Raw genomic sequence first — 57,087 nt, 5'->3', positions numbered from 1 at the left:
GCTCCCCACTCCGTGTGGTGTCCCTCGGTGACATCTGCGCGGTCCGAGAGCCTCTCTTCTCAGACGGCCCGCGCTCCCCTAGACATCATCTGAGGTGACGGCTTCCCTTTAGGCTACATTCACACGGGCCAGCCAAACACCAGGCGGCGCTCAGCGGGATGTCGTCAACGGGCGTTTTATCTGCGCATGTGAGGCGTCCCTCAGTGGGACGCACCGCACCCGCATGAAACGCCTGCACCGTCTGTAAAGCCATTGGAGACAACGGGCGGTGCGTCCCGAGGAATGGGAAACCAATAGGACGGGCACCGATGTTTCACCTCACATCATCGCTGTGAGGGAAGCCACCGCTCAGGTGTGTGACCCCATACAGCATAATGGAGCTCACATTCCTGAGAGACTCAAGATTATTTCCATTCAGCCATTTCTGTGACAAATCTCTCGTCACCATGTGAGACTACCCTAAACACCGTCACACAGGACAATTAGTGTCATTGCTGCACAGTTAACAACACGGCACAGTGATGATGGCCGCCGCCGCCTCACGGCGCCTCAGGACTAGTTCTAGTCACTAGTGATAAGCCTTGCGCTTCCGCTGACAGTTATGGCCGCGGCCGGGGTGCCGCGCAGTGATACGTCGGAGGCCCCGCCCTCTTCCTGGCTGCGGGCAGTAGACGCTGGAGTAGCAGCGAGGGTGAGTGTGTATTGCGCTCCCATTCACAAGGGCGGGATAGTCTTATGGCGCCGCGGTACACGGGGGCTGTGGTGCGGCTCCCCGGGCAGGCTTCCTGCGCTGCTGCTTCTAACACCGGTCCGAGAGCAGTGCCAACGACCGGCACTATGAAGTGCAGCGTGTTGTACAGTCCTGCCATGGGACGTGCAGGGTGTGATGAGCGCCCTGCGGGAGGTGTGTGCCGCTCCTGCACTGCTCAGACTACCATGGAGACCCCTCAGTTTACAACCAGCACATTATTAAAGGGGGTTCCAGGCTGTTTTTATTGACAAGCTCTCCTCAGGATCGGCCGACTGTGACCGGTTGGGGTCCGCTGCCCGGGCGCTGCTGTCACCGGGGGAGGGGGGCAGATCTCCCGGCCCTTGTGTATTGGCTGTGCTGCGAATACTGTTTCCCCAAAAATAAGCCCTACCCTAATTTTTTGGGATTTCTTTTTCCCCTTCTTTTTGGGTGGGCTTGAAATCTAACTCCTACCCCAAAAACAAGTCCTAACTGCGTTGCAAAAAAAAAATAAAGGACTACATTTCCCAGCAGGCTCAGTCCAGGTCCTCCGGAGCTCCAGTGCGCTTGCTTCAGTCCTCGGACGCCCAAAGAAGATCTTTTAGTTACGGGATTCATAAATCTCCTCTCCAGGAAGTGATGGATCTGATTGGTTCTTAAGCGCTGCTCAGCCAGTCCTTGCTGAAACAATGCGATGGCTGTGATTGGTTCACTGAGCGCTGCATTGATTGGCTGAGCAGCTCAGCCAATTCATAAATCCTGCGTTACGTGATGGCTGTGATTGGCTGAGCAGCGGTCGAAGAACCAATCAATGCAGTGCTCGATGAACCAATCACAGCCATCGTATTGTTTCATGGACTGCTGCACTGATTGGCTGAGCAGTGCTCAAGAACCAATCAGAGCCATCGCTTCCTGAAGGCGGGATTCATGAATCATGTAACCAGGAATCGATCTTCTATCGGCAGCCGAGGACTGAAGCAAGCGCACTGGAGCTCTGTAGAACAGTGGGAGGGACCTGGACCGTGTCTGCTAGGTTAGTATAATAAGACCTCCCCTGAAAATGAGACCTAGCGCCTCTTTTGGGGCAAAAAATAATATAAGACAGGGTCTTATTTTTGGGGAAACACGGTAGCAGGTGCAGCTCTTGTGAGCGCCACCTACTGCACAGGTTGGAGCAATTTGCTTCTGCTCTGCACCTGTATTTGGCTGGTGACAGTAGCGCCCAAATAGCATGATCATTGGGGACCCAAGTGGCAGACCCCAACCCATCCGCTATTGTAGAAGGAACGCATACGTTGCAGAGCTCATCAATAAAAATAGCCTGGGAAACGCATCTGTGCGCTGCTGCGCGGTCTGCCAGCCCGTATGTTAGGACAGCTCTCTTCAGCAAGTGTGCCCGCATTATTGTGGTACCAGTCTGGTGCCTGGCAGGGTTGCCAACCTGAACTTTTCAAAAATTTTTTTGAACAACTAAAAATCACAGCCAACACTTTACAGACAACTTAGAAAAGTGAATGATAAGAAATATAACTAATACCTAGTAATGAGTTCATGCCAGTATCTGACCCCCAATCAGCATTGACTGTGAACCGTGAAATGCTGATAATCAGAATGACCCGCTCTAGTGCCACCCGCCTCAAAAATAATCACGGACACTGGTAAAGGTCTTCTAAATTTATGGACTGTTCAGAAATCTCTGGACAGTTGGCAACTCTTAAAGGGGTTGTCCTGTGACAGCAAGTGGGGTTCAGCACTTCTGTATGGCCATATTAATGCACTTTGTAATATACATCGTGCATTAAATATTGGCCATACAGAAGTTATACACTTACCCCCTCCGGTGCTGGCGTCTCCGTCTCCATGGCGCCGACCAAAGCTGCCTTCTCCCTGGATTAGACGCACTTGCACTGAAGGGGCCGCTCCGGCGTGCTCGCGCCGCACAGGTCTTCTGCGCATGCGCAGAAGACCTCTGCAGCGCGAGCACACCGGAGCCAGACAGAAGAGGGCAGACAGCGCAAGCACGTCTAATCCAGGGAGAAGGCAGCTTTAGTCGGCGCCATGGAGACGGGGACGCCAACACCGGAGGGGCTAAGTGTATAACTTCTGTATGGCAAATATTTAATGCACAATGTACATTACAAAGTGCATTAATATGGCCGTACAGAAGTGCTTAACCCCACTTGCTATCGCGGGACAACCCCTTTAAGTCTACATAATGGGCTCGTTGAACCACAGGAGAGTAGCCGAGGGGACCAAGGGTGTTTTGCATAATCTGTTGCATTGTGAAGTAACAGAAGCCGTAACTGTTCCCACCTGCGTCGGGGGTTCCCTTTTCTTGCTTCATTCAGGTTGCAGAAAAGGGGAATCTCCGCTGCCGAACAGTTCCATCTCTAGATGGAACTGAACAGCGCCGGATAAAGCTCATTGACTATAATGGGGTCTGCCCAGCTGGCCGGCTTTTGGACAGAAGAAAAAGCGCTTTCTCTTCCAATATGGCATGCCCCCAGTTGTTAATTAGCTGCAGGGCTGCCTCCCCCTGCTCGGTTATCAGGTCCTGGCACTCACTAAAAGCGGCTTCCCGGGCGGCACAGCGGCTTCTTGACGCTGCTAACCTTAACTCCCCTCCCTCGCCGCACCCTCATTCTCCCTCACTGTCACCCACCGCTGTCCCATAACCCTCCAGCCTTTCCCACAGCCTCACCGTCCCCTTCCTCACTCTCATCCAGCAATGTGCTGTCGAGTCCCCGATGCTGCACCGCCAAAAATTTCCTTAGTGTCCGCTACGGCTGTCTGGTTCCACGTGCTGCCAGTGCAGGGAAGCCACTGTCGCTGCCGGTTAAGAAGCCGCTGTGCCAGCCGCTCTTAGTGAGTGCCAGGACCTGAGAGCCTGAGCAGGGGGAGGTGGCCCTGCAGCCAATTAAAAACTGTGGGCATGTCCAGGCTGTCAAGCTGCCTGTATCTTGTCACCACAAGATACAATAATACCCTAGGCTTTATGGTATCTGAGAAAAGAACTCTCTAATGTATTGTGGATTTTCTCAGTTTTTCATGCTTAGAATTGAATATTAAAGTTGGAACTCCTTTACTTTTCCTATTTAGGCCCTAAAGAATGGTCGTGCCAAATTTCAAGTTTGTACAACACCGGGAAGTTACATAACTTCGGGATGCTCTTACTTTTGCACTTGGCATTGAATAATCTAGTTGTGACCCCTTTACTTTTCTTGTTTAGCACCTAAAAAATGCTCATGCCAAATTTCACATTTGTATGACATTGGTAAGTTAGAGAATCAGTGGCGAGTCAGTCAGTGAGGGCTTTCTCCTTTATATATAGATAGATGTATTTAAACACCTGTGGCAATGTCTGAGGTGCTGGCAATAATTGCATCTCCTGTGTAATACTGAAAGCATGACCTGTTGTGGGCAGCCATGAAGACTGGCATTTGGGAAACATTGATTTAGGCCCACATCACACGGGCGTATGTGTACTTGTGGAATGAACAATGCTTTTTTGCATGCCCATCGGAGTAATTTACTGAACTTTTTGCTCCAGCGAGGCATGTTCATTTGCGCACAGCAAACAGATTCACTGAATGAAATGGCTTATGAGTCAAGGGTAGTAACTGCGTACAACAGCACCTACGCGTTTCAAGCGTTACTGTTCTTAGATCGGTAATGCTTGAAACGTGTAGGTGCTGTTTTGCACAGTTACTAACCTTGTCATTTTTTTAAATGGATTAACCCCTTAAGGACATGGCCTATTTTGAGCTTAAGGACGCAACGATTTTTGGCGGATTTTCATCTCCTTTTTTCAAAAGCCATAACTTTTTTATTTTTCTGTCGACGCGGCCGTATAAGGGCTTGTGTTTTGCGTGGCGAACTGTAGTTTTTGATGCTGCCATTTTTGGGTACATAGACTATATTGTAAAAATTTTATTATTTTTTTTTATGATAAAGAGAGAAAACGCATCAATTCTGCCATAGATTTTACATTTTTTTTTACAGTGTTAATCATGCAGCATAAATGATACAATACATTTTTTTTCTGCGGGTCACTACAATTACAACGATACCAAAATTCTTCTTTTTTTTTTTTAGGTTTTTCCACTTTTTTGCAATAAAAACCCTTTTTTTGGAAATATTTTTTTTTCTATATCGCTCTATTCAAAGTCCTGTAATTTTTTTTATTTTTCTATGGACGGAGCTCTATGAGGGCTTATTTTTTGCGAGACGAGCTGTAGTTTTTATTCGTACCATTTTGGGGAATATACGGCTTTTTTGATCACTTTTATTGCATTTTTTGGGAGGTTTTTATACACTTTTTGCCGTACAAAATAAAGTGTGTTCAACTTTTTGTACACGTTGTTACGGACACGTGAATACCAAATATGTGCCATTGTAATTTTTTTTTTACCTTTTTTTTATGCTAATATTAGAAAAAGCACAAAAAAAGGTTTTTTTTTTTAAATTTTTCTTTTTTTTACATTTTTATTCTCTCTTTTTCACACAACTTGTGTCCCTCTGAGGGATTTACAACACTGTACTGATGATCGCTGTGATAACGCATAGCGGGGCTCCCCACTGCGACGCAGCGCGCGTCATTGGCAAATTTTTTGGCTGGCTGGCTAGAGAGAGAGAGAACGAACCTAGGGGGAAAAAAAGCTCAGCACCCGGCGTCCCACATACAAAAATGTTTGAGTCTTCCATTGTAGTCAATGGGGTTCGTTACTCGAGTAGAGCTCTCGAATTTTACGAAAAGCTCGACTCGGATAACGCGGACCCGAGCATTTGGGTGCTTGCTCATCTCTAATTAATAGTAAAGTTGAATAAATTTTTTTTAAGGAAGTGCTGGACTTTTTTCTATTTCTGGATAGTGTAAGACGAAGCCACAGTGTTTTTACATCAGCTTAGGCTGAGCTCTCTTGGTGACTGGTAAAATTATGCATGGCTGGTCACTAGGGGTTAAACATATGCAAATGAGCTTTTAATACCGTGTTCTTTTCTTTTTTCCAGGTATCAAAGCCTTAATATGACTTTTCAGTGGACAGCAGTGGCATTGTTCCTGTATGGGGAAGTCGGAGTTATTTTAATTTTTTGCATCCCATTTATTTCCCCATCAAGGTACTAGAGAAGTTTTACCAAATGCAGTAATATTTGTAGTGTTCAGCCATAACATTATAACCGCTTTCCTCAGATTGTATAGATTTTCCCTATGCTGCCAAAACATCTGTGACCTGTCGAGGCATAGACTCCTCCACATGGCCTCCTGGGGTGTCTGTCACCAAGACATTAACAGCAGATCTTCTAAAGAAGAATTTAGAGTTTTTCTTCTTTGTGAAACCATCACAATATAACTGACCTCTGTTGTGAAGAACGCAGATTTGTAGCTTGTCCCCTCCAGGCTGTGCATTGTGCACTTTTCTTCCGGCCTCCAGGTCACATGACCAACACTCTGACCACTCTGTGTCCTGCAGTTAGTGCAGCAGATTTATGGCAGCTGTCATGAAGGAAAAACTGTCTTGCTCATAACAATCAGTTACAGTGCAGCATTCATTTTCAAGGTTTGATATTATGGCTGATCGGTATATGTTCAAGCAGCGATATAAATGTTTCTGTGTGTTATATACCCAGTTGTACAATGTATAGTTCATCTTCTTGGAACATTTGTTAGCTTCTTCTGTCATTTTCTTGTACAGTAAATTTTCTTTTTTTAGATATTGCGAATGGCTGCCAAGTGAAGGGATATAATCTCGCCAGCTGCTTGGGGTATTTTCGGAACAGCTTGAATACTTTTTAAAGCTGCAAGTACTTGCGGCCCAGTGGACTACATTTACAATGTGGCTTCTCATTCAGGACATTTGAATTATGCTTCATGTTTATCAACATAATAGTAGCTTTGATATGCGAGTTGCGTTTTATATTTTAGTTGAGTATTACTTGACGCTTATGGCTATTTGCTTATTTACTTTTAATTACTTGGGTTTCATTTCAAATATCACCCTATAAATATCCTCAAAATAACAGAAAGCGCCTTTAAGTTTAGTTCATAAAAATATGAATCGCGAGATGAAGTATCACAGAGTTTAGGAATAAAGTAAAGCAATATCTCGTGAAAAAGAAATCTATGGGCAGATGTATGACACTGTCTAAAAGAAAAATACTGTCTTTGATGCCAATAGCAACCGATTACAGCTCAAGTTTAACGCCTTAGTGACCGGCCTATTTTGTGCCTTAAAGGGAAGCTTTCACTTCTCCACTGCACCATAAGCTAAGTTATGGTGCTACCGTGTTTCTGCAAAAATAAGACCCTGTCTTATATTAATTTCTGCCCCAGAAAAGGCACAGTGTCTTATTTTTTGCGGATGTCTTATACTCACATAGCTGCTGGCGTCTTGGTCCCTCGCGCTGTCCTCCCCGGCGCTGTGGCAGGCTGCTGTGTTCTCCGCATTGACAGAGGATTCTTTTCTTGGCAGCGGGGTTTTGAATACCCCGCCTCCAGCAAGCAAGTGCTGTGATTGGATCGAGCGCCATCTCTGATTGGCTTTACTATGTAAAAAAAAATAAAAAATCACACATTTGCTATCGCTGCGTTCGTAATGACCCAGAGAGAAAAGTTTAGAAAGTTATATAACCCGCACAAACATGGCGAAAATTAACTAATTTTGCCTATCTTGCCATACAAAAAAACAGAATAGAAAGTGATCAAATCATCTCATGGATCAACAAAAAGCACAACTGCCCCCGCAAAAAAAAAAAAACTCACGTAACATCATTAACAAAAAAAAAAAAGATAAATATTAGGGGTCTTTGAATGCAGCGATAAACAAAAAATACATTTATAAAAAAAAAGTGTGAAATAGTTGCAAAAAAACCCCTATAAATTTGGTATCGGTGTAATCGTACCGGCCTGCGGAATTAATTTAACATATCGTTTATACTGCACAGTGAACACCGTTAAAAATAAAAGGCATGCCATAATTGCAGATTTTTTTACACTTGCCTCTAGAAAATAATGCAATAAATAGCAATAAAATTGTTATATGTTCCCAAACATTGGTAAGTAAAGGCCCGACTTCATGCTGCAGAGAACAAGCCATTATATTAGTCCATCAGTGGAAAAATAAAAATGATATGGCTCTTGGAATGCGGCAACACAAAAGCAAAACTTCAAAACAAAAAAAAGTTGTTCTTTTTTTTTGTACAAAAATAGCAAAACAGAAAAAAATGTTAAACTTGGTGTCACCAGAATTGTGCTGACCCAGAATGTTATTGCATTATTTATTTATTTTGATGAATTCAAGAAGACAAACGACAATTTATTTTTTATTTCCTCCCATATTCCCCTAAAAAATGATTAAACGTTATACAATACATTATATATACCAAAAAATGATGCCATTAGAAAATACAGCTTGTTCTGCAAAAAACCAAGTCCTCCTATGGCTATGTTCACAGAAAAATTAAAAAGTTATGGTTCCTGGAATGCAAAAATTAAAAAATTAGTTGGCCATTAAGTCCGGTTGCACACGGGCAGATTTGCTTTGCAGAATCTGCGGTCGGCGTCTTCACGGATGATTTGCAATAAATGGCATGTGTCAAAGGTACGTTAAAATAGCTTTTTCCTTCTCACTCGTAAAGAATTGCGATTTGGGAAAAATCACAGCATGCTCTATTTTGCTGCAGACCCAATGGAGGCTGTCCGACCCGCAGCCCATCATCACCTAGCGACGGCATGGGAAAAACAAATGTTTAAAAAAAAAAAACTGTACTGCGCATAAGAGCAGGTACGCAGGGTTGCCGGCCGTGATCAGAGTCAGATTCCGCTGCAGACTCCCGTATGTGGTCGTTCATGTGCAGCTGGCTTAAGGTGCAAATAAGCTTGTTGACTAAGGGGTTAAAGTGAATCTCTAACTTTTATTATAGTTTTATGTTTAGGTCCAAAGTTCAGCACTGATTAATTTCATAATACAGGGTTACGATAAAAGGGCACTTCCAACATTATATTGAACCAAAACCATTAAACCGGTAGACACACAATATGTGTGATAGGATTTAATGTATCATATAGTGTACTGAAAAACTTTTAAAAAGTTCTGAGTAGAAAGAAATGGAGGAAAAATTAAATTCCGTCATGTTATGGGAATAAATCATATTCCAGAAGATCTCACTGGTTTGCTCCAGATTGGTTATAATGAGAAGCTTCATGCATGAATATATATATTTGAACTCACGGATGCTATCCGTCAGCACCCATACCCTTCTGGTTTATTCAAAGGAAGTACAATACAGATATACTGAATATGACGCACCAATGACATGCATACCCCTCCCAACATCATAACAACTCATAATTGGCCTTTTTTTTTGCTGTAGTACTTGTATTTTTTTTCAAAGATATTTAACTTTTTAATTATTTTCTGCCGCCATCTTCTGCGTGCAATAGCTTTTTTATTTTTCCGTTGACGTAGTTGTGCGAGGGCTCATTTATTGTGGGCCATCCTGTAGTTTGTGTTGGTATCATTTTGGAATACATACAATTTTTTTGATAGATTTTTATTGCTTTTTTTTCTTGGAGACAAAGGGACCAAATAAGTGCATTTCTGGCATTCTTTCTTTATTTTTTTTCCTGATGACATTCATCGTGTGGGGATAAGTAATGCGTTATTTTGATCAGACTTTCACAAACTAGGCGATACTAAATATGAATTTTTGTTTTATGATTTTGATTATTTTATTATATATATGGCAAAAGGGAGGGGGATTTGAACTTGTATTACGTGGTGTTTTTTAGTATGAAATTTAGTGAAACTTTATTGATCTTGTTTTTACTTTTTCTTTTTTGTCTCTCCTAGGGCGACCACAATTTACAATGCTTTGATCGCTCCTGCTGTATGATGTAATGCTGTAGCCCCTACGGGTATGGCTTCATAGGCACCAGGGTTGTCATGGCAGAATGCCTTTCAGAAGGCCCCCGGCTGCCATAACACCTGCACGGCTCCCTGCGATCTTATCACGCGGGGGAGTATGCGACCCCCAAACATCGTTCAGGGGATTTAAATGCCGCTGTCAATGACAGCGTCATTTAAAGGGTTAACGGCGCAGCTGTTGTTGCCGGGTGTCAGCTGTAAGAAGCAGCCAGAACCCGGGATGTATGAAGGGAGGTCTCTATACACGTTCTGCATTTGCAGGAAGTAAACACTATAGGGCTGTCACTAAGGGGGTAAGAAATCTCAGAATCCGGGTTGTTTATATAAAGAAAAAAGTTCTGGGTGACATCAGCAGCAGAGGATCAAGAAAAAGATCATACATAAATATTAACAATTGAGTAGAGATGAGCGAGCATACTCGCTAAGGCAAACTACTCGAGCGAGTAGTGCCTTACGCGAGTGCCTGCCCGCTCGTCTGAAAAGATTCGGGTGCCGGCGGGGGTGAGCGGTTAGTTGCGGGAGTGAGCAGGGGGGAGAGGGAGAGAGAGATCTCCCCTTTGTTCCTCCCCACTCTCCCCCGCCGCCCGCCGGCACCCGAATCTTTTGAGAAGAGCGGGCAGGTACTCGCGTAAGGCACTACTCGCTCGAGTGGTTTGTCTTAGCGAGTACGCTCGCTCATCTCTACAATTGAGTCATACAAGTTTAGGGCTCCCCCACATGTCCGTATTTTCCATCAGTATTTTGTGAGCCATAACCAGGAGCGGGTCCAAAATACAGAAGAAATGCAAATCTTTCCATTCTACTTTCTCTCTGTACGATCCACTTCTGGTTTTGGCTCACAAAATACCCCCATGTGAAGGAGCCCTTTAAAGACAGCCAGTATACCTACATGGCCTTTTATTATATGTCAATAAGACCTTGGTTTCTATAGAACATTGAAAGTGTATTTCTTTTACAGTAACCTTGTATAGCTTTATAGCAATTAAAGCTTTGTTTTTCTGATAAGGAGCTCCAAAGTCTCTGCAAAGACACCCGGCTTTTCCGGCACTGGGCTTAGTAAGATTACTCCCAACGCACCCCACTCCATCCATCAGCCTTTTAAGAAGTGCACTACATGTCTGACCTGTCGCCTGTTTCTGGTATAATTTACGCCGGTTTCTGGCATGAATTACAGATAAATCTGTTGGACTGGGGCGGCCCACTCTGGATGAGCCCTGACCACTTTTTTTTCCTTAGGCTGCCTGTCCACGAGCGTTGCAGGATACCGCCGCCCGGGAGCAGGAGTCGGCAGACGGATCTCCGCTGTCAGCCTATCTGACAGATAGGCTGACCGCGGAGAATCGCGGCATATCGCAACATGCTGCGATTTGCCGGCCACGAGCGGAGTATCGCAATGATGCTCCGCTTGTGAACAGGGGAGAAGCGCTCTCCATAGTAACGCGGCAAACGCAATTCAAACCTACCCGTGGACAGGCTGTCTAAGGGCTCATGTCCACGGGCAAAAGAAGAATTAAAATCTGCAGCAGATTTTGACTTCTCCTGCCTGCGGATCCGCACCCCATAGGGATGCATTGACCACCCGCGGGTAGATAAATACCCGCGGATGATCAATAAAAGGGATTTTTAAAAAAATGGAGCATGAAAAAATCTGGACCATGCTCCATTTTCGTGCGGGTCTCCCGTGGGCTTCTATTGAAGCCTATGGAAGCCGTCCGGATCCGCGGGAGACCTAAAATAGGAATTTAAAAGAATTTACCCATCCGGAGCGGGCGGGGAAGGTCTTCTCTTCCTCACGGCCGGATCTTTCTTGCTTCGGCTCGGCGGATGTGCCCGGCGCATGCGCGCAGCACGTCTGAGACGTGCCGGCGACGTGCCGCCAGCGTGACAAGTTCATCCGCCGGCCGAAAAAGAAGATCCGGCCGTGAGGAAGAGAAGGCTTTCCCCGCCCGCTACGGATGGGTAAATTCTTTTAAATTCCTATTTTCAGCCCTCATGTCCGCGGGGCAGGAGGGACCCGCTGCGGATTCTCCATGTAGAATCCGTAGCGGGCCTGATTTTCCCCGTGGACATGAGGCCTTAAAGTAGAGGAGACGCCACAAAATAAAGAAAATACTTTTTTTTTTTACTCTGGAAGCTGGCGCAAAAGAGTTTATAAATGTGTCCCATGGAGAACCTATAAGATGACGTGTAGCCTAGAGCTTAGTACACACCGTGTCATGACAGAGACTTTTTCTACTAGCATACTAGATCCTGTAGATGTCACTGCAATACTCTCTGGTATAGACACATTCCAACATTTAGAAGCATAACCTGCCGACATGTAAGCTATAATAGTCACTTGTTTCTTTTTGACAAAACCAGACATACATAGATTGTTAAAAAAATGGATCTGTCACACTGCAGATCATCCCCGCAGGAAAAATCCGCAACCCCAGCTCCCAGCCTGTTCCCTACCTCCCTGATTGGTGTTAACCTTCCAATGTATTTGCTGATGTACTGCAGATCGTAAGCTCCCATATAGATGAATAGAGCATATTGTGATCTGCGGTAAAATGGAGCATACTATGATTTATTATCCGCGCATGGCATCCACAAAGCTAATAAAAACAAATCCGCAGGCTTGACTTGCGGATATCAAATCTGCCCGTGGACATTAGGCCTTTGGCCATCTGCACACGGGCGGATAGGATTCTGCATGTGGAATCCAACCCTGTACCCAGCCAGTATCCGCACGTACCTGCCTTTCTTTTATCTTCTCTGTACTGCGGATGGTCCGCACACTGAGCCATCGGACATGTGCAGTACAGGTTTTAAAATTCGGAAAAAGTCCTTTAACCCCTTAGTTTACGTCATGGGTTCATGGTACTTAGCGCAACGGGATGTAAACTTACATCCTGTGTTTAAAGTGTTGCCGCAGTGGCACTGTAGTGATGGCTGCCAACATGGCTAGCAGCCTATCACTGCTAGTCACTGGGGGACCAATTACAGCGCTCCTGCCCAATCAATCTCTGTGATTGGTCAGTTAGCTCTGACTGACCATCGGATTGTAGCAGACCAATTTTGTGGTATTTACAGTGTGAGGTCTCTCTCCAACCACCGCAGTGTGTTATTGATGATTGGAGGGGGATCTGAGAGAACACTGTGTGAAAGAAAGAATACTTAGTGATTGTCGGTAGTAAAGTGTGATCAGTGTATTTTGTGTAGTGTCTGATCCTGGCAGTATTAAAAAAAAAAACACAAACGCAAGAAAAACAGTTTCTGCTGTGTTCCATACCCCGTCCCGTGGTCACTCACCCTAAAAAAAGGTTGTGCTTTTTTGGGGGTGCATAATAAATTTGTAGGTTTACTGCAGAGGAGGCTTACGCAATTGCGTCTGAGTCAGACTCGGCTAGTGAGCCCACTTTTCTGATGAGATGAAAAAACAGGACTTTTACTTAACGTCTTGTTCATTCGGGGACACGGCATCCATCCAGTAATCTACTCTTGTATGGCTCTGGTTGCTCCTCAGAAGAAATACTCGATTGTTTTCCAACTCCTATTGTAGTCTGTGGTATTGACGTGGTGTTTTGTGTTTTTCCTACTGCTATTATACAAAGTGATATGGCTCCCTGCCGGCAGGAGGGGTATAGCTGGTAGGAGGAGCTAACACTTTCTTTGTCTGCCTCCTAGTGGCAGTAGCTATACCCACGGTAATTCTAGGGGTTTTCTTTGGAGTAGTGATACCGAATATGTTTTTTTATTACCATATAACAGTTTTTATTTAATAGCTAATTATCAAAAAAATGTGTTTTTTATTTACATTTTTTTTAACACTAAAACTTCAATTATTTCTGTGTTGTTGTTTTTTTGTCCTATTTAGGGGAATTTTACAATTATTATTATGTGTTAAATGTTTAACTGTGTTAATACCGCTACGAAGTGTTAACCCCTTAGTGACCAGGCTTTTTTGCTTTTTTCCATTTTTGTTTTTTCCTACTCCCTTTTAAAAAATCGTAGCTCCTTTATTTATCCATCGACGTCGCTGTATGAGGGCTTGTTTTTTGCGGGACGAGTTGTATTTTTCAATGGCACTATTTATTGTACCATATAATGTACTGAAAAACTTTTTAAAAATTCTTAGCGGAGAGAAATGGAAAAAAAACGACATTCCACCATCTTTCGGTGCGTCCTGTTTCTACGACGCACAAACTGCAACAAAAACGACCTGATATTTTTATTCTATGGGTCAGTATGATTAGTACGATGCCAAACTTATATAGTATTGTTTTTGCTGTAGTACTTGTATTATTTTTTTTAAGATATTAAATTTTTTTCCATTATTTTCTGCGGTCATTTTGTGCGCGCGATAACTTTTTTATTTTTCCGTCAACGTAGTTGAGCAAGGGCTCATTTTTTGTGGGATGACCTGTAGTTTCTGATAGTATCAATTTGGAATACATACGACTTTTTGATCGCTTTTTATTGCGTTTTTTCTGGGAGACAGGATAACTAAAAAAATGCATTTCTGGCGTTCTTTATTTTTTTTTTCGGACGAGGTTCACCGTGCAGAAAAAATAATGCGCTACTTTGATCAGACTTTTACGGACGCGGCGATGTCAAATACATATTTTTATTTTATGATTTTGATTTTTTTATAATAGATATGGCAAAAGGGGGGTGATTTAAACTTTTATAACTTTTTTTTTTTTTTTTTTTACAATTTAAAAAACTTTATTGATCTTTTTTTAACTTTACTTTGAAGTCCCCCTGCGGGACTTTAACATGCGATGCTTTGATCGCTCCTGCAGTATGGCGTAATGCTATAGCATTACGTCATACTGCTTTTTTACAGGCAGTCTTTCAAGCCACCCTGTGTGGATGGCTTGATAGGCAGTCTGCTAAGGCAGCCCTGGGGCCATTCATTAGGCCCCCGGCTGCCATGACACCTGCACGGCTCCCCCGATCTCACCGCGGGGGGGCCGTGCGGGACCCCCCAAACAGCGTTCGGGAGATTTAAATGCCGCTGTCAGAATTGACAGCGGCATTTAAAGGGTTATTAGCCGCGATCGGCCGAACGGCTGTTGCCCGCGGGTGTCAGCTGTAATAAACAGCTGATGCCTGCGCTGTATGGAGGGAGATAGCGGCGCTACCTCCCTCCATACACGTCCTGCAGCTGCAGGACGTAAAAACACTATGGCCCGGTCGTTAAGGGGTTAAGCTGGACAGCAGTCAAGGCAGAGCTACCAAAGCAATGCAGAAATGAAACCAGTGTGTTATTTATATGTGTGTCCGGGTCTAGAAACTTTCTGACAATGTGACATGTATGAAGTACGTCTGCTTCCTGCAGCAACATGAGTGTGTATTGGTTGGATGTAAAGTTTGTAGACTTTTGTATAGTGTATGTGATAGAACCCCGGTGGTAGAAAGGAGGACGGGCACAATAAGAACCCCACCCATTCTCCACAGCCTTCTCCCCTCCTGTGCCAGTTCAGTGTATTTATTTAATATTCTCAGTGTATTATGTTGAATGTTGTGAGTGTTTGGAATGGATAAGACCCAATGTCAACGGGCGGATTTGAATTACGGGACAACCGCGCGGACAATTCGCAGTTCAGGCCACCCATAGGGAACATGGCGCGTCTGCACTTTAGTTACCACCTGCAGATTGGATTTGCTGATTCCACACGTGGAAAAGAAATCGCAGCATTCTGCATTTTACTCTGGATTTCGCGTAGATGGGCTCCATTGATCTCTATGGAAGCGAGCGATCCGCAATCCAGATTTGTAGGCAGATTCCACCCCACCTTCCTGCTTGGTCTCCAAGCAACCAGAGAGGTGAGGGAAGGCAGACGCCTCGGGCTTGCGTTTTTTTTTTCCCCGCGCAAAAGATCTGCAGTACATCCGCACGCAAAATAGAATCGCTTCAGTGAACGCTGCCAAGCATTTGAAAATAATTTACGCACTGATACGCAGTTCTTCCGCTGCGGAATCTGTGCGTGCCGTGCACATAAGGCCTTGGTCTATGATGGATGTGGTTTTGTTATGCTGGGTGTATTGTGGTGGCTTGTTTTGTATGTGAGTATGGCTCATTTTGGGGAGATTGGCTTTTATGGCATTCGTGGTGCAGTAAGAGTGACATGTTATCTTTATCCTATGTGTCAAAAGAAGTAGAGCACTGCTACATTTATATTGTGTTTGTGTGTGTTTTTTTTCCATTTTTTTTATTTTAAATGTAGTGCTACTTAAAAAAAATAAGTATCTTTTTTTAAAAATTGCTTACCGTCACCATCTTTTATCACTCCTAACTTTATTTTTCTGTCGATGGGGCTGTGTAGGGTTTCAGTTTATTTATTTCTTTGTGGGGTGACCTATAGTATTTATTTTTACATCTTTGGAGTACATATTACTTTTTCATCACTTTACTATATTCAATTCAATTTTCTTGGAGATGTGGTGACCAAAAAAGTACAATTCTGGCTTAGAATTTTTTTTGTGTTTTTTTGTTTCCTATGTTCACAATGCTGGATTAAGAATGTGATCTTTTAGTAAAGTGGACCTCCACAAATGCACTGACACCAGCTTTTGCATTTGAAATTTTTTTTATTTAAAGTGGTTCTGTTAATAGAAAAAAAAATTCCTATACTTAACTATTCCTCCCCTTCAGTCTTCTTACTGCATCTTCTCCTCATCCATCTTCTCCTGGCTCCCTCCTGTCCTCCGAGTCACCTCACCTCCAGCCTGGTGGATCCTCTTCTTCCTCCATTGTTGTATGCTGTATATGAACACTGCGCATCACAGTCGCAGCAGTAGCCCGACACAGGATTTGGTATTCCCTGCTAGGCAGTGAACTCTACGTCACTAGTGACATAACACACATTGACCTGCGGAAAGGAGAACGCTGTGAATGTACGGAATGTCCGAGGAAGAAGAGGATCCGGGCGTTGGAGGTGACGTGACCCGAGGGAATTGCAGGAGCCAGGAGAAGATTAGGTAAGAAGACTGTTTCTTTTTTTTAATTAATGACAGAACCCCTTTAATTTTTCGATGAGATGACTGGGAATAGGGGTTTTTTTTTTCTTAATCTTCTTTTTTACTTTTTGAAATAATTAAAAAGTCTTTATTTTACTGATCTTTACTCTCCATGGCGGACTAGAACTTGCAATTGTTTGAACGTTTATTCAGTATAATGCAGTACTATGGTATTGCATTATACTGTATTTTAATAAGAAAACAACCATGTCAGCCCCTTGCAGCCTTCAGAAGGCCCCAGGCTACGAATGCACCTGATCAAGTACATTGCCGCCTGGGACATTCAGATGTCGCTGTCTGACAGGGGCATTTAAAGAGTTAACACCGATAGTGGCTGTTATCTCTGATTTGTGTCAGGGGTGGCGGGTGGTGGGTGTCAAAGTCAGCCAATACCTGCCATGTGTAAAGCGGACTTGACTCCCAAGCCTGCTCCTTACACAACATGTACCGTGGATGTCTATATGCGTCTTAACTGCATAGGGCATGTGTAGTTAGGACGTATATAGCTGATGGGAAGGGGTTAATATGTATCAGTTGTCTTTTTTTGTTTTATAGTATTTCATATGTATTCTTATGTGCTTTTAATTATGGTTGTTTTTTAGGTGGAAGAAGATATTCAGATATCAGTTATGGAGCAAAATATCTTCCTACTGGAACAAAGCTTTTTTGTCAATCATAGTTATATTGATTGTTCTTTTCCTTGGTAAGTACTTAATATTACTGATGTATGTTCATAAATGTACATATGTGATGTGCTAAACCTGCTCTTTAGATTCACCCTATTCAGTTGCTATTAATATTATGTATTTTCCATTACAGTAGCTACAGTATATGGCTGTATTACCTACAGCTGGGTAATAAACCTATATGTCATACTATACTAAATATCACATAAAGTAACTAACATATGAATAGTTGAGGATATGCAGAACATTGTCTGACTGTTCCCCTGTCTAGTACATGTGTACTCTTCAACATCAGCTAATGTAAAATGAGCTTAGGAGAAAAATGTAACTCTGCCTGTAAAGTATTTAAAAAATAAGTACAGTGTTGTTTTCATAAAAATATTGCAGCATCTGTTAATTAATGATGTTTCACATTATCTGCAAAATAGCTAATATTTTTACCAACAACAGCTAGGGGTGGTATAAAGGAGAACTTCACCCAAAATAGAACCGGACCAGAACAGCACTAACTGCTCTATCTCCCACCAGCCATGGGTCACTGCAGGTTTCTGACTGCTTCCCCTACTTCCAGTGACCTCTCAGATCCGAGGACAATCGTTGAGGCCGTGACCCTGCTGGTGCCCGGGGAAGACGAAGCATAGAGGAGCGAAGATAGGTGAATAAACGCGATTAGGTGAGTATCACCATCGTCCCTTTACACCTTGTCCCCTTTCCCCATTAGCGCATTGAGGGTGTATCCCCGACCCCTAATGCTGTGACCGGGGCGCGTGGGGAGGGTGGAATATCCCCTCTGCCCTAAAGCTATGCTCTGCGCTGCAGTGTTTTTTTTAATTTTTTTTGAAGAGCTGCAGCGTGTGTCTTACCGCCATGTGGCGTGAGGGGGCTGCCCTTCCCCGCTGGGCGCCATGTGTCCGTCCCAGCTGGCCGGTATGTGGCCATCGTGTGTTACCGCGGTAGCGGCCCTTGATGCCGGCACGCATCTGGTTCCCCTTGTCGGCGAGCGTCTGGCTTGGGATGCCGGCACAGGGCCTATGATATGCTTCCTACTAACCCTTCATCAGTGGGGTTGTCATTAACAACAGCATGCCTAGCTGGGGTTTAACAGTCTGGATCTCAGCAGACCCTTCTATTCAACTAGGTTGACAGCTAGAAGGCCCCCAGCTCTTTGAAGTTTCAACTCCGTTGCCGATGCTCCTGACGTCACATCCAGCTCACCTTGGCTACTCGTCTCCCGTCCATGCAGGAGGTGCTAGCGGGCGGAATCTCCCTGTCATCAAAGAAAGCCGTTATCGACCGGTTGCATGTTACCTCTCTACACGTGGTATCATGAGCCTGCGTTAATGGAAACTTTGGTCCCAGATCTCTGCTGGTACTCCCAACAACACAAGTCCCGTCCTTGGTTTTCCAAGTGGGCTCCTCGCACTGGCTCCGCTTCATGGCAGCACAGGGCCACCGCGTCGGGAACATGATGTCTTCAGGCTTTGCTAGGCACATATTACTCGGACAGCTAAAGTCTCTTTGGAAGCTCCTCGTTGGGAACTTTCTCTCGGTGGGTGTATGGGACAGTTGCTCGGTCCCCTTTATGCTCCATTTCAGAGCATGCTGAAGGCCTAGGAATCCCTTAACGCTAGTCGCGGTTAAAGAGCTGATTGCACTGCTTTACACCTGCAGCTTATTATCTTTTCCCACCCCCTTGGGTACTGCTCTAGAATGTTCCAAGATCTTGCTGTGTCCTCCAATGATATAGACGAGAAAACAAGATACCATAAAATCTCTTTCTCGTCCCGTTCATTGGGGGACACAGCACCCACCCAGTCTGGTATTAGGACTGTAACATATAAACCTCTTGGTTGGAGTGTCCTCAGTGCAGTCGCACATGGTGGTACAATGAGTTACAGTTCTTGAGCATTGTTGGTTATTAACTATTATTATTGCATCCTGCTGGCTGTTCCTACTTCTTGCATACAAATTGATCAGCTTGGTGCTTGCAGGAGGGGTATAGCTGGTAGGAGGAGTTATCACTTTTTATGCTTAGTGTCGCCTCCTAGTGGCAGAAGCTATACCCAAGGTCTTGCTGACAGGACGAGAAAGAGATTGTATGTATTCACATTCCCCTAACTGCTTTGTTTTTTTTTGTCAGTGGTACTGTGTGAAGCTTGTTTTTTTTCTTAACGGGATGAGTTTTTTATTTTTTTAAATCGCTTTCCATTGTATTTTAGTAAGGGTGGATTCACACGAACGTATATCGCCTCGGTTTTCACGCCGAGCCGATATACGTTGTCCTCATCTGCGGGGCGGGGGGGGGATGGAAGTGCCCCCCTGCACTATTTGCAATGAAAGGGGGCAGGGCTAAGTACCGAGCATTAGCCCCGTCCCGCCTCTCCTCATTGCAATTAGTGCAGAGGGGCGGAGAGGAGGCAGAGAGGGGGCGGCATCTCTTCTAGCCTCCCCCCCTGCAGAGAGAGACGATGTATATCAGCTCGGTGTGAAAACCGAGCCGATATACGTTCGTGTGAATCCACCCTAAGACAAATTGGCAGAATTAGCTGTTTGTTCCAAGTTTTTTATTTTTAATTTTTTTCTTTTTCACGGCTTGCGCTGTGCGGTTTAAATGTACAAATCTCTTTTTTTTTTTTTTTTTTTAATTGGGTTTTTACAAACTCTCTGTTATATCAAATTTGTTGTGGGTTTATTTTTGTTTGCTTTTTCCCCCCCCCCCATTTTTTATTTTCATACCACCGAGGGACTTAAATTTTACTACCTTCCATTCTTCTTATCATGCACTACTATACTTCAGTATATCAGTGTATTATAAAGCTCATCTAGAGGCTGAGCCTCATAGCTCACCATGCCTGGCACACATACAGACCATCTTCAAGCCTTGCTGTCACATTGACCACGGCATGTAAAGGGTTAAACGGCGTGTTTTGGGTTTTTTTGTTTTTTTTTGGGGGGGTTCTTGTTGGAGCCTGTCTTGGGCTGTCATACGACAGTTGGGCACCTGCTTCCCCGTGCCAGGCCTCTGATGTAGCGCTGTAAAATAATGTAATCAGAATAAACCCCCTCAATGGCCACCGTCAAGAGACGTATTGATGGTCGTTAAGGCGATTAAATAAAATGGAGCATCTAAAGCACCCCAAAATGATAAATGTGATCGGTATTATGTTTTTAAAATTAGATGGCTTCAGAGTAGCAGCTGAGATGTCGCCTTCTGTGAGGGAGAAGTGGTAATGTGATATCTTTGTTCGTTTGACTTAACATGCAACATGTCTGTATACAAAACATCAGAGAACCCTCTGTGCTCGGGACTGCCACTCCTGTCTTTATCATTCAGAGGCACAGCGGAAGCCCGGCTGCTTGCCCTTTGTAACTATTTTTGCTTTATTATGGCAACACATTATTTTCTTTTGAAGAAAAGTCTTGCGTCACTCTTGACAATAATTTTTTTTTTGCCCTTTCTTTTAAAAAGTACCGGTACTCCAGCGAAAATGCATTTTTCCATCACTGCACCTCTCACCTGATTGTCACACTTTGGAGGCCTTCTATGAATATTGTACTCCTTTCCAGGCAGTGCAGCCTCTTGTCTGATGCTTATCAGATACCACCATTTCTCCCTGCTTTCTGTTCCCCTGTGCGGTGCTTGGATCCCATAATGCTTCATCACATCATGACATGACTAGCTAGCGCCAATACCATGTTTGCCTGCTGGGATGACAGTGTAAATAAGCGGAATACCATAACTGTGCAGTCAGGGAGCATAAAATACCATCTCTTTCATTATACCCATGTGACAGGAACCTCTCCATCTTTGGTAAGTATGATAAAACTTGCTGTCTTCCCTGTGAAGAGCTTGAGTGGTACAGTTGATGGAATTTCATCCTAAGAGAAGCTATGGTGACCCCTTGAGAGAAAAGTAAAGCAAGGGATTCACTGGGAGTCACCATGAGATCACATGACTAACTGAACAGGTAAATACTAAACAAGGTAATGCTAGTTGACTTATATACATTGGGCGACTAGTTACACAATGAATTTAAAAAAAAAAACAAAAACATTAGAGTGGCCCTTTATCCTTTTATCTGTCTTTTGGAAGTTCAATAAATCCACTTGGAATAGAATTTTTTTCCTACACCTCCACAAAAGCACTAACAGGAGGATTTTTCTGCTCCTTTCAGGACAGGAAACAACATGGAAGTATTTAAATATTCCCCTCCGCATACCTTCTCGGGAATCTTGGTGGTCCATCCTGGGGTGCTGTTTTTCTTCAATGTGGCTTACTCTCACCGGTCTTTTCCTTACCCCTGCAGAAGACCTGCCATGCAGACTGTTTCTGGCTCCATCCAGTCATTTGCGGCCAAATGTATATCTGTAATATACAGTCCATGGGCAGATTTGAATTGTGGAAACCGCAGTTCAGGCTGCCATTAGGAAGCATGGGGCGTCCACATTTCAAGTAACACCTGTGGATTTGATTTGCAGATGCCACGCACAGAAAAGAAATTGCAGCAATTCTCCCACGGATTCTGTGTGGATGGGCTCCATTGATCTCTATGGAAGCGAGTGATCCACAATGCATCCGTAATTCAATTGCGGATGCATTCCAGATTTGTAGGCAGATACCACTCTAGTTGCTTGGACATCAAGCAGGGGGAGGGGAAGGAGGGAAAAGGCAGTCACTTTGGGCTTGCATTTTTATTTTTTTTTCTTACCTTTATTTTTTCCTGCGTGGACGATTCACAGTGCATCCATGTACATTTGCGTAGAAAAAAATCGCATCCGCGGTCACTGGCAAGCATTTAAAAATTTCCGCGGTGACATGCAGGTTTCCCGCTGCAGAAATCCACGTGTGCCATGGACATATGGCCTCACGCTGCATGCACGCGGCTGGGGCGGATTTTGCTTGCCGGATTCCGCAGTGGAATCAGACGCTGTGGCAGGCCGTGACCCCTTGCGTACCTCTCTGGATTCTTCTCTGTGCTGCGGATGTGCCGGCGGGCGGAAATCGCAAGTAATTTCCGCTTGTGTGCGTGGAAGAATCATTTTACATTTTATGCAATGGACAGACATTGCTGCAGAATCCGCGGCCAGACGCTATCCGCGGATTCCGCAGCAATAATCTGCACATGTGTATTGGGCCTCAGTCGGAGATGGTCATCTGGTGTTGAATTTTGTAGCGGCTACTAGTAGCTGACTGATTTATAAAAATACATAAATAAAGGACACGTCCCTCTGCCAAGATTACAGCTCCAATTTCTTATTGAATGTGGGTCTTAAAGGGGTTGTCCCGCGCCGAAACGGGTTTTTTTTTTTTTTAACCCCCCCCCCCCCCCCCCCCCCCCCGTTCGGCGCGAGACAACCCCGATGCAGGGGTTAAAAAAACAACCCGCACAGCGCTTACCTGAATCCCGGCGGTCCGGCGTCTTCATACTCACCTGCTGAAGATGGCCGCCGGGATCCTCTGTCTCCGTGGACCGCAGCTCTTCTGTGCGGTCCATTGCCGATTCCAGCCTCCTGATTGGCTGGAATCGGCACGTGACGGGGCGGAGCTACACGGAGCTACACCGAGCCCCATTGAGAAAAGAAGAAGACCCGGACTGCGCAAGCGCGGCTAATTTGGCCATCGGAGGGCGAAAATTAGTCGGCTCCATGGGAACGAGGACGCCAGCAACGGAGCAGGTAAGTATAAAACTTTTTATAACTTCTGTATGGCTCATAATTAATGCACAATGTACATTACAAAGTGCATTATTATGGCCATACAGAAGTGCATAGACCCACTTGCTGCCGCGGGACAACCCCTTTAAATTGTCTTTAAAAATAATAGCAGCTAGATTATCCCCTCTTCTGCGGAGGTGGATTTATGCCTTGTAGGGAACCTTATGGTGATAACATCAGAGGGATCAATTGAATTTATCAACTTAAATAGGCATACTACATATCCAGCTTCAAAGTAAATTATCAAAAGTTGGAGGCATTTACAAAATCTGTTAACTCTTTGGATGCTTCACAGAAACTAAAACAAAGTGGATGATGCATTTGAAACTTTCATTTTTCTTGCAGATTTTCGATTTCAATGTATATATTTTTTCAGTAACAAAACAGATGTTATCAGATAAACAAAACTTTGGTAGAGTTTTTAAAATGGGGTCATTTTAAAGGGTTTCCAATATGTAGGCCTCTCAATATCACTTCAGAATTGAATACTCTCCTAAAAAATAGATATTGGTTATTTTCATCAAAATTAGCAAAACTTCCACTATGCTTACACACTTTCTGACGTCAAAAGTAAATAAAAGGATGTTTTCAAAGTGGTACCAACATACAGTGCACATATGATAAATGTTATTTATTAGCTATTTGAATTTTTCTGTTTGTAAGACAGATAATGCCAGTTTGAAAATCACAAATTTTTCAACATTTTCTGTACATTTAGGATTTTTAAGGAAAAACTAAATAAGCACAAAATGTATCAACCAAAATTCACCAGTAGCATAAAGTACAATGTGTCCCGAAAAAAAAAACACTTTCAGAATCACTTGCATAAGTAAAAACATTCCAAAGTTATTACCACTTAAAGGGGTATATGTCAGATTTGAAAAATGGGGCGTGGTCAGAACAGCCAAAACTAGCTTCTGGGGAAAAGGGGTTAAAATCGTATCATGCTGGTATAGTGTTCCCTCCAAATTACCTACTATACTGCCCTCCATCTCTCCCACGTGTTGGAGATCTGGACATGATACAGGTACACTGTTAAACATATTCTGGGATTTTCTGTTGGATGTGCGGCGTATGACCTCTAAATATACAGATTACATGATACCAAAGTCACCGGCCACCTTCCTGCTACACCTCTGCGCCATTCCTCTAGCAAGATACAGATGCTTTATGGTTCTCCATTTGCTCTGGCTTGTACACTGGCTCTATGGAGACTTCCCCAACTTTGAGCTTGTAGTTTGGCTCTATACTGGAGAAAATGAGGATGCAGGATCTTACTGCATCTACAAGTATCAAATGTATCCACAATAAATTCACTTATGGCCAGATTTCATGGATATGCTTCCACAACTCCACTGAATACAGAATTTGACTTTGTGTGCTTTTTTTTTCTTTTGCTCTCCTCTGTTCCTATTCTTCCATCCCCAAGAAGGTTTTCTTTCTTGTGTTTTTTGCTTTTCTCTTCCACTATTCGATCGTTCCTCTTATTTTCTCTCTTCCTTACAGTATTAGGGAGAGACCCTTACTTCTTGTTCACAAAATGCTTTACTTGTATGACCATTTATCTGAGTGTCTCAGTGTGGTCTGCTTGCTATAGAAGTACTTCTCACTGTTTTTCTTGTGTAAGATGTTCTGTAACCACAAATATTACAGTAATGACACATTGACTGCTATTGCAGCTAAATAGCACCATGTAATTGGATATATAATGTTTAATGTCCTTTACCTGTAACCTTTTTATGTGTGTAACTAATAAAAGTGACCAAACAGACACTCTTGTCAAAAAAACAAACAAAAATAAAACACCTAGAAGTTGTCGTTTTGCTGCCAAACTCAGCATGCAGTTACATCTCAGGCAGATATGCAAATAATTAATTTGGGGCGTGATTAGATGAACGGTCTTGTCACCTGAGGCTCTAAAAGTGGTTCCACTCTTGGCCTATAAATAGGCTCTCGGAGGCTCCTTGTGTGTAGCGACCTCTTTTTGTGCTTGTGAAGACCTTGTTGACCATTAGACGCCTCTATGACAATCAAAGAGCCCAGTTAACCGAGCTTGAGAGGGGGTGCATTATTGGACTGCAAGAAGCTGGATGGTCGTATTGTCGAATTGCCCGCGACCTGGACCACACTCTTAACAGGTGTTCAGTGGATGCATGAGGCCACACACCAGGTGAACGGGCTCAGGATACCCTCTACACACCACCAGTAGAAAGGATCGTCTGACAAGCATGGGCGGCTACAACTATTTCGTTTTCCACCATCCAGAGTCAGGTGACGCCACCATTACAGAACTCTGTCAGAAACATTTCCAGGCGCTTGGCTGAAGGACATTTGGTCTCACAGCGCCCATTACGTGTACTGCCTTTGAAACACACCCACTGTTACCTTCATTTGCAGTGGTGTCCTGAACGTCGAAACTGGACTGCTACAGCGTTGAACCTGGTTGTCTTCAATGATGAAACCAGGTTTAGTTTGAGCACTAATGGTGGGTGTGTTCGAGTCTTGGGATCTAGGGGTGAGGGCCTCAATCCTGGACCATGGAGCAGCACACTGCCCACACTGCTGTGACGGACTGGGGGAGGAGGCATTGCATACAACAATCGGTCAGCATTAGTGGTACAATGGACAATAACAGCGATATGTTCAGGACATCCTGCAGCCACGTGTTCCTCTCATGGCAGGACTTCCAGAAGGCATTTTCCAGCATGTTAATGCTCGGCCGCACACGCAAGGGGGTCACAGGAATGTCTCCACAACGTTACCATGCTTCAGTGGCCTGCTCAATCACCAGATTTAGAACATGTATGGGACCATGTGAGACGCCAATTTCGACAGCCTACGTGTTTGCACAATCAAGAGGTTCAGTTACAGCAAAAGTGGTCCGATATGCTGCAGGATACAATACGGAACCTGTATACTTCCATGCCCGCCCATAGTGACTGTTCAAGAGGGTACTAGATCCTCCCTTCAAACAAATTCTTTTGCTCCGATATTGTAATCACTTCTATGAACATTACAATTGCACAAACTCGTATAAAGTTTCATTAGATTCTGACAACTTCTATGTGGTTGATTGATTATTTAATACACTGTCAAAAAAAATAAAAAATCTGATCCGGTTTTCCTCCCATGGCACCCCTACAGCTTTTTTTTTTCAGCATTGAGCAACAGACTACTTAATGTCCAAGGAAAATTTAAATCTATATAAAGTAAGCTATAATTCCCCATTCGAAATTACCCCATCTCCTGTCTTAACATTCATTTGGAAAACATGAGTTGGTTTTTTTTTGTCTTCCTTTATATATAGTTTTCTGATATTTGGTTGTTCTTACTCTTTGACTGTTGCTACATGCTTTCCTAAATAATTTATATGTAAAAGTGCTATATATTGATTACTATTAAGGACTAAGGCCTCATGTCCACGGGGAAAATCAGGCCTGCTACGGATGCTCCATGTAGAATCCGTAGCGGGTCCCTCCTGCCCCGCGGACATGAGGCATAAAAATAAGAATTAACTTACCTCTCGCCCGCTCCGGATCTTCCCTTCGCCGCGGCTTCATCTTCTCTCCGTCGCGGCCGGATCTTCTTTCTTCGGCCCGGTGGATGCGCGGGGCATGTTGGTTGCGTGCCCCACGCATGCGCCGGCCCGAAGAAAAAAGATTTGGCTGCGGCGGAGAGAAGATGAAGCCGCGGCGAAGGGAAGATCCGGAGCAGGTGAGTAAATTCCTATTTTGGTCTCCCGCGGATCCGGCTTCCATAGGCTTCAATAGAAGCCCGCAGGAGCCGTCCCCGCGGGAGACCCGCACGAAAATGGAGCATGGCCCAGATTTTTTTCATGCTCCATTTTTTTTAAAATCACTTTTATTGACCATCCGCGGGTATTTATCTACCCGCGGGTGGTCAATGCATCCCTATGGGATGCGGATCCGCGGGCAGGAGAAGAGTTAAAATCCGCTGTGGATTTTAATTCTTCTTTTGCCCGTGGACATGAGGCCTTAATCATAAAATGCATAACTATTATCCCTCTTTAAGGCGTCTGGATGAATTGTTGCATTAGTTCTTCTGTATCTGGAAGGTACTAAAACATAGTGAAGATGGTATTGAAATGTTCCAGTCAGGGGATGGATACAAGAGATATCCTAAAAGTATTGCATTCATGATGCATACGGATCCTCTGTCCTCTTATCTTTATGAATACAGTTCTTTCAAGGCTTTCAGCACTTTTTACCTGCTTTCATATTTGTAGATGCTTTAGGGCTTTTTATCATTTGAAGTATGATTTTCGTTATTTACAGATGCTGTGAGGGAGGTGAGAAAGTATTCTGTGAATTCAGAAGTTGATAAGTCAGCAAAGCTTTACGCCAGCACGTATGATCATCTCCATATGAAGCTCTTTAGAGCCCAACGAAATCTTTATATCTCTGGATTTTCCCTGTTTCTGTGGCTGTAAGTAAAAAGCGCTACAAGTTTGCATGTTTATCAGTAAATAAAGACAGAATTCCCAAGTGCAAAAACTAAAAGTGTTCTAAGAGCGACCTTTCATTCACCATTCGTGAAGAGTCATTTTCCCCAAACATTGTATTCTTTTTATTTGTATTAGAATAGAAGTCTAAAAATCCATGGCAACAAAGTTTTCTCTCCATTCTTTTTCTCTAGAGGTCAGAATTGGAAGCGTCCTTTTGAGCTCTTTACTCCATGTGATTTTACAGTCTCTGAGCAGCTCCCATAAACTATATTTTGACCATGCAGACACTATTATTGAGTCAACACTGTAGGCTTTTTCTTGCTGTCAGATGTAGTACATACAACAGGCTCATCTGATTCTTTTATGCTGGAAGCCCACAGCTGTTTTTTATTGTGGTAAAATGCAGGTTATACATATTGTCAGATAGCACAATTTATAAGGTCTACCGTTAGATTTTGACCTATTGTACATTGCATGCGTAATTAATGGAGTACGTTCCTGTGTAGTACCACACCATTACCGAAGCCACAGAACACGTCTATGCAGTCAGGCTGCAAACTATAGCCATACTCCAGCTCTAACAGTAGAGAATAAAAGGGTTGTCACACGACAGACTTTTCTCACCTATCCACAGGATAGATGATACATTTGAGCAGTGCGACACCACCGCTAACACCTCCACCAATTCCCAAAAACATGGGTCCTTACCTGCCTGTTGTTATCACGGCAGATCACCCAATCAACCAGTTGTGACATTGCATTGAATGGGGTCGTGGCTGCACATGTGCGGCGCTGCTTCATTTCAGTTAGGCTGATTAAAATAGTTGACCATTAGCACCATTGAAATGAATGGAGTCGTGCTGCGCATACAAGACCATCGCCCTGTTCAGTGTGACGTCACTGCGGGTCGGTTTGACGATTCCACGGTGGCAAGATGAGGGGGACAAAGGACAAGGACCTGTTTACTCGGGATCAGTAGGGTATCGGCAGTTGGATCCCCACTGTTCAGACTTATCACCTATCCATGGTCTGTTGTGAGACCTTCCGTTTTAAGAAACTTTTTATCTCTGATATTTAACCCCTTCAATTTTGACTAGCATAAGAGAGGTAAAACAAAGTGGGGATGCGCCTTTGTAAATGTCACATTGGTTCTTGCATTCAATCTCTGCCTATATCTTTTATGGGCAGAGGGCTCAGGGTCAATTTTAAAGACATTAGGTCTGTCTTTTAATATAGCCATTTACTAGGAAATATTTGGTGTAAGAAAGGATATTGAAACCATGTTGTCTGATGCAGTCATCCATCTATTTTACAGTGTTTTGAGAAGAGTAACTAATCTGATAGTGCAGTTGGCTACGGAGACGGAATCCTGTGATGCTTTGAAGGCACAAGTGGAAAAAAACAATGAGGCTGCAAAAAAGTACATGGAGGACAATGAACATCTGAAAAAGGTTTCACTCTGACCCTTTTTATGATAGTTTAAATGTTCACAGAACTTTTAGATGGCTTTTGTTAATCTTCTAGTTCATCTGATAACTAGGAATAGTACAAATCACTTTATTTGCCTAAAATTACATTTTTGTGCTGAAAGATTCCTCTAATGTGCTGGCTACTAGGGGTCTCTTTTTCTTCTAATTTGCTGTCCCCGATTGTGTGAATTCCATCTCTAGTCACAGACAACAATATGTGATTATAGGAGGTAGAGGAAGGTGATAACTCTATGCTGCCCATGTAAGTCTTTGGAGGGAAGAGGGGGGTGGGGGCAGCTGGAGTAAAAGAAAAAAAAACTCGCATAGATGTGTTGCTGCTAATAGTGAGTTATTTACTGTCCCACTGCTACTGAAATCACATCTACACTGCGCAGTCCTTCTGTATAAATTCCTAAATGATGCAGAACTGTATTTGCTGCAAATAGCAGAAGCTGCTGTTTTCTCTATACGCAGTGTCAGCTAAAACTGAAAACTAGATATACAGCCCGCAGAAGGGAAAAGTGGTGAAAAATGCCATATATATCATATAATGGTCAGGAATGGTGGTATTCCTCATGTTTACATACACACCTGAAACGTTATCTGAAAGTGTACATTGTGGCATAGGTGAGCAGGACATTCTGCTGCTTGAACACACCTGTGTTGGAAATGTGTAATTCATTTTTGCCAAGACAGAGATTTACTATCTTCAGGGCCGGACAGAGGATGTACGGTGACGTTATGATCCATGTCTTCCTTGTGCAATAGAGTTATGGAGCCGTGCCTTCCTTGCATTGCTGAACACAGTTTCAAGAGTCCAGTTGCTTGTACACCTGGAAACTTAATATTTGGGTTACTTTCTATTAGTGTATTTAAAAGTTATAAGACAAATTTGCTCTTGGATTTCTGAAGCTGGCTTCTAGCCTACAGTATTTTGTCCATGCCTGCTACCTTGAGTTTTTTTGATTCATAAAACAGTCACAAAAACCAGTCCAATTTGTCTGTCTGTGACCAGCTTTATGTGATCATATGGTCTTAATTGATGTGTAAAGATAGGTGTAAGGATTGATAGAGCTGGTGCCAGCCAGACTGAAAATGAGTAGGTTCAAGCAGAAAACCCCATCCATATATCCTAGTAGGAAAAAGCATGTAGACACCATAAAGGTGGTCTTGTGGGGCAGCCCTCTGGGCTTGGACATAGAGCTGCTCTGGTGGACTCGAGAGGTCCATGCATTACATGGATAACCATACATTGCAATGGCTACCATGTAACACTACACTTTCCCTGGCAGCTTCCTTCTGAAAGGTGGTGTTCGGATGAAGCAACCTTTTTAGGACTTGTAAAGGCATTGCAGCTATGTCTATGTTCTGTCAGCTGCTAAGTATTTGCTGTACATGATGCTGTTGTATTACATATATAACAAACAAACACGGGGTGTACAAATTAGTGTGACAAAGGAATCCTGTTCCATTGTCGCTAATATAAAGTTATATATTATGATAAATTGAAGAAACCTCTAGGCAAAATTGAGGAACAAAATAAATGACTGGCTCTGTTCATCATGTTTATGAACTATGTTGTGCTTTTTTTTTTTAATGCAAATGCCAATGAGCTGAACTTCATCAACATTGAGATCAACATTCATCTTGCGTATGTCAAAAGCATGTTCTTTTGCATATGCCAGGTCAGCATGTGTCTGTATAGAATAGTGTAGTACATTACAGGAAAAAAGAAAACCAGAGACAAAAAATGTGTATCTTGTGGTATGCATGTTTTTGTTTTTCCTTGTTTTTTAACAATGGGACCTAATTTGCAGCATTTGCTGCTCTCTGCCCATATAGTGGCATATATCACAACCTTCCAACAGAGGTATACTTTAGGAAATGCCCCTGATGCCTCCGATTGAGGGCTCAAGCATAGTGTTGACCAAGCCTTACTGTAACGGGAGTACAAATCTGTATTTTGTGTTGTCATAGGCCATTTGAGCTTGATTTGTCAGTTTGCTGTACTGTATATGTGTATTCAACTTCTTAATGAACATTTACATGCTCTCTTATTTTGAAGGTTTTGGATTCGAGTAAAGCCAATGACAAAGAACAAAAACTGAAAAGGGAGAATGAAACATTGCAGCATGAAATTGAAAAGGGCAAGGAAGAATTGCGTAGAATGGCAGAATGTGAGTATTGTTTGGGTTTAATATATGTGATATACCTTCTCAACCACTGAAATTCTCAACCATATTTACACTTAGGGTTGTCTCGCCCATCTCATCCTTGTTTTGTTTTTTTTTCAATATAGTGTTTAGCAAAAAGAAAGCGAAACCTATAATACTTGTAAAGAAAGAAGTAATATTAAAGTCCTCCTTACGCTGATAGATTTCCTTCCTGTAATGAGCGCCGATTAATGATATGGCAGTTTGGTCATTGCTTGTTTAACCCCTTCATGACATGGCCTATTTTGGCGTTGAGGACCAAGCGATTTTTTTGGTATTTTTCCATCTCCATTTTTCAAAAGCCATAACTTTTTTATTTTTCCGTGGACGCGGCCGTATGAGGGCTTGTTTTTTGCGTGGCGAACTGTAGTTTTTATCGATGCCAATTTTGGGTACATAGACTATATTGTAAATTTTTAATTTTTTTTGTTAATGATAGCAGAGAGAGAAAACGCATCAATTCTGCCATAGATTTTTTTATTTTTTTTTTTACACCGTTAATCATGCAGCATAAATGAGACTTTCCATTTTTTCTGCAGACCGGTACGGTTACAACGATACCAAAATTCTAACATTTTTTTTTAGGTTTTCCCACTTTTCTGCAATAAAAACCCTTTTTTTTGGAAACCTTTTTTCTATTCTAAATTGCTGCATTCAAAGTCACGTACCGTTTTTATTTTTTGATGTACAGAGCTCTATGAGGGCTTATTTTTTGCGAGACGAGCTGTAGATTTTATTGGTACCATTTTGGCGTACATACGGCTTTTTTGATTACTTTTATTGCGTTTTTAGTGAGGCAAAATGCTAAAAATGAGCATTTTTGCCTCAGTTTTTTAGCTTTTTTTTTAGCGTTTTTTTCAGTGCACAGTCAAAAGCATGTGCAACTTATTGTACGCATCGTTACGGACGCGACAATACCAAATATGTGGGGTTTTATTTTTTTTTTACCTTTTTTTATGCTAATCTGAGAAAAAGCATAAAAAATGGTTTTTTTACTCTTTTTTTTTTTACATTTTTTTAAATTCATGTTTTAAATCTTTCTTTTTTTTACACTGTTTGCGTCCCTCTGAGGGACTTTAATCACTGCCCTGATGATCGCTGTCATAAGGCATGGCAGAGCTACTGCTCTCCCATGCCTTATCGCTCATACAGCGATCTCAGGCATAGGCAATACAGGACGCCAGTGTCTGGCGTCCTGTTGCCATGGTGACAGGCCGGGCTCTCGCGATGACATCGCGAGTTCCGGCCGGAGACACAGAGGGAGCCGCGCTCCCGCTGTGAACTCTTCCCCTGCCGCGATCTACTTAGATCGCGGCAGGGAAGGGGTTAAAAGTGGCGGGCGCATCTCCGATGCCCCCCCCGCTGCTGCAGCGAGACGCCGGCTGTGACTGACAGCCGGCTCCCGCTGCGGGATAGCGCTGGATCATATGTGATCCCGCGCTATCTCCAGGACGTAAGTTTACGCCCTGTTGCGGGAAGTACCCCGCTCCCAGGACGTAAACTTACGCCCTGCAGCGGGAATGGGTTAACATCCATGTACATCATGAGTATGGTCATAGTTTTTAAAGGGGTATTCTGTTTATAGGATGGTTTTTCAAGTTTTCACCCATTCACAGCGCTCGGCTATTTATGTCTGCCCCATAGAAATGATTGCTGCTCCATTAATTTCTATGGGGCAGACAGAAAGAACTAAATGTTGCGCTCGGCTATGTGTCTGCGCCATTGAGAGGAATGAAGCCACTGCTGCGCATGTGTGACCAGTGGTTCCATTCCCCCCCAATAACACTACAGAATTGGGAGTCTACAACCTCAGCTCTTCAAATAGGGAGGAAAAGGGTCCCCTCTTCTTAGGATCAGTGTGGGCACCAGCGGTCAGACCTCCACCGATTTTCATCAGTTTTCACCCATCAAGTGGAAAAAATGCCTATGACCAGAATACCTCTTTAAGATGGTTCATCCCTATACAGCTTGCATGATCTTTAAACCTGCATAAAAGATGCGATCAATGCAAAACTAGTGTTTTTTGTTTGTCAACTGATGTCTGGGCATGATTCGATGGGACAGTGACTAGAAACGAGCATTTTTTGGCCAGTGTAAAAGGGACTTTGCTTCACCCTTTTTTTTTTTGCTACGTTTACTGTTAAAGGATCATCGATGTGAGACAAAAGCAGATTGGGCCAGTTTGAGATGTCACATTGGTTGTTATTGGGTGTGTGATATTAGTAAAATAGAGAAACCTGTTCACTGTATAATTAGTTATGACCTTGTGTGAATCATTTTCCTACCTTTAGGGAAGATTCATCTGAGAGACATCAGAGAAAAATCTTTTCATAGGAAGCTTGGAGCTCTGTTACTATAGCCGTGATTTTTTTTTTTTTTTATAAATTTGTGTGGAAGGTTTTTTTTTATTTATAGTGAACCACATTACTAATTTATTGACACTAATTGAAACCAATTTAGCTCCTCAAAATGTTCTTTCTAAAAAAAAATTTCTATTGCACATTTGCTTTTTAAAATGCAAAATTAAAGGGGTATTCCCATCTCGGCTTTTCATAGCGGAGTTGGGAAACTACTGCTATAGTTACCAGCCTCCCGTCCGGTAACTACAAAAACAGCCGAGCGCTTCTGCCCAGTACAGTTTCCTTAGTTCCTATTGTAGTGAATGGAAGTTATGGAAGCAGTGTAGCGCTATGCTTTACTGTTTCTGCAGCTCTGGTTCACTTCAATAAGAGCTAGACAAACTTTACTGGGCTGAAGCGCTCGGTTGTTTCCAACATGCGGTCGGAAGCAGGGGGGCCAGGTTTTCCCATCTCAGTCATGAGAAGTTGAGATATAAGGTATTGAATAAATTATTCTTTTTTTTTTTTTTTGCTGGAGTCAATGGGGAAGAAAAAAGATTTCACTGTTTTTTTGGGGGGGATTTATTTTTATGGCGTTGACATGTGGTATAAATATTAGGTTAACTTTATTCTGCCAGGCAGTATGATTATCCAAATAAAGTGTGGTCCAGGCAGCATCAGATGAATAAAGAAATTATCTCTTTATTCCTCAATAAAATAACCAGTGACGTTTCGACCCATCCAAGGGGCCTTTATCAAGCTTGGCTAATAAAGACAATATGACACATATAAATACAAACTTTAAAATTACAAAAATCAGTACAGCTGTGTGAAGGTAAATTGCTAGTGATCATCTGCACGCTGATTTAATAAACTAACCGGCTCATGGCCGAATCACCTACATATACACTGGTTTGCTTTATAATGCAATACGGAGCCGTCCCTGCTGGTCCCTTGGGTAGGGTTAATAATGGTATCTCAACAACCAAATATCGTAAGTCTCAGGGACCCACTCCCCTTTAACCCATGACAAGTTCCTGGCGTATCCTCCTGTCGGAGTGCGCATGCATGGGATCTCAGGAACTCCCGCTTTATCTCAAAGAGCAAACATCATACCTGCCGCATCGTCGCCTTCGGAGAGCGCATGCATTAAAGATGCATGTCCACATGACCAACTCTTAAACGGATCACGTGTATAACGTACGTCAGAAGAATATAATGCGCGTGCGCACTAGCATATTGCTCGTGTGGCACATATAGAGGTAATCCTATCTCAAAGGAGCCTAATGCGTCAATATCACATCGTAATATGCAAAAGGCGTTCATTTTTATTCACCAACAAAACAGCTTAAAAGCCCGTAACAATAAGAGCCTATAGACCATCTTTACAGCGCATGCGTCCACCAGATCTCACATCCACCATAAGGAGCCACAGCTTCCGCGGCTTTAATCTCTAGAGCAAGCGTGTTTTTACAGCCCTGGGGATTAAAGCCCACAAAGCCAGGACGTAAAATGACTATGGGATGGTCACTAAGGGGTTAAATATCAATAAAGTGGATCAAGTTTGTTGTATTTTCTTCCTTTGCAGTGAAAAGACAGAATATGCAGTAGATGGTTACCTGTCTTGAACTGTGTTCCTAGTAGTAAGTAGTTAATAATATCTGCAAATATATTGTCCAAAGCATTGAGAGAAGAATACCTCGAAGTGAGAGTCTGTTTTGGCAGAAGAATAGTATTTCATTCATGGGATTGTTCATATTTGTACTGAATTTCAGTAATGACGTGAGTGAATATCCAGCATGCTATAAACATTGGCAGTGAGAACTGAATGAGCTTATTAACTATCTTCTCTTCCTGCTAATATTCTGATATGTCACGTCCTTTCCATGGAAATACATGTTGCGTTGCAGGGGCTTTACAATTCGTTCAACTTTTTTTTAAAAGTAGCTTATTTTACAACATGAGGGAAGTTTCATTTGATTTAGGGCTCTTGCGTACTTGCGTCTTTCTTGCGTGTTTTTTTCACGCGTGTGTCAATGGGACTTTCTAATGTTAAAAACGCATCGCACAAAAATTGCAAAGCACCAACTTGCAATGCGTTTTTAACATTAGAAAGTCCCGTTGACATTTGTATTAAATAAACACAGCGATATCGCAGCGTTGAAAAAACGCAAGTGGGTAAGAGCCCTTAAGTGGATTCTGCACTTTGCAGTTACTTTAAGTGGTTCCCAAAGGTTTGTTGATCACTGGCTGCACCACTGCTGGAACCTCCAATGATCTGCTGCAATCTGTGTGGGAACTATTGAATATGTACAATATTTTTCAAAGGCAATTATCAATATTATCCCAGTTAAGTGATTGGACACGCCAAAAATGTTGCTGGATAAATGGAATAATTCTATTTAAATATACCATTTTAAAGCATTTGTATAATTACGACTATTTTATTTCTGGTTCGCATTACTGGCTGAAGTTGGGGTATTATGCTGTGTATATCACCTTACACTATTCACGGTTACCCATAATACCTTTTACTGCACTACTGCACTTTTATGTTGACAGTATACTGCTAATATTACCCTGAGCATTACATTGTAGAGTTATAGCATTGGGTGGTGCTGATTATACTGTTTGGCGAAGTTTACACCAGTTGGACTTGCTATGGATAAATCAGTAGCAGATCTGATCCGGAAGGGTCAGTAGACCAAAGCTTTCCAGGGGACCAGTGAAATCTCACCAAGGGATGGACAGACTTGGAAAGGTGAGTATAGTGTGCGTAGGTGTGTGTATATGGCTGGATGGATGGAGATATATATTAACCCTTTCCAATCCACTGTCTGACCTCTGAAGACATTATGATTTAGGGCTGTACAGCTCCGAAGTTGTAAGACAACCATCAGGGGTCTCTTACTGTATATTGCCAGCTTCTCTGCTGTCAGAGCCTATCCAACGTGTCACCTCATGCAGTACTGGCGTTAGCCAGCATATAGCACTGTTGTATAATAGCAGAAAAAGAGTAAGCCCCCTAGGAAAACCAGGATACAAATTGGATTGGAAAGGGTTAAGAATAATTTTATGCATCTTTGGATTTTGTGGTGGATCTGCAGGCAATCCAGTACAGAATCCACAACACATCTGATGGTGGATCTTCTCTATCCCATTGAATTTAGTGGGGAAGAGCCACGAAAAAGCCTTGCTCTTTCCACAGCAGAAATTCACATGCTATAGATTCAAAAATTCACATTCACAAAATTACCCATGGCGAATGTGAGCGAGAAAAGAGGGGGAAGGTGGGTGGGGGGTTATAAATGTTCATTTATGTTTATTAAAAAATAACTAACAAAAGTTTTAATAAAAATAATTTAATCTAAAAAAGAAATTCAATATATTAGAAGAATTTAAACGATTTAGCAAACTATCTAACTTCAAGGTCAATCTAAGCAAATCACTGATTCTCAATGTAACCCTACCAAACATAGAAGTCGAGACCCTAAAGCCATCCCTCCCGTTCCAATGGAAATCGGAGGAGATGGGGTATCTAGGAACAGTACTTACCACAGATCCAGACAAACTTTTTGCAAAAAATTACATACCCCTCATAACTAAACTAGAGTCTGACTTTACTAGGTGGAAGGGAGTCCCGTTATCTTGGTTCGGAAGGATCAGCACAGTTAAAATGAATGCGCTTCCGAGGTTTCTGTATATCCTCCAGACGGTCCCAATCGCTATACCGGGCTCCTTCCTGGCATGGGTTAGAAAGGCAATCATGAGTTTTATATGGGGAGGCACCAAACCTAGACGCAAATGGAAAGCCCTAACCAGCCCGAGAGAACTAGGAGGCATGGGAGTCCCGAACATAGCCCTGTACTATAGGGCGACGTTATCTAAGCGCATTCTTGATCTTCTCCACGGTAGAGCACAGAAGATATGGGTGGAAATGGAACAAGACATGACACTCGGCCAGGGTAGAGGGATCATATGGCTACCCGGTAGGGGGAAACACAGAGGACTGGGATTGTCCCCATTCATTGAAGATATGGTGACAGCCTGGATGGGCCCTGCGACTAAGACAGATCTGATCCATAGACCGGGCCCACTCACACCCTTGATAGGAAACCCAGAAGCTCCCCCATTTTTGCGAGGCTTTGAGGTGACTGACACGACCCTAGACACAATCCCTAGGGTACAAGACGTGATTTCTAGCACTGGCCTTAAACCATTAAGCGAGATCCTGGGAGGGAGGCAGCCCCATCCCGGAGCGTGGTTTCAGTACCTACAACTAGGCCACTATATTGGCTCACTGGGGGATATGCAAGAGCTGAGGCGGCCCACTACCCCCTTTGAGAATTTATGCACCTCAACCCCCACAGATCAACATAAAATCTCAAATCTATATCGGATGCTCCTAACCGAAGACACACGACATTGTAACAGAGCGCTGGAGCGGGAGGGGGAACTGAACACCATACCCTCAGAGGAGTCATGGGCAAAGGCCTATACATTAACCCACAAAATAAACATGTCCAGCAAACTACAAGAATTAAACTATAAAATCTTAACACGTTGGTACCAGACACCTGCGAGATTGGCGAGAATATTCCCCCAGTATCCGGATACCTGCTGGAGATGCACGACGGGAACTGGAACACTCACACACATCTGGTGGGGTTGTCCACTGATCTGTCCTCTTTGGCGGGAGATCAACTCCCTCTACACTGCAATTAGTAGGAATCAAATACAGCTGACTCCTGAGATTGCATTACTTTCAATGTTCCCGGGCTCCCAGAAGCAAGCAAAAGGTTCTCTATTGAGATTTTTCATTCAAGCAATGCGCCTGGTAATCCCAAAAAAATGGAAGTCATCAACTCCCCCCTCCAGGCTAATGTGGTTGGAGGAGTTAGATCACATAAAATATATGGAGGAGCTTTGTGCCAGAGACGAGATGAAACTAGACAATTTCCAAGCCACCTGGACGCTATGGAATCAGTTCCGTTTCTCCCAAGACTTAGGCCCATGGCTTGAAAGGGGGTCACTCCCCAACACAAACACAACCAATGACCCTTCGGATACTACCAGACCCTGAAAACGTAACCCTCAAATCAAGATACGAGATGACTCCCCCCCCCCCCCCCCCCCCCTCTTCTCTCCTCTCGCCCCTGACCAAGCCCCCCCCCCACTCTCAACATTCCAGCCCTCTTTACTTCCCCCCCTTCTTTCCTCAATCTTTCTTCATAAGAAGCTGTTATATTAGATATGTTTAAGTTTTCTTTTTCTCAGTTTAACCAATCAGTAACTGAAGCTAGAGATACCAGAAATTAATCTGAGAAGTTATAAGCTATAAATGTTGATAGCATCAGAGTTCATACTTATATTTAAAAAGAAAAAAAGTCTGTTTCAAAGAATAAGACAGAAAACTAGACAAAGGAAGACAATTGAGGTTAATGTAAGAATGTTTGATGAAAATGACACCACAATTTTGTAATTTTCATATCTGCATAACAGACAAAATAAAAAACTTTTGAACCATAAAAAAGAAATTCACATAATGTTCCATTTCTGTGTAGGAAACTTTCATAGCAAGTGGATGAGTATTGTTGAATGTCCATCCACTTTGTTGCTACTGTATTCTGCGGCAGATTTTTAAGTTCAGAGCAGTTCTGACCCAGATGAGCTTGGCTTTCCTGTTCTTGTTAGCTGAAGGTCATGTGATTCGAGTACGGGGCGCAGGACAATCTTTTACAGGCTGCTAGGTAGAGCATGGAGTTACAAAATAAAATTAACTATTTTTTCCTATTGCACTTTTATGTTTTGTCTAACTATACATGTATTTTAATTCATCATATATTCATCATATTGCTGCTGCGGCTGGCATATGCTCTAAGTGTCTGCTGTTTCTGTGTCGGACACGATAAAGTTTGACTAGCTGCTTGCTGTGACTGGCTTGCTGCTTGTGTACTGTAGCAATGTAAGTGTAGGAAGGAAAGCTTTGGGTTGACATGAGGCCAGTCAGGCAGCCTCACCTGAACACTGCAGGTATAGAGGACAATGCACAATCAAATATCTATAGCATAAGTTATATAGTAACATAGTATGTTAGGCTGATGGGAGGCCATGTCCATCTAGTTCAGCTTATGTCCCTCCCCCCTTGTTGATCCAGAGGAAGGCAAAAAAAAACAAAAAACAATGAGGCAGCAGCCAATTAGCCCATTAAGGGGAAAAATAATTCCTTCCCCACTCCATAATGGCAGTTAGTATAATCCCTGGATCAACATTTAAAAAGTTCCTACCTGACTCAAAGACCCGGATTAACAACCCCGCTGGTTATTTAATGTTATCTATCCTGTAATATCGTAGCACTCTGGAAAGACATCTAGTCCCCTCTTAAAGTCCTATATCGATTTTGCCATCACTACGTCTTCAGGCAGAAAGTCTCACTGCTCTTACAGTAAAGAACCCCCTTCTGTGTTGGTGATTGAACCTGCTTTCCTCTAGACGTAGAGGATGGCCGCTTGTTACCGTCGCAGTCCTGGGTATAAACAGATCATGGGAGAGATCCTTGTATTGTCCCCTAATGTATTTATACATAGTTATTTGGTTGCCCCATAACCATCGTTTTTCTAGAGTGAATAATCCCAATTTTGATCGCCTCTCTGAGTATTCCAGTCCTCCCATTCTGTTTATTAATTTAGTTGTCCTTCTTTGAACCCCCTCAAGCGCTGCTACATCTTTCATGAGGCCCGGTGACCTCTTTTATTTCATGAGGCCCTATGCCTCTTTTATTGCACCCCAAGACTTTTTTTGCTTTTACAGCAGCTGACTGGCATTGTTTTCTCCACTTAAGTCTACAGTCAACTAGTACCCCCAGGATTTTTCCATATCAAGTAGCTGTGTCCATTGAGTATAAGACTTGCTGCTAGAGAAATAATCGTACTTGGTGTTTCTTGTCAGTAGTTTTCTAGTGTAGTGTTAGGGATGACCTATCACTCCGCTAAGAGGGTAATTACAAGCACTGTAACATCATGTTATTATTTTAATAGCGAAAGCTCTGTTGACAGGTTTCCACGAAACTGCTTATTAAAGAGCTTATACTGCATAGGAACTGTCCAATTAGCAAGAATAGAGCTCTTAATTTCTACTAATTCAGGACTACTAGCTGTTCATCCTCAGTACTAAACAGGGGACCCCGTACGTGTATGTTAGACCTACACACCGGACTTCTATCTGCTCTTGTACATAATAGAATTCCATTTTGTGTTGCTAGTGATTCTTAAGACTTATTTGTCCCTTTCATTAGCTTAAACGCTTGAACTAGTCAGTACAAATACCCACAACTACACGTCCTGTTCTGTCCAATAAAACTAGTTGTTCTTCAAGTGCTATGGTGAATGATCTCTTTTTCTGCTCACGGAGGCCAAGAATATACCCAGCAATAGATAATATCCTGTGAGATGAAACAAGAACTCTTGCATATCCTCCCAACATAAAGAGGTCATCCAAGTCTACTTGTAGGCGATGGAAGATTTGTGTAATTGACCCATTAGACCAATGTCACTTAGAAACATACATATAAAGTGGGAAACTCTGCTTTTAGATCTTTGAGGTGTTGTATATGAGTATGTAGTATGATCTGTATGGTAGATGTATGTGTACCTATGGTGTTCAAGGCTCTTTGACATCAAAAAAGAGATTTGTTCTTCAGTCCCCTTCAGAGAATCGCAAAATGCCTAAATCACGTAATCAAGTAATTTTGGAATTACCATTGTTATCTAATGTATGAGGCATATAATCCCCAAACTGCAAGGGAAAGCAGTTCATGTGAGATACTACTAGATACTATTTAGAATATGAGGAAGAATAACAATATACAGCCAGTATTTTATTTCCTGAATGCATAGAAAAGGAGAAATGAATCCACGTTGCTGCAGGTTGTAATTTAATTAGATTTTTTTATTGTTTACAGTTCATGCGCATCACCATGGTAACGGGTAACAAACCCCCTGCAGTCTGATCCTGTACTCCTCTCAGAAAGTAGGGGACAATTGGAAAGCAATATGACTGCAAAATTGGACTTTATAAGGTTTGATGCCTGCTCCCATGGAGACTACTTGTCAGCACAGGAGCTGTAGATACAATAGGACGTTTTTAATTGTAACAATTAAAAAATCTTTCAAGAAATTAATTAATTTGACCGTTTAAAGAAATAGACCTCTTCTTTTTTTTTTCTTTCTCCTGTGAAATCTCTTGCCTTAGAAATAGAGTGAGTTGTGGCGTCATCATACCCAAAACATGGGAACAATGTGAGTGTTGTTTTGTTCGTGTCTAGATAGCATGTCCTCCTGATGAGAGATATTGCTGTTTATAGTCACAACAAGGGCAGCATGTAAGTCACCACAGAATGTTACTTTTGGCTCCTGTTGCATGTCCTGTACCAATAAGACACGTGTTTTGTTTTCTTTTTTACTCTTGTGGATGGCATAAGGTAGTCATTCTTCGGTATTCTAAGGACAAACAAGGGCTTTAGACAATTTAGAGGTAAAAGAAGTAAATGTATAGACTTGGCGGGTGTAGTGGCTATTTTCAGTGTATATTCTTAACTGCATTCTGTTGCAGAATTTGTGCAGTACATACAAATCCACATACAGCTGATATAAGGCCGATTTCACGTCTGCGTTGGAACTTCTGGCCGGAGGTTCCTTCGCAGATCCAGCTGAAAATACCGGAAATGAAAGTGCTACATGCAGCATTTTTTTTTTCTTCCATCCAAAAGCCAGGCAGCTGGGCAGAAAGTGAGCGGACCCCATTATAGTCATAGGAGTCTGTCTGGGGCTGTTTGGTTCTGCCCAGCGAACGCAGCAGGAAAGCGGAATCCCTGCGAAACTTTGAATTTCACAGTTAAATCTGAATTTATGCAGATTTTGCAGTCCACCTGCTACAGATTTTCTGCTAAGTCCGTGGCAGTATTCAGAACTCGTCTTAATTGTTGATTTGAGATTATAAAGTGCTGTCTGCTGTGAGATGACATTGCAGGCTTAGGCTGACTGTAGTGTTCTCATGAGAATGACACATAGAGTTGAGTCGGTTGTACATAAACAAGGAAACCTGGAGAACTGAAAATATCGCGTGGCAAAATGTCTCTCCCCCTATTTAGGCTATAGAACTTACTTAGTGTTTACTATATACATCTCATACTGCCAATATTTATTTCAGCACTCTCCAAATCCCAAGCAGAAGTCCTTGCCTTGAAGAAGCAGAGTGAAGGGCTGACCAGAGAATATGATCGCCTTATAACAGAACATGAGTTACTACAGGTTGGTATTGTGCAATCTGTTCTCTTTTCTGTCGGATGACACTACAAGTATTTCACAAGGACAAACAAGCAAAATATGAAAGTTGTCACATTTCCTGACTTCTAAAAATACCGTATTTTCTTTCTTAGGCTGGCTGTCCACGGCCAGGGTGTTATTGCAAGATCTGCGGCAATAAATCACACGCGGAGCTCGCATGACACGCTTTCCATGGGATAACTATGGAAAGCGCAGCCTACTGCACACGAGCGGAAAATCATAGCGATTTTCCGTTCACATGATTAAAATCATGGCATGCTGCGATTCTCAGCGGTGAGCCTATCATTAATACAGGCTCATCGCAGAGACCTTTTAGTGCTCCTCCCCTGCGGCAGAATATCGCTGGCGACATTCTGTCGCAGCCGTGGACAGGCAGCCTTAGGCTACATGCACATGAGCACGAGTTTTGTGTGTTGCGAGATGCCCAAACTCGAGTAAATATGAATTTCATTCTTTTGAATGGATTAATTCACATGAAGAATTTTTTTTTTTCCCTCACAACAATGCTGCGAGGTAAAAAAATCGCTGCATGTCCTATTTTTTAGTGTTTTCTAGGAACAAATCACCCATTGTTTTCAATGGGACCTTTAAAAACATCACATGGCACTCGCAAGCGGTGTAATGTGCATGTGAGTGTTCAAAATAATGGGAAAGACTTGCACTCCTCTGACATGCGTGAAACACGTGCCTGAGGATCACAATTTCACAGAACTTATGCGAGGCGCTTTTGAAAGAAAACCGGCACGCCCGTGTGCTTGTGGCTGTATGTACTGCAGAATAGACTTGGAGTAGAAAAGTCCTACAAAATAAAGCTCATATAAGTATGCACTAAATTGTAACCAAGATTTTTTTTTTTTTTGGAATAAGATTGTCCCTCCAAGATTTCTAATGTACATTATGGCAAAAACACATCTGTGGCTCCTCGAAGTACTATAGTGCTTAGTAGTACCGTAGTACTCTGAAGCAGTTTGTATACATTACACACACAACTGATGCCTCTGTATATAGTACATACATACTGCTGTAATGGCTCTATACACTACATTGTGACATGGCAGCATTTTGTCAACAGCAAGTATTGCGGTGTAGCATCAAGATAGCGCTCTGTTTAGAGTGTATACAGACTGCTGCCTGAATATAATATCTAGGTGTACTATAAAAGATATAGGCACTTTCAGCATGATATAGAACCAAAACTGGTAGACACAAAATGTGTGGTAGTATACAGTTGATGAAAGTTTCTGTGTCTGCATGGTTTTGGAATGACCGAATCAGGTGAGCGCCTGTGGGGCGAGAAATTTCAGAACACTGGTTATTCACACAAAGGGAAAGGTTCTGGGAGACGATCTGCAGCAGAGGAACAAGTGGATCGTTATGTCCTGTTATGAAATCCCATTGATTTCAGTGGTTTTGTTTTCATTATTGGGATTCTCATACGTAAGACATTTATCAGATGAGCGAATTTTTTTTTTTATCAGATGTTGCAAATCGCGTGACCGGGCAAAATTTGTAAGCGCAGAAGAGCCAATCTTCATGGGCCTAAAATTCTCTCATTCCCTGGAGCAGCTGTACTTGGAGAAGTCAGCTGCTCTAAGGCCTCATGTCCACGGGGAAAATCAGGCCCGCTACGGATTCTCCATGGAGAATCCGTAGCGGGTCCTTCCTGCCCCGCGGACATGAGCGCTTAAAATAAGAATAAACTTACCTGCAGCGGACCGTGCAGATCTTCTCTTCTTCGCAGCCGGATCTTCTTTCTTCGGCCGGCGGATGTGCCCTGCACGTTGGCGGCGTGCCGCGCGCATGCGCCGGGCACATTCGCCAGATTTTAATTCTTCTTTTCCCTGTGGACATGAGGCCTAAGAAGGGAGAGGGAAGAAGCCCCGCAGGGCTTTGGGATGTCTCCAGAGCAGGGAGAGATGGAGCAGACGTATGGGGGATTTTCTCATAGCAGGGAGAGATGGAGCCGAGGCTATGGGTTAATCCCCCATAGCTCCGCTCTCTCTACCCTACTATTGGGAAATCCCCCATTGGTCCGCTCTATCTCCCTCCTATGGGGAAATCCACCATAGCTCCCCTCTATCACCCTGCTATGGGGAAATCCATTTTGACGTGCACTTTTTTTTAGGAGCGTCAAAAAATTATTTGTCTAAAAGAGCCAATAGGAAACCATAGGTTCTTTTTAGACTCGCTTTTTTTTTTTTTTTTTTTTTTTTTTTGACGCGCCTACTCAAAATGACGCTTGTGGGAAAGAGGCCTTACAGTGTGTGTCAATGTCTCACAATATGGAAACATGCCATATTGGTTCATTTGTGGGCTGGTACTTAAGTCATTCACTTAAATCACTTAAAAAAAAAAAAAAAGAGAGCAATTAGGTAACATTTAGCTCTACTTTTTCTTTTGACTAACCTGAAATGGCTAGAAACATGCCAATTAAAGTAGGTGAGTGCGGTGATAGTATGACACTAGTGATTACTAGTGAGGCTACTAGGAAAGTACTTTTTTTGCATAATAGTGTAGGAATGACATTGTCCTAAAAAGGTACTGACTATACTGTAGATGGACTACTTTTGCCATATGTATAAGGGGCAAAAATGAGCTAATGGCATGTTCCAAAGTAAATATGTTTTCTCCTTGAGCCTTATTTCCATGGCATGTGTGGATTGCGTGCAGGGAATCCACCCCTGCCCACGGCCACTGAGCCCCGCTTACCTGATTTCCCCGGCAGTGGCGTTTGTGCGGATCCCTCCACTCCCGGGTTCGCTGTACTGCACATGGTCCTCAAGGCTCGCAGTCGGACATGCACAGTACAGTTTTTTTTAAAATTTTCTTCCTGCTTTCCTATGGATCCGCAGCACATCCGCAGTGTCAGGTGCGGGTGTGCCGTGGATCGGTCGGCTTCCATTTAATGGAAGCTGTCCCTGCAGTATCTGCAGAACAATAAAGAATGCTTTGATTTGTCTTCCGGATCAATAGGTCCGCAAATCAAATCTGCATCCTTTTAATCTATTTGCGGACCCCCGTGTTTCTCTATGGGCGGCTTGATTTGCGGATCTCCCGCGCAGATTCCGCAAATCCAATTTGCCCGTAGACATTGGGCGTTAGAATATGTGAATTGTAGGTTTGTTACGTTACTAATTTCTTCTACTTTTTTTGTTTAGAATACCATTCTGGAGCAAGACAGTAAGAAAGAGCAGTGATTCACAGCAATGATCTGAATAAGTGACCATAAGAATGTGAAGACATTTTCTGGAGTTTTGAATTTCATTTTGAAGTCGCTGCAACAAAGAGTTTTTAATGGAAGATCGGCACATTTTGTTTTTTCTCAGTTTGCAGCAGTTTGTGTCCAATGCAAACTTTAAAATTGTAGTCATGTTAATATATTTCTGGTATTTGTCACTTTAAATTGTTGTGCTCTTGAAAGTGTATTTAACTTGACTACCTTCTCAAAAGTAACAGGTCAGAACTGTAATGAAAAATACAGTAAAACATGCATTGCATTGTCCAGGGAACTGTTCTCTTCCCGTGGTTCAGATAGCTGGATCAGGTTAGGGAGCTGCATGTAATGCATATTAACAAATGTATGTTTATACTAGATATACACATTAAGCTGTCATCAAGAGAATACAGCATTCTGAATCCCGGTATATTGTTCATATCTATGAGGTGGTGCTGACGATTTCTTAGTTTTGACCACAAAAGAACAATGTAATTTCACAGTTGTTCTGTATAGTCTCCTCAGATATCTATGCATTTCTGACTGCGGTGTTGCAACTTTTTCAACCGATCCAGAAACAATTCCTTTAGTTGGACAGTAGACCAGCTTTCAACCACTTAAGTGCATTAGAAATGGATGCAAAGTTGATTCTCTTGAGGTTTTTCTTCTAATTAGAAAACAGATGATAGTCTGAGGCTGCAAGATCAGGCGAATAAAGAGGGTGATCCAGCACCCAAAGGCCCAGGGCAGCCAGTTTGGCCACTGAGTGGGAACGAGACATTGTTGTACAAGAATACGACACATTGGGTCAACCTTCCATGTTTTTTCAGCTTCAGTGCCTCCTCCACTTTTATGTAGAAGTGTTGTGTAATACGCAGCTGTGATAGTAGACCCCTTCGGAATGCAGTCCACAAGCAGTATTGCATCTTTATCCCAGAAGACAGACGCCATAACCTTGGTTGACGACTTATGCACTCTACAAATAGAAACAAAGGCCGAGCAGCAAATAGGTGCAGGAGATTCTTCACATCCAAAGTACAAAATTTTACTTGCTCCACATAATACAGGCAACGTTTCGACCACCTCAGTGGTCTTTGTCATGACTTATACACTCTAAACTTCTTTGGATGCGGAGGATCACTGTGTGTCTCTCTTCTTTTGACTCACGGTTATAGATATAATTCACATCTTATCCCTTGTGATCAGTCGAGACGAGAAAGCAGAAAACTCTGCAGAACTCCCCAGCTAGCACTTGGGCAGGCTTTTGATCTGCTGACAAACATTTCAAGACACACTTGGCAGACTCCTTTCTCATCAAGGTGATCATGAATTATGGACACAACTCTTTCTTGAAATGTTCCGAGCCTCGGCTATCATCTTAAAAGAAATTTGCTGGTATTCCAGAATCTTATCATAGATTACATTTATGGCTTCTAGAACAGTCCCTACTAGATGTTTCCTAGAACAGCCTTCATCGTCAGTTTTGTAGTGGCCATTTTAAATTGTAGCCTAATGTTTGCACCATGTCACCGTAAATGTCTTTTGGCCCACATCTCTTTCAGAAACAAGAACTTCATTGCTGCTCTGCTCTCCTTTATAGTGAAATTTGCTGCAGACTCCGCCATGTCTTCAGACTTGCGTAACAGAAGAATGGCACATGAGATCATGCCAAAATTTGCTCACAAACTATTCCAAAGATTGAGCTTTCTAATTATATAACTTACATTGATGTGAAAACAAATGAAGATTGAAAAGTCAAGGACTTATCAGCACCCCCTCGTAGTTCCTCTAATTGCACCGTTTTTATGTCAAACTTATACTGAAAATATGCTTGTTTGAGTTGACATCATTTTAGGTTTTTGAGAATGAATGTTTTATGTCGGATCAGACTTTTGTTTCTGGTATGCTTTTTGCAAAAGTATGTTGGCAAAAAGACAATGCTCAGTTTCCAGGACGTGAGATAGATGTTATTGTGATACTAGACTTGTCATGTACAATACATTGAGGAATTATCCAATTTACTAGAAAGGTAATCCAAAAAGAAGCAGATCCGATTTTTTTCACTGCAGGGACCCCTGTGATCAGCTGTAGGGGAACCTGGAAGCAAATTTTCAATTCTATTAAAACAGCACAAGTACCATAGTTATTGAAATCAAAGGGTTATCTGTGTAATGCATGAACCGTCCTCTAGAGCAAAAGATGTTCTTTGTAGTTGCTCCATCTAATCTGTGGAGTTGCCTTTATTAACGCAGAATGGACTAATAGCTTATTTTAAAATTTGATTTTTTTAAACGACTGTGTTTCAACTCCAGTCCTCATGGACCCCCAACAGGTCATGTTTTCAGGATATCCTATAGTGAGAACACCTGTGGCAATGTCTGAGGCACCGACAATAATTACATCACCTGTGCAACACTGAGGAAATCCTGAAAATATCACCTGTGGGTGGGTCCCTGAGGACTGGAGTTGAGAAACGCTGTTCTAAACCAAACCACCACGGTTGACAATCTCATTTGTTTTAGAGGAAGAAGAAAAGTTGCAGGCATTTCGGTGCATCAGCGATTTAGGCCCCCTGTCCACGAGCGTTGCGGTATCCTGGGAGCAGGAGCCACGAGCGGAGAATCGCAATGATTCTCCGCCGGCTAAATCACACCCGTGGACAGGGGGCCTTAATCCTTCAGCCAGTTTTTGAAGGATTAGGCATGTTTGATTTTCAAAGTGCAGGTTCTTTGTTCTCCTCGGATATGTCTGGCAGCTTATTCCACTCTCTTCATGAAATAAACATACAATCGATTTAAAGAGATTTAGGGTATGGTCACATGTGGTGGATTTGCTACAGATTTTCCACCGCAGAAAAAAATCTGCACCAAAATCCACAACATTTGATGCAGATTTTGATGTGGATCCACAGCAGATTTCACACCAGATCTGCACCAAAATCCACAGCAAATTCATCACGTGTGAACGTAATCATACTGAAAATGTCAACCACTATGTAATGTGTATAGTCGAGTGTAGACTAGCCTTGGCTCATGTGCCTTCTTTCATTTGAATTTTTCGATAGTGCTATAATCTAAATGCTGCCTCTGGTTTTGTCACTTTTATCACCATCCACTCTTATACTTAAAATTGCACTTGTCATGTGATTTACACAAGTTGTGAGATTTAATATATACATTACTGTAATGATCTGTAGATATTGTTACATTGTTTTCAATAATTCCTTCATTTGCATTTCAGAGAACATTTTCCCCTTATCAGCGAAATGATTAATGTTTTTGTGACTTTCAGTCTTGAGAAGAAAAATCGGATGTATGTAGCACCTTATGGCAGTCCCTGCCATTAGTGTTACTTCATTTCAGCTGTATCGAACATATCTACTATTTGCGAGTGCCATTTATTTAAAAGAGGACTGTTGCCACTAGTGACTTGTCCGTTTTAGTAAATACTTGTATTCCCCCGAATGTAACAATTCTGCGGCATCTGCTCCTCAAACTCAATGGAGCATATTTACTTACAACATTTTATACTTCACGCCAGTATAACCTTTACTGAGACCAAAGTGCGCCAAATGAATCAAGAGGCGTTGTCCCTGGTGCATCAGATCTATAAATCTAGGCCAGTTCATAGATGATGTTTATTTGAGCTAGAATTTTTGGCCAGGTTTGTTTTTTTATTGGCAGGTCAGCATAAAATTGCAAGATATCTCACATTTTGGTGCAACCTATCCACGAGAAAGCTGGCATGAAGCTTTTAATGTGTCCCTGTGTTGTACCATACCTTAGTTATCCATCCTAGAGGTATATGTATAAACTGACAGCTGGGTCTACACTCACACATTGTCCAATCTGTGCTGACGCTGCCAGACTTTATAGGGGCACACCACCTTGACAAGGGAGATAACCGGAACAGTGCAGGGTTATAGGAAAAGTTGCTGCAGAATTATTTCGTGGGTAATGCAAGGACTTATTGAAATAATATGGCTGAAGGGGTGACAGGTCCTTTTTAAAGGGATATGCAATATTTCAGAGTTTACATAATTCTATTTTTAGATCTATTAATCTTTAAGTTTTTCTTTTTTGCAGGGAAATATCCAATACGTGTAAGTCACACTGTTATGCTACATACTATGAATCTGCCTCTCAAAAGAATGTATTTTCATATTAACATTATAATAAAGCTTATTTTGCAATTGTGTGAGACACATGTGTGACCTTCCTTGAATGCTCTTTATTAGATTAAATAATTTAGAAGGTGATGTCATTTCAGCAGTCAGAGACTCATTGTCAAAGAGAGTAAAGCTAATCCTAAACTGTTCTTCAACTACATAAATAGCAAAAAGATTAAAATGGAAAGTATTGGCCCTTTAAAAAGTAATAAGGGAAAAACAGTAGAGGGTGTTAAGGTGAAAGCAAATTTGTTAAATAGTTTTTTTGCCAGTGTATTCACTCAGCAAAATGAAATGACAGAGTAATAAAGTAAACGCTTCATTAAATGTCACTAGTCTAACCCAGGGGGAGGTGCAGAGCTGCCTTAAAATGGCATACACCCCTTGCTCTAAGGGAATTAAGAAATGTGATAGATCATTGTTTCTTATATTTAAGAACTCTATAGTGATGGGGTTAGTTCCACTGGATTCCTCAGGATAGGTCATCAATAGTTGATCGGCAAGGGTCCGTCGTTCGGATACCTGACCGATCAGCTGAGCGGACGCATGCTGTCAGCGCCACAAATACGCAGAGGTCAGAGCGGAAGCCTCCACGCCAACTTCTGTGTAGTGGCCAGCGGTTGTAACTGCAGGCACGGCTCCTATTGATTTCAGTGAGAGCCGTGCCTGCAGTTACAAGCACCGGCCACTACACAGAGGTCAGCGCGGAGGCTTCCATTCCAAATACAGAGGTCGGAACAGAAGTCTTCATGCTGACCTCCTGTATAGTGGCCAGCGCTTGTAACTGCAGGAATGGATTTCATTGATTTGAATGGGAGCCATGCCTGCAGAGTTACAAGCATCGGGCACTACACAGGTCGGTGTGGAGACTTCCACTCTGACCTCCTGTGTATTTACGGCGCTGACAGCATGCGCCCACTCAGCTGATCAGTTGGGGTTCCGAGCAACGGACCCTGGCCGATCAACTATTGATGACCTATCCTGAGAATAGGTAATCAATAGTATTTCCCTGGAAAACCCCTTTTAACGGCGTTGTGGAGGGATTGTACAGCAAAATATCAATATTTGCAGACTGTGCAAAACTCTGTAAGGAAATTAATACAAGCAAGGACAGAATGCGACAGAAATAGATCTGGATAGGTTGGGGGTTTGGGCATAAGTCTAGCACTGATAAATGTAAGGTTATACACATGTGAAATGGAAATACGAGTACATGTCACCATTACAAATGGGAAACCACTGGACAAAACTGGCATGGAAATGGATTTAAGGATTTGAATTACCTGTAAACTTAACTAGAGCAACCAGTGTCAGGCAACTACTGCCAAGGCAAATACGATCATGGAGTGTATCAAAAGAGGTTCTTGGGTGACCTAATAACTATGTATAAATATAACAGGGGTCAATGTAGAGATCTCTCCCATGATCTATTTATACCAAGGACTGTGACTGTAACAATGAAGCATCTCCTACATGTAAGAACTCCTACCCACTTGCGTTTTTTTAACGCTGTGATATCGCTGCGTTTTTTTAAAATCGCAATTGTCAATGGGACTTTCTAATGTTGAAAATGCATCGCAAGTTTGTGCTTTGCAATTTTTGTGCAATGCGTTTTTAACATCAGAAAGTCCCATTGACATTCGCGTTAAAAAAACCCGTAGCGATATCGCAGAGTTCAAAAAACGGAAGTGGGTGGGAACCCTAAAGGAGAGAAGGTTTCTACATCAACATCGTAGGAGCTTCTTTACTGTAAGAGCAGTGAGACTATGGAACTCTTACCTGAGGACGTGGTGATGTTGAACTTGCTAAAAGAGTTTTAACCCTTTCCAATCCAATTTGTATCCTGGTTTTCCTAGGGGGCTTACTCTTTTTCTGCCATTATACAACGACGCTATATGCTGGCTGAAGCCAGTACTGCATGAGGTGACACTTGGATAGGCTTCGACATCAGAGAGGCTGGCACTATACAGTAAGAGAACCCCGACGGATGTCTTCCAACATCGGAGCTGTACAGCCTTAAATCATAATGTCCTCAGAGGTCAGACGGTGGGTTGGAAAGGGTTAAGAGGGGCCTAGACGCCTTTCTTGAATATAACAATATTACTTGTCATAGGCACTAATTACTCAGCAGGGTTGTTGATCCAGGATTATTCTGATTGCCAGACTTGGAGTCAGGAATGATATTTTCTCCTAAAATTAGAAAAATTGGCTCTACCTCATTGGTGGTTTTTGCCCTCTCTGGATCAACATTGGGGGCTAATAGGCTGAACTAGATGGACCTACGTCCTTTTTTTTTCACCCTTACACGCTATGCTAAGTCAACCCAAAAATGGGGCCAGTTTCTCTGATGACTTTGAACTTGAATTTATATAGATGCCCTCCAGTTCCTCACCACACACAATTTTCCTTTTTAGACTGTTGCATCTAAATGAAGATTGCAGAGACCCATGTACATGCTGCAGAAATAATGTTTCACATGTATGGAACTGATTTTCAGAAATGTATGTAAAAGCCTGTCATATGTTAAAATACATTTCCAGACCAGCTGCCTTGTGTCGCCTGAAAGGGAATTTGTGTTTTAATTACTTAGGCTCTGCACTGTGGCTTCCGTTTGTAATAGAAGCTATGGTACTGTGCTGAATCTATGGTACGACACATCTGAACCGACCCTATTGACTTATTTTGAGGTTGGTTGAAGTTTTATCACTTTTTCAGTGAAAAGTGGGGTACAGGTCAAAAGTGATAGAAACATCTAGAGAACCTCAGATGGAAGGACCAAACAAAGGTGTGAACTGAGCCTTAGTCTTTATGTAGCTAAGGGCTTTTTTCAATGATGTAGGAAGAAACCGAATGAGGGCATCCAGCTGTATATGTGCAAGGCAAAATGGTGTATGTAAGACCAGGAATCACCATGCACTCTGTATTAATGGATCTAAAAGTTAAGTAGACTGACCACACATTACATAAGGTTCACCAACAATCTACTGTATATGGGGACAGCTTGACTATTCTCTGATGAAACATGAACTTGGTGGCCATGCTCAATGCTTTGTTCACCCAACTGGTAAACATGACTAGACATGTCTGCGAGGCGTTTATCCTGCTGTTTCCATGGCGATAAATATGTAGTCAGGGAACAGCTGTCATGCTGGGGATAATTTTGTGTTTCACCAGATTTACAGAGATGTACTTAGCAGCTGCCTTTTATTTAATTTCCAGTCATAGCAGATGGGGAATAGGTGGAAGAAACATCAACAATCACCATTATGTGGATGACACAACTCTGCTTGCAGAAACAGAAGCCGGTCTGAAGTAGCTGATATGTACGTTAAAAATTGAAAGTGAAAAAATGTGACTCGACCTGAAGCTAAAGAAGACAAAAATAATGACAACTACAAAAAATGGCCAAATTCAAAACAAAATCGACAAGTCCATAGAATGCGTGCGAGACTTCATCTTCCGTGGCAGGAGAATGTATACCAGAGGTAAAGCGTAGGATAGCATTGGGGTGAAGCTAAACATGGACAAAATCTGGAAAAGTAGGGGTATTGGTATAGCAACTAAACGCAGGATAATGCAAACCATTGTTTGCCCCATAGCTATGTATGGATGTGAAGACTGGACTGCGGAAGAAGCTGATAGGAGGATTGATGCGTTTAAGCTGTGGTGCTGGCGAAAGCTGCTGCGTATGCCCTGGTGGGCGAGAGTAACAAACCGAGAAGTCCTGAATTGTATAAGACTCGAAATATCACTGGAGGACAAGATGACCAGACTCATGTATTTTGGCCATGTAATATGAGCAGAGTCGCTAGAAAAATCTATAATGCTTGGACAGATCGGCCGCCAAAGAACACGATGGCTGATATTGTAAAAGCTGATACTGGCATGGATATCGCACAACTGAAAGAAGCGGTGCAAAACCAAAAAACATGGAGGGAGGGAGCTTTTAGGGTCACCGACAGTTGTGAACGACTAAACGGCTAACAACAACATAACACACACTGTATTACTTGTCTAGAACCTTACAGTAGTATATAATTACTGCAGAATATTTCCTTGTATTATACTAGGAAATGCACCGATTTCCTGGATAATGGGGTAATTACACAATGTTGTCATGATATTGACTGTATACAATGGAACTCAGCCTACAAATCATCTGGTCAGTGTCTGGGTCTCCACAAACGTTTTCATTTCATAAATTTGTAGGGCTAAATTCTGAAATCAAAAAGAAATGCAGCAGCTATCGCAGAAGTGTCATTAATCTGAACTTCATGAGTGGACAGTCCTGTTTCACCCTACTACATGAGTGCCTGAGTTGCTACGTTTCTCTGACTGTGTGAAAAAGCTGGTTAATACAAATAGGCTTTTTCTTAAAGGGGTTCTGTCATTAAAAAAAAATTCTATACTTACACATTCTTTCCCCGTCGGTCTTCTTAGCAGATCATCACCTCACCGATCTCCTGGCTCCTCCAGTCCCTGGGTCACATGACCTCCAGCCGGACGGATCCTCTCCTTTCTGTGAAGAAGCGTACATTGCTGGCATTCTGCTTACTGCAGGCCAATGTACGCTGCGTCACTAGTGACATAGCGTTCAGTGCCTAGCAAAAAATGCCAAATGCTCGGCAGCCTGCTTTAGCATGACTGCACATGCGTGATCTCTCGTTACTAATGTTGCATATACTATATGAAACACTAGTGGTGAGATATTGCGCATTCATGCTGAAGCAGGCTGCCAAGGATTCGGCATTCCCTGCTAGGCAGTGTGCGCTACGTCTCTCATAGTGGAAGTGAACTGCAGCTAATGGACACCAAAACAGTAAGAAGAGGATTTGGCTGGCTGGAGGTGAGGTGATGCTATTGGGGACTGGAGGAGCCAGGAGACGATTGGTGTGGAAAAGATGCGGTAAGAAGGCTGACTAAGAGTTGTTTTTGTTTTTTTTTAATGACAAAACCCCTTAAGGACATGGTCTATTTTGGGCATAAGGACGCAATGATACCAAATACATGGGATTTTAATTTTTTTTAAAAATTATGCAAATATTGGAAAAAGCATTAAAAAAGTTTTTTCTTTCCTTTTTTTTCTTTTTTTACATTTTTTTTTTTTTTTTTTTTACATTAGTTTTATCTTTTTTTATACTTTTTATGTCCCTGTAGGGAACTTGTACAATCACACCTATGGTCGCTATGATAAGACTTCTGTCCTGCAATGCCTTATCGCTTGTTATAGTGATCATAGCCAATGGCAATGCAGGATGCCTGTGGCGGGAAGGGGTTAAGGCACATAAACCTGACAAGTTTTTATATTTTACTGTCAAATGTGAATTTTCCCAATAAGAGAAATAAAGTGATCTTCTGGATATGATACCTTTTATTGGCTAACAAGAAGATATAATGTTACAGCAAGCTTTCAGACCTGCTTGGGGTTTTTCCTCAGGCTCAGTAGAATAGATCTGAAAATATTTTTGTGTATGTATGTATATGTATGTGTATATATACACAGTGGTACTTCGAGATGCGAGTGCCTTAGCTTGCGAGTTTTTTGACTTGCGAGCAGGCTCTCTCCAGAATTTTTGCTCTGATTTACGAGCAAAAACTCTGGGTACGAGCCTGCTTGCAAGTCAAAAAACTTGCAAGCTGCGGCCCAGGGCGGGATCTATACTCACCTGTCGCCGGTGTTTCGTCCTCTCGATGACCTGCGGCGCTGCTGCAGGTTGTTGCTCCCTCCTCCACGCCGACACAGAGCATTGCTTCCTGGATGCGGGTCTTGAATGCCCCGCCTCCAGCATGCTAAGCTCTGATTGGTTAATTCAGCGCCGCGTCAGCCAATGAAAGCCAGCACTGGGTTAACCAATCACAGCCATTCAATGATGACATCATCCTTGCTTTAAGTTTTTGTTCTCAACATAAAGCCCCCCCAATAGGACATTTACTGCACAGGAACAGGTATTGGACGTGGAACATGTCCTGTTGTGTGTTGGGGATTTGTATTCTGTCCGTGGTCAGTACATGTAAGCAGGTCTAACAGCTTCTTACATTGCAGGGATAAGTTGCTTTTTTGTATCGGAGGGCAATGCACTCTTGATCATGAAGTTCATCAAATTTGGGGGTTGCCTGTAACACAGAAGCGGAGGGTCCGGGAATATGGTTTTCAGATGGTCATCCTTGTGTAGGGTATGATGGAGTTTCTTTACGGTTTACCTTAGTACCTCTAGCTGTGAATTGTAGGTCACTAGTAGAGGTACACGATTGTTTCCTTCCTTCCTGTGTATTTGAGTAGTTGACTACTGGGTATCCTTGTAGCTCTGGTGATTTGATGATCAATTAAGGTGGGATTGTAACCCTGATTTAAAAATGTCCTTTTAAGATAGTATAAATGTTCATTCCTGTCTGTTGGACTAGAGCAGATCCGGTTGTATCTCATGGCCTGGCTGTAGACCATGGACATTTAATGTGTTGGGAGTGGAAGCTGTCTCATCTAAAGGCCTATTTAGACACGATTATTGCTCAAAAGCTGTCTTTGAGTAATAATCATTGTGTCTGAATGTTCCCATCTTTTACTGTTTGGCTGAATGACGGTTTTCAGTTCTGCTTGAAAACCGTCCTTCAGCAGAACAACTGATAAGCAGGACCGCATGCTGTGCTCTGCCCATGGAGGGCTGATTACAACTGATAACATTGTTACAGCTGTTCTCAGTTCTCAGTAACTGATAAGCAGGACCACACTCTGTGTCAACTGTCCGTGGTGCTGAATTCTCCACGGAGAGCCCGTGGCTGAACAATGGAGCTCATTACAGAGCTCAGAGCTCCTG

General features: G+C 42.6%; 1 protein-coding gene across 2 annotated transcripts; it reads left to right on the top strand.

Moving 5' to 3' along the window:
- Positions 1-609: 609 nt before the first annotated feature.
- On the top strand, positions 610-50,309 carry BCAP29 (B cell receptor associated protein 29). Of its 2 annotated transcripts, none has more exons than XM_066591936.1 (8): positions 610-691; positions 5,741-5,848; positions 17,265-17,365; positions 27,359-27,509; positions 28,844-28,979; positions 31,063-31,174; positions 42,757-42,857; positions 46,052-50,309. In XM_066591936.1, the coding sequence occupies exons 2-8, from the start codon at positions 5,757-5,759 to the stop codon at positions 46,088-46,090; spliced, it is 732 nt and encodes a 243-aa protein (XP_066448033.1). In that variant the 5' UTR covers positions 610-691; positions 5,741-5,756; the 3' UTR covers positions 46,091-50,309. The 2 variants fall into 2 exon arrangements, with proteins under 2 accessions (XP_066448033.1, XP_066448034.1); XM_066591937.1 differs by lacking the exon at positions 610-691 and adding an exon at positions 3,985-4,004.
- Positions 50,310-57,087: the final 6,778 nt, after the last annotated feature.

The sequence above is a fragment of the Eleutherodactylus coqui genome, chromosome 2 (assembly GCF_035609145.1).
Source record: "Eleutherodactylus coqui strain aEleCoq1 chromosome 2, aEleCoq1.hap1, whole genome shotgun sequence".
In the NCBI taxonomy this organism is placed as follows: domain Eukaryota; kingdom Metazoa; phylum Chordata; class Amphibia; order Anura; family Eleutherodactylidae; genus Eleutherodactylus; species Eleutherodactylus coqui.
Note: the sequence above shows the minus strand (reverse complement) of the source record. Positions and strands in the feature narration are given on the sequence as shown.

Excerpts from the sequence above, each read along its gene's own strand:
- BCAP29 (XM_066591936.1), top strand. The coding sequence starts at position 5,757 with ATGACTTTTCAGTGGACAGCAGTGGCATTGTTCCTGTATGGGGAAGTC. Across the intron at positions 27,510-28,843 it reads TTTTCCCTGTTTCTGTGGCT|TGTTTTGAGAAGAGTAACTA; the intron begins GTAAGTAAAAAG and ends TCTATTTTACAG. Across the intron at positions 42,858-46,051 it reads CAGAACATGAGTTACTACAG|AATACCATTCTGGAGCAAGA; the intron begins GTTGGTATTGTG and ends TTTTTTGTTTAG.